The sequence below is a fragment of the Aegilops tauschii genome, chromosome 2 (assembly GCF_002575655.3).
Source record: "Aegilops tauschii subsp. strangulata cultivar AL8/78 chromosome 2, Aet v6.0, whole genome shotgun sequence".
Taxonomy (NCBI): domain Eukaryota; kingdom Viridiplantae; phylum Streptophyta; class Magnoliopsida; order Poales; family Poaceae; genus Aegilops; species Aegilops tauschii.
Genome location: NC_053036.3, coordinates 620070655 through 620142743, shown reverse-complemented (window position 1 = coordinate 620142743; position 72089 = coordinate 620070655). Strand labels below are relative to the sequence as shown.

General features: G+C 44.8%; 3 protein-coding genes across 3 annotated transcripts; 1 reads left to right on the top strand and 2 right to left on the bottom strand.

Moving 5' to 3' along the window:
• Positions 1-16202: 16202 nt before the first annotated feature.
• LOC109753605 (uncharacterized) lies at positions 16203-49314 on the top strand. The gene is made up of 3 exons (XM_020312522.1): positions 16203-16355; positions 18618-18689; positions 49141-49314. The coding sequence occupies exons 1-3, from the start codon at positions 16203-16205 to the stop codon at positions 49312-49314; spliced, it is 399 nt and encodes a 132-aa protein (XP_020168111.1).
• Positions 49315-52126: 2812 nt separating this feature from the next.
• LOC141041360 (uncharacterized) lies at positions 52127-54769 on the bottom strand. The gene is made up of 4 exons (XM_073507500.1): positions 54515-54769; positions 54264-54437; positions 53923-54173; positions 52127-52166 (listed from the first exon to the last, which is right to left on the bottom strand). The coding sequence occupies exons 1-4, from the start codon at positions 54518-54520 to the stop codon at positions 52127-52129; spliced, it is 471 nt and encodes a 156-aa protein (XP_073363601.1). The 5' UTR covers positions 54521-54769.
• Positions 54770-57924: 3155 nt separating this feature from the next.
• LOC120974263 (G-type lectin S-receptor-like serine/threonine-protein kinase B120) lies at positions 57925-62104 on the bottom strand. Its single transcript, XM_040400711.3, has 7 exons — positions 60778-62104; positions 60024-60122; positions 59759-59940; positions 59376-59586; positions 59048-59285; positions 58794-58944; positions 57925-58532 (listed from the first exon to the last, which is right to left on the bottom strand). The coding sequence occupies exons 1-7, from the start codon at positions 62093-62095 to the stop codon at positions 58233-58235; spliced, it is 2499 nt and encodes an 832-aa protein (XP_040256645.3). The 5' UTR covers positions 62096-62104; the 3' UTR covers positions 57925-58232.
• Between the last annotated feature and the right edge of the window lie 9985 nt (positions 62105-72089).

Sequence of the window (72089 nt, the reverse complement as noted above, 5' to 3'; positions counted from 1 at the left end):
TGGACTAGGGTTCAACCCACTGCAGCTTTCTTTGGGAGTGGTGCTAGTGGCCTGGGCTTTTATGATGTTGAGGTTCCTGTGGCAAATGAATCCAAATGGCTCAATTTCCAAAACTGTGGTGTGGTTAACATTACCAAGGGTGAAGTGGACAAGGATAAATTGGTGAGTCTTCTGACTTCTACTTTTTGTAAAACCAGAGCTTGGCCTTGGCAGATTAGGGAGTTATCTAGTAAAGAGTTTCTGGTCAGATTCCCTCCATGGAAGAAAGTAGAGGATTTAATTGAACATCATGGTTTCAGTTTACCCCAAGATATATCTGTCAAAATGACTGAATGGACTGGGTCTTGTGACCCATTTGGTGAACTACTTGAGGCATGGGTGCTGATTGAGGGGATTCCTCCTAAGTGGTGCTCCTGGAAAGTGTTTGCACAAATTGCATCCATGTTTGGGGTGCTCACTGATGTTGATTGGAATGGCATGTTTAGAACATTTTATGAAAATGTGAGGATTAAGATTGCTTGCAGAGACCCTAGGAAAATTCCTTTCGAGAGGTTGATTGAGATGAAGAAGAAGCTATTCTTGCTTGGTTTCACTGTGGAGGGTTTTGAGCAGGTGGGAGGCAAAGGTTCTGTGGTAGAAATTGAAGATGAGAATGAGGATGACAACTTTGAGGAAGACAATGGTAACCAAGAACCACATGATCTACCCAAGAACAATGATGATGAACTCATTGATGATGACACTGCCATTGATGATCTTGATAAGGCAAACTTTACATCCAGGGGTGTCACAAGTTCTTCTGCTGGGAAAAAAGCATGTAACTGTTGGGGAACGTAGCAAAAATTCAAAATTTTCTACGCATCACCAAGATCAATCTATGGAGTTTACTAGCAACGAGAGGGAAGGAGTGCATCTACATACCCTTGTAGATCGCGAGCGGAAGCGTTCAAGAGAACGGGGTTGATGGAGTCGTACTCGTCGTGATCCAAATCACCGATGATCCTAGCGCCGAACGGACGGCACCTCCGCGTTCAACACACGTACGGAGCAGCGACGTCTCCTCCTTCTTGATCCAGCAAGGGGGGAGGAGAGGTTGATGGAGATCCAGCAGCACGACGGCGTGGTGGTGGAAGTAGCGGGATCCCGGCAGGGCTTCGCCAAGCGCAAGCGGGGAGGAAGAGGTGTCACGGGAGGGAGAGGGAGGCGCCAGGGCTTAGGTTGCTGCTGCCCTCCCTCCCCCCCACTATATATAGGGCCAAGGGAGAGGGGGGGGCGCAGCCTTGGCCCTTCCTCCAAGGAAGGGTGCGGCCAGGGAGGAGTCCATCCTCCCCAAGGCACCTCGGAGGTGCCTTCCCCCTTTAGGACTCTCCATTTATCTTATCTCTTGGCGCATGGGCCTCTTGGGGCTGGTTCCCTTGGCCCATATAGGCCAAGGTGCACCCCCACAGCCCATGTGCCCCCCCGGGGCTGGTGGACCCCCGGACCCCTTTGGCACTCCCGGTACAATACCGATAAAGTGCGAAACTTTTCCGGCGACCAAAATAAGACTTCCCATATATAAATCTTTATCTCTGGACCATTCCGGAACTCCTCGTGACGTCCGGGATCTCATCCGGGACTCCGAACAACTTTCGGGTTACCGCATACTAATATCTCTATAACCCTAGCGTCACCGAACCTTAAGTGTGTAGACCCTACGGGTTCGGGAGACAGGCAGACATGACCGAGACGACTCTCCGGTCAATAACCAACAGCGGGATCTGGATACCCATGTTGGCTCCCACATGCTCCTCGATGATCTCATCGGATGAACCACGATGTCGAGGATTCAATCAATCCCGTATACAATTCCCTTTGTCTATCGGTATGTTACTTGCCCGAGATTCGATCGTCGGTATCCCGATACCTTGTTCAATCTCGTTACCGGCAAGTCTCTTTACTCGTTCCGTAACTCACATCATCCCGTGATCAACTCCTTGGCCACATTGTGCACATTATGATGATGTCCTACCGAGTGGGCCCAGAGATACCTCTCCGTTTACACGGAGTGACAAATCCCAGTCTCGATTCGTGCCAACCCAACAGACACTTTCGGAGATACCTGTAATGCACCTTTATAGCCACCCAGTTACGTTGTGACGTTTGGTACACCCAAAGCATTCCTACGGTATCCGGGAGTTGCACAATCTCATGGTCTAAGGAAATGATACTTGACATTAGAAAAGCTCTGAGCAAACGAACTACACGATCTTGTGCTAGGCTTAGGATTGGGTCTTGTCCATCACATCATTCTCCTAATGATGTGATCCCGTTATCAACGACATCCAATGTCCATGGTCAGGAAACCGTAACCATCTATTGATCAACGAGCTAGTCAACTAGATGCTTACTAGGGACATGGTGTTGTCTATGTATCCACACATGTATCTGAGTTTCCTATCAATACAATTCTAGCATGGATAATAAACGATTATCATGAACAAGGAAATATAATAATAACCTATTTATTATTGCCTCTAGGGCATATTTCCAACAGTCTCCCACTTGCACTAGAGTCAATAATCTAGTCCACATCACCATGTGATTAACACTCATAGGTCACATCACCATGTGACCAACATCCAAAGAGTTTACTAGAGTCACCAATCTAGTTCACATCACTATGTGATTAACACTCAATGAGTTCTGGTTTGATCATGTTATGCTTGTGAGAGAGGTTATTAGTCAACGGGTCTGAACCTTTCAGATCCGTGTGTGCTTTACGAATATCTATGTCATCTTGTGGATGCTATCACACGCTACTTGGAGCCATTTCAAATAATTGCTCTACTATACGAATCCGGTTTACTACTCAGAGTTATCCGGATTAGTGTCAAAGTTCGCATCGACGTACCCTTTACGATGAACTCCTTTTCACCTCCATAATCGAGAAAATCCTTAGTCCACTACATACTAAGGATAAATTCGACCGCTGTCATGTGATCCATTCCCGGATCACTATTGTACCCTCTTGACCAACTCATGGCAAGGCACACTTCATGTGCGGTACACAGCATAGCATACTGTAGAGCCTACGTCTAAAGCATAGGGGACGACTTTCGTCCTTTCTCTCTCTTCTGCTGTGGTCAGGTCTTGAGTCTTACTCAATACTCACACCTTGTAACACAGCCAACAACTCCTTCTTTGCTGATCTATTTTGAACTCGTTCAAAATCATGTCAAGGTGTGCGTTCTTTGAAAGTATCATCAGGCGTCTTGATCTATCTCTATAGATCTTGATGCCCAATATGTAAGCAGCTTTATCCAGGTCTTCCTTTGAAAAACTCCTTTCAAACAACCCTTTATGCTTTCCAGAAATTTTACATCATTTTGGATCAACAATATGTCATTCACATATACTTATCAGAAATGTTCTAGCGCTCCCACTCACTTTATTGTAAATACAAGTTTCTAACAAACTTTGTATAAACCCAAAAACTTTGATCACTCCATCAAAGCGTATATTCTGACTCCGAGATGCTTGCTCTAGTCCATGGAAGGATCGCTGGAGCTAGCATACCTATTAGCATCCTTAGGATCGACAAAACCTTTCTGATTGTATCACATACAACCTTTCCTTACGAAAACTGGTAAGGAAACTTGTTTTGACATCCATCTGCCAGATTTCATAAATGCAGCTAATGCTAACGTGATTTCGACGGACTTAAGCATCGCTACGGATGAGAAAATCTCATCGTAGTCAACTCCTTGAACTTGTGGAAATACTCTTTGCCACAAGTTGAGCTTCATAGACGGTAACATTACCGTCCACGTCCGTCTTCTTCTCAAAGATCCATTTATCTCGGATTTCATGGCTTCTAACCATTTGTCGGAATATGGGCCCACCATCGCTTCTCCATAGCTCGTAGGTTCAGTATTGTCCAACAACATGATATCTCAGACAGGATCACGTACCACTCTGAAGTAGCACGCATCCTCGTCGTCCTACGAGGTTTGGTGGTGACTTGATCCGAAGTTTCATGATCACTATCATAAGCTTCCACTTCAATTGGTATAGGTGCCACAGGAACAACTTCCTGTGCCCTGCTACACACTAGTTGAAGTGACAATTCAATAACCTTATCAAGTCTCCACCATCCTCCCACTCAATTCTTTCGAGAGAAACTTTTCCTCGAGAAAGGACCTGTTTCTAGAAGCAATTACTTTTGCTTCCAGATCTGAAATAGGAGGTATACCCAACTGTTTTGGGTATTCTATGAAGACGCATTTATCCGCTTTGGGTTCGAGGTTACCAGCCTGAAACTTTTTCACAGAAGCATCGCAGCCCCAAACTTTTAAGAAACGACAACTTAGGTTTCTCTAAACGGTGTCGTCTCAACGGAATTGCGTGGTGCCCCTTTTAAAGTGAATGCTGTTGTCTCTAATGCCTAACCCATAAACGATAGTGGTAATTTGATAAGAGACATCATGGTATGCACCATATCCAATAGGGTGCAGCTATGATGTCCGGACACACCATCACACTATGGTGTTCCAGGCGGTATTAATTGTGAAACACTTTCCACAATGTCTTAATTGTGTGCCAAACTCGTAACTCAGATACTCATCTCTATGATCATATCACAGACATTTTATCCTCTTGTCACGAAGATCTTTAACTTCACTCTGAAATTACTTGAACCTTTCAATAATTCAGACTTGTGTTTCATCAAGTAAATACACTCAACATCTACTCAAATCATCTGTGAAGTAAGAACATAACGATATCCACTGCATGCCTCAGCACTCATTGGACTGCATACATCAAAATGTATTACTTCCAATAAGTTGCTCTCTTGATCCATCTTACTGAAAACGAGGACTTTCAGTCATCTTGCCCATGTGGTATGATTTGCATGTCTCAAGTGATTCAAAATCAAGTGAGTCCAAACAATCCATCTGCATGGAGTTTCTTCATGCATATATACCAATAGACATGGTTCGCATGTCTCAATCTTTTCAAAAACGAGTGAGTCCAAAGATCCATTTACATGGAGCTTCTTCATGCGTTCTATACCAACATGACTCAAATGGCAGTGCCACAAGTATGTGGAACTATCATTACTATTTTATATCTTTTGGCACGAACATGTGTATCACTACGATTGAGATTCATTTTAGGTGCAAGACCATTGAAGGTATTATTCAAATAAACAGAGTAACCATTATTCTCCTTAAATGAATAACCGTATTGCGATAAACATAATCCAATCATGCTCAACGCAAACACCAAATCTCGATGGTAGAGGGAGCATGCGATGCTTGATCACATCAACCTTGGAAACACTTCCAACACATATCGTCATCTCACCTTTAGCTAGTCTCCGTTTATTCCGCAGCTTTTATTTCGAGTTACTAACACTTAGCAACCGAACCAGTATCTAATACCCTAGTGCTGCTAGGAGTACTAGTAAAGTACCCATTCATATAATGTATATCCAATATACTTCTGTCGACCTTGCCTGCCTACTCATCTACCAAGTATCTAGGGTAGTACTGCTTCAGTGACCGTTCCTCTCATTACAGAAGCACTTAGTCTCGGGTTTGGGTTCAACCTTGGGATTCTTCACTAGAGCAACAAATGACTTGCTATTTCATGAAGTATCCCTTTTGCCCTTGCCCTTCTAAACTAGTGGTTTTACTAACCATCAACAATTGATGCTCCTTCTTGATTTCTACTTTCACGGTGTCAAACATCGCGAATAGCTCAAGGATCATCATAACTATCCCTGATATGTTATAGTTCATCACGAAGCTCTACTAGCTTGGTGGCAATGACTATGGAGAACCATCACTATCTCATCTGGAAGATTAACTCCCACTCGATTCAAGTGATTGTAGTACTCAGACAATCTGAGCACATGCTCAACGATTGAGCTTTTCTCCCTTAGTTTGCAGGCTTAAGAAACTTGTCAGAGGTCTCATACCTCTTGACGTGGGCACTAGTCTGAAATCCCAATTTCAGTCTTCGGAACATCTCATATGTTCTGCGACGTTTCAAAAAACGTCTCTTGTGCCACAATTCTAAACCGTTAGCATTACGCACTGAACTATCACATAGTCATCAAAAACGTGTATGTCAGATGTTTCGCAACATCTACAGACGACGCTGAGGTTCAGCACACCGAGCGGTGCATTAAGGACATAAGCCTTCTGTGCAGCAATGAGGACAATCCTCAGTTTACGAACCCAGTCCGCATAATTGCTACTATCAACTTTCAACTAAAATTTTCTCTAGGAACATATCTTAAACAGTAGAACTAAAGCGTATGACATAATTTGTAAAGACCTTTTGACTATGTTCATGATAATGAAGTTCATCTGATTATTGAACTCCCACTCAGATAGACATCCCTCTAGTCATCTAAGTGATACATGATCCGAGTCAAACTAGGCCGTGTCCGATCATCACGTGAGACGGACTAGTCATCATCGGTGAACATCTCCAAGTTGATCGTATCTTCTATACGACTCATGCTCGACCTTTCGGTCTCTTGTGTTCCGAGGCCATGTCTGTACATGCTAGGCTCGTCAACACCCGTTGTATTCGAATGTTAGAACCTATCACACCCGATCATCACGTGGTGCTTCGAAACAACGAACCTTCGCAACGGTGCACAGTTAGGGGGAACACTTCTCTTGAAATTTTAGTGAGGGATCATCTTATTTATGCTACCGTCGTTCTAAGCAAATAAGATGCATAACATGATAAACATCACATGCAATCAAATAGTGACATGATATGGCCAATATCATTTTGCTCCTTTGATCTCCATCTTCGGGGCACCATGATCATCTTTGTCACCGGCATGACACCATGATCTCCATCATCATGATCTCCATCATTGTGTCTTCATGAAGTTGTCACGCCAACGATTACTTCTACTTCTATGGCTAACGCGCTTAGCAATAAAGTAAAGTAATTTACATGGCGTTATTCAATGACACGCAGGTCATACAAAAAATAAAGACAACTCCTATGGCTCCTGCCGGTTGTCATACTCATCGACATGCAAGTCGTGATTCCTATTACAAGAATATGATCAATCTCATACATCACATATATCATTCATCACATCTTCTGGCCATATCACATCACATAGCACATGCTGCAAAAACAAGTTAGACGTCCTCTAATTGTTGTTGCAAGTTTTTACGTGGCTTGTATAGGTTTCTAGCAAGAACGTTTCTTACCTACGTAAAACCACAACGTGATATGCCAATTTCTATTTACCCTTCAGAAGGACCCTTTTCATCGAATCCGTTCCGACTAAAGTGGGAGAGACAGACACCCGCTAGCCACCTTATGCAACTAGTGCATGTCAGTCGGTGGAACCTGTCTCACGTAAGTGTACGTGTAAGGTCGGTCCGGGCCGCTTCATCCCACAATGCCGCCGAAACAAGATAAGACTAGTAGCGGCAAGAAGAATTGGCAACATCTACGCCCACAACTACTTTGTGTTCTACTCGTGCATAGAAACTACGCATAGACCTAGCTCATGATGCCACTGTTGGGGAACGTAGCAAAAATTCAAAATTTTCTACGCATCACCAAGATCAATCTATGGAGTTTACTAGCAACGAGAGGGAAGGAGTGCATCTACATACCCTTGTAGATCGCGAGCGGAAGCGTTCAAGAGAACGGGGTTGATGGAGTCGTACTCGTCGTGATCCAAATCACCGATGATCCTAGCGCCGAACGGACGGCACCTCCGCGTTCAACACACGTACGGAGCAGCGACGTCTCCTCCTTCTTGATCCAGCAAGGGGGGAGGAGAGGTTGATGGAGATCCAGCAGCACGCCGGTGTGGTGGTGGAAGTAGCGGGATCCCGGCAGGGCTTCGCCAAGCGCAAGCGGGGAGGAAGAGGTGTCACGGGAGGGAGAGGGAGGCGCCAGGGCTTAGGTTGCTGCTGCCCTCCCTCCCCCACTATATATAGGGCCAAGGGAGAGGGGGGGGGGGTGCAGCCTTGGCCCTTCCTCCAAGGAAGGGTGCGGCCAGGGAGGAGTCCATCCTCCCCAAGGCACCTCGGAGGTGCCTTCCCCCTTTAGGACTCTCCATTTATCTTATCTCTTAGCGCATGGGCCTCTTGGGGCTGGTTCCCTTGGCCCATATAGGCCAAGGGGCACCCCAACAGCCCATGTGGCCCCCCCCCGGGGCTGGTGGACCCCTTGGTGGACCCCCGGACCCCTTTCGGCACTCCCGGTACAATACCGATAAAGTGCGAAACTTTTCCGGCGACCAAAATAAGACTTCCCATATATAAATCTTTACCTCTGGACCATTCCGGAACTCCTCGTGACGTCCGGGATCTCATCCGGGACTCCGAACAACTTTCGGGTTACCGCATACTAATATCTCTATAACCCTAGCGTCACCGAACCTTAAGTGTGTAGACCCTACGGGTTCGGGAGACAGGCATACATGACCGAGACGACTCTCCGGTCAATAACCAACAACGGGATCTGGATACCCATGTTGGCTCCCACATGCTCCTCGATGATCTCATCGGATGAACCACGATGTCGAGGATTCAATCAATCCCGTATACAATTCCCTTTGTCTATCGGTATGTTACTTGCCCGAGATTCGATCGTCGGTATCCCGATACCTTGTTCAATCTCGTTACCGGCAAGTCTCTTTACTCGTTCCGTAACTCACATCATCCCGTGATCAACTCCTTGGTCACATTGTGCACATTATGATGATGTCCTACCGAGTGGGCCCAGAGATACCTCTCCGTTTACACGGAGTGACAAATCCCAGTCTCGATTCGTGCCAACCCAACAGACACTTTCGGAGATACCTGTAATGCACCTTTATAGCCACCCAGTTACGTTGTGACGTTTGGTACACCCAAAGCATTCCTACGGTATCCGGGAGTTGCATAATCTCATGGTCTAAGGAAATGATACTTGACATTAGAAAAGCTCTGAGCAAACGAACTACACGATCTTGTGCTAGGCTTAGGATTGGGTCTTGTCCATCACATCATTCTCCTAATGATGTGATCCCGTTATCAACGACATCCAATGTCCATGGTCAGGAAACCGTAACCATCTATTGATCAACGAGCTAGTCAACTAGATGCTTACTAGGGACATGGTGTTGTCTATGTATCCACACATGTATCTGAGTTTCCTATCAATACAATTCTAGCATGGATAATAAACGATTATCATGAACAAGGAAATATAATAATAACCTATTTATTATTGCCTCTAGGGCATATTTCCAACAGCAACACGCTGTTTGACTGTCTGGGGGATGATCAGGGAAACTTCATTCTAGAGTGCCTCTCAAACAAGAGGAATGTTGATGAGGGTGGTATGAATGGGGAGGTGTGTTCCATGAATAAGGGTACCCTGATTGACAAAAGAGATGGGGTTTGTACTCCTGAAAAGACCTGGTTAAAAAGAGATGATGATGGTAACCAAAGTGACAGTATGAGCTACTGTTTGGATCTTCTGAAATCAGTGGACATGTCTGTATCTGATGATGATGAAAGTGTTGAAGAGGTGGAAGTGGCAGTTCTCTCCCCTGGTACAGTTCAGAAAATGCAGGAGTCTGGTATAAAACGTTCACTGTTGGAGATTTTGGACCAAGCCTGATCTGGTGGAAACAAGGAAGACAAGAACATAAAGTGGGGGCCTGTTAAAGCCCAGAAATATGATACTAGGCTGCATGGGAATGTGGACATAATTAAGAAAGCTGCCCAGTATAAGATGAAGAAGAACATGGAGATTCCTCCAACTTTTAAAGGTAAATCTTTCCCTACCATTGATTCAATTCTCCTTGCTAATCAAGGTTGTTCAGGTAGGCCTTGCCATTGGTAGAAGTAATGATAATATGTTTGACATTATAGAAGAACTAAAAGTTAAAGAACCAAAGAACTGCATTGCCTTTGCTAATGATGAACCTGAAGTAGCTTTGCCTGGTAATATTGATCTGACTCAAGAAGAGTTAGTGGGGACTCCTCCTAGAGACTTCTCTGTGACATCAGTTGGCACTGCTGATAATACAGACCAATCCCCTGCTGTCCTCACTAAGGTTAAGCCTCGTGGCTTGTCTCATCCTTTTAGAATACCCTGATGATAGGTCTCATCTGGAATACTAGAGGATTAAGTAAGCCTGGTAAAGTTCAGTGCCTATGTGATGTGATTGCTAAATCTAACCCTGATTTTATTGGTTTTCAAGAAACAAAGAACGAAGTTATTTCTGAGGGTTTCCTTAGAGCCTTGGATGGTAAGAAGCAGTTTAGCTGGCATTTTCTTCCTGCTATAGGGACTGCTGGAGGTATTTTAGTTGGCCTAAAAAATGACTTGTTTGATGTGATTGGGTTTACCAATAATAGATTTTCTGTTAGGACTACTATTAAAAACAAAAGTGATGGTTTCTTATGGCATTTGGTCATAGTTGATGGCTCTGCCTACCCTGAGTTCAGAATGGATTTTGTCTCTGAGTTGCATGATATCTTTGACTCCAGTACCTATCCTGTTTTGGTTTGTGGTGATTTCAACTTAGTGAGAGAGAGAGTAAAGAGAAGAGCAATGGCCTTGTGGACCAGCAAAGTACTCTGTTGTTCAATGATTGGGTTAATAGATGGGGTCTTATGGAAATTTCTATTTCCAACAGGAAGTTTACTTGGTCTAATAATCAGGAGAACCCAGTTTTTGTTGTCCTTGATAGGGTTTTTTCTTCCATAGATTGGGATGCTCATTTCCCCATGTCTTCCCTAGTTGCCCTTCCCAGGGTAGGCAGTGACCATGCCCCCTGGTGCTAGATACTGGGGGGAGGAGACACTGTGGATCTAAGATGTTCAGGTTTGAAAAATGGTGGCTTTCCCAACCTCACTTTAATCAGGTTGTGGAAAGTGCTTGGAGATCTGTTTCCTCTGATGTTTCATCTGTGGAAAATTGGATGATTAAATCTAGGGTTCTTAGGAAAAAAATTAAGGGATGGAGTACCAACATTGAAGCTGCTATTAAGAAGAGGAAAAAAGTCCTACTTGTGGAGCTTGACAAGCTAGATGTCTCTTCTGAGACACAAAACCTTTCCCCTAGTGATTTTGCTAGACTAGGAAATCTTAAAAAGGAATTGGAAGAAATTTGGAAAAAAGAAGAAACTGCCTTGTGGCAGAGATCTAGAGATAGAAAGATCTTGGAAGGTGATAGGAACAATGCATATTTCCAAGCCTTGGCAAACCATAGACACAGGAAAAACCATCTTGCAGAGCTGGATGGCCCCAATGGGGTAGTGACTTCTACTGCTGACATGTTGGAAGTGGCCACTGATTTCTATAAGAAACTTTTTGCTTTTGAGGCTAAACCTGATATACATCTGGAGGCTGATTTTTGGGAAGATGATGAGAAGGTTTCCGAACTTGACAGAGATAATTTAGAAAAGCCTTTTTCTGAAGAGGAAATTAAGCAAGCTATCAATAGCTCATATGCCTGTGGGGCCCCTGGCCCTGATGGTCTTTCCTTTTTGTTTTATCAAACTTTTTGGGATATCATCAACAATGACTTCATGTGGATGGTCAGGGATTTTGAAGTTGGTACTCTAGATATTTTCAGACTCAATTTTGCCTTGATTACCCTCATCCCCAAAAATCCTTTGGCCAGGGAGATGAAAAACTTTAGGCCTATTAGCCTTAGTAACTATGTTGTAAAGATCTTTTCTAAAGCTATGACTACTAGAGTTTCTCCTTTATGTGATAAACTAATTTCCTCCAATCAGACTGCCTTCATCAAAGGGAGGTTCATTTTGGAAAAGGCTCATGAAGTGATTCATGAGGTTCACAGGTCTGGGAGTAGTGGCCTAATTCTTAAGTTGGACTATGAGAAAGCATATGATAGGGTTAATTGGGATTTCATTAAAGAGATGCTCCTTTCTAGGGGTTTTAGAACAAGTGGGTTAATTGGCTCTTTAGTACCCTGCATCAAGGGACCTTTCAGGTCAGAATCAATGAAACTAATGGGCCACATTTTGTGGCTGGGAAGGGTCTAAAGAGGGTGATCCTCACTATCCTTTACTTTTTAATTTGGTTGCTGATGTGTTTACCAAAATGCTATCCAAAGCTGCCAGAGCTGACCTAATTGCTGGTCTCCTACCCCAGGTGATTCCTGGGGGTGTCATCAGCCTGCAGTATGCTGATGACACTATCTTGTTTTTGCAAGACTCAATGGCTTATGCCAAGAACCTGAAATGGATTTTGACTTGCTTTGAAAGCCTTACTGGTATGAAAATCAACTTTAATAAAAGTGATCTCCATACAATCAATGTTCCTTTGGATTTATCCAATAATTTTGCCCAAGTTTTTTTGTTGTCAATTTGGATATTTTCCATTCAAATATCTTGGAGTGCCTCTTCATTATAAAAAGCTTAGGAGGGGAGACATTCAACATATTATTGGTAGGATTATTAAAAATATTGCTGGCTGGTTGGGTAAACATCTTTCCTACAGGGGTAAACTGATTCTCCTAACTACATGTATTGCCAGCATTCCTGCTTACCTAATGTCTGTTATGGAATTCCCTAAGTGGGCCATTGATGCCATTACCTCACAGATGTCTCACTTCTTTTGGGGCAATGTGGGTGATAATCATAAATACCATCTTGCTAGTTGGGGGTTGATTGCTCAGAAAAAAGAATTTGGGGGTATAGGGGTTCCTAATCTTAGAGAGTACAATATGGCCCTCCTTGCCTCATGGGGGGGGGGGGAGAGAGATTCTATGATGGGAGGGATAGTGATTGGAAGAAAATCATTAACTTCAAATATGCTACTGATAAACCCAATATTTATTGGGGAAAACCTGGACTAGGCCCTCCCTTTTGGAAAAGCCTAACCTGGGCTCTTGATGGAGCTAAAACTTTTATTAATTGGATCCCTGGGAATGGTGAGAACATTGCCTTCTGGCATGATACCTGGATTGGGGGATATTCCCTTAAAACTAGATTCTGGTTGCTGTTTGACATTTGTCAACAACAAGATGCCACCATTGCCCAGGTTTGGGATGGCAATACTCTACAACTGACTTTCAGGAGGTGTGTAGATGATAACATTATGGAAAAATGGTATGAGTTGTGTGAGATAGTTAGTAACTTTACCCCTGGGGTTGCTCCAGACTCTCCTAGATGGAATCTTGAACCTTCTGGGATTTACACTGTTAAATCTTTTTACAAAATGATTAACTTTGGAGGGATATCTTCTGATATTAAAGATGCTATTTGGAAAATCAAAGTCCCACCTAATATCCATGTATTTCTCTAGCTAGCATATAACAATAAGTGCTTGACTAGAGATAATCTAGCCAAGAGAAGACATGTGGAAGATCCTACCTGTGTTTTCTGTGGGGAAAATGAATCGGTTAATCATCTATTTTTTGATTGTGTGGTAGCCAGTCAAATCTGGAACATAATTGCTGAAGGGATGGGTATCTTAGCCCCATCTTCTTTTCTGTCCTTGTCTACTTTGTGGAAAGAGAAAAAGAAATATGAAGCTATCAATATTACCACATCTGCTACCTTGTGGGGCTTATGGCTTCTGCGCAATGAATTTGTGTTTCAGGGGCGAAAATGGCGAAGCATTCGCTGCATCATGGACCTGGTGGGAGGGCTGATGAGACAATGGAAGATCTTGTGCTCCGGCGCCCAGGGTGCGCTTCTTCTCCGGTGCTTAAGGCTTTTGAATCGGCGAAGAGGGGAATTGCTTAGAATAGCTTGGGAGATGTGAAGTGATCTGAACTACCTGAACTTAGTCCACCTTGTTTTGGCTCCAGGCGTTGGCTGGACTCATCTATTTTGCCTTGTAATAGGGTAGTTCGCTAGGTCCTTTCTGTGACAGCTACTTTGGCTGTTGCCGAGCGCTGTACATTGTCCTGGTCGTGGTTTCACCTTTGCTTTTTAATAAAAGTTGGGGCAGGGGGGAAACCCCTATCTATAAAAAAAAGTAATACCATTCTTACCTGAAGAATTTACCCAGGAAAAAAAATCTAGATGAATGCTGACTTGGAGCGAACGTAGCTCGTCTGGATTCCATCTCCACTCCTCCTAGGATGCAATTTTCCAATAATTCCAACATTAGGCAGGTGCCAACTAATTTTTCTTTTAGAGTAGAGTACTGAATGCGTTCAGCCAAAAAATGCTATAATGTATAATTTATATGATTACTCTTTAGAAATATTATGGTTTTCCATATTCGCGGTTATCTAGCACGTTCTGACAGCTTGCAAAACTAATCGAGTCCATTGGCAAATTGAACCCGTCTGTTGAAAGTTTCAAGGGTATTTTCATACTCACAGCTCAAGCAGCCAATATTTGTACATGACTTAGCAAGCAGCTGTAATTCAAAGATCACTGTTGACAGGTGATTCAAAATAGACCTGGTTCGATCCTGGTATCCAGCCATGGAGAAGGAATACAAAGCAATGTTAGATGTTCGACATCCGACATTTATTCAGTATTTCGGCTGATGTTTATGCTCCTGTGAGAAAAAAGAACAGCCGCCTCCTTTCTTTCACACATGTCAGCCTCCTTGACATGACTACCAATCCTGAAAGCAGATTTCAGTAAGACTGCAATACTGAAGTTGACCTGCATCTGGTTTTGTGGTAAACCAGATCAAGATTTGGAACATATCCCTCCAGTATATCTAATCCACAAGCATGTCGAGGAGTTGATACATATCCTCCGCACCATGCTGTGGTCCATTTCCCCTGCATAGAATTCAAGAACTCTACCACTAACCTCGATCCTGCTACAACCTGGAATTTTGTTGACACCTCGCTCTCTCATCAACCCTCTCATCCGCGCAGAGTCATCCAATCTAACTGAGCTTGCCTATATCTTCGATGAAACCACATAGTTCCACAAGTTTGAGGGCTCCAGGCTCCAGCAGCATGATCCTGTTGATGACACTAACACTGACCTCAACGTTTTTGCATTTCAGACAGGAGGCAAGCAAAGGCCCCCACATCACCATGTTTGCCTTTGATGGGGATCTTCTCAATGAAATCCCATGCTTCTTCTAAATCTCCGGCACGTGCCAATAAATCAACGATGCAGGAGTAGTGCTCGACCTTGGGAATGATTTGGAACTCAAATGTCAAGGAACTGAACCAACACCGACCGTCTTTTAGCAACCCTCACACAAGTAGAAAGTACTGCTATGAAAGTGGAGTTTTGCTTCGGTACACCCCCTAGAAAAGTTTACAGATTTCGATGCGGATTAAAGATGGAGATTAGAAGGTACCCTTTCAATAAAAAATATTAGATTGTTCTGATATCTTGTTTGACACATTGGGAGATATGGATTAGAATTAGTTGACCGTGGATGTACAAGAATACCCTTAAAATATAACTTTAAGAGTTGTGTAAACTTTTTAAGAGGGGGGGGGGGGGGGGGGGGGGGTGTACTGAAGCAAACCTCATGAAATTGATATCGTCCGGCCGGAGCCCTTCCCCATTGCTCATCAGTTTAAACTATCGAACATCTTCATTGCCTCGCCCATTGAAGGCAAGACCACAAATCAAGGCATTCCAAGAAGCTTCATTCTTGCATGGCAATTTCCCAAACGCTCTGGTAAGTTCTCCACCCTTTGAGTACATATCCACCAAAGCAGTCCCAACGTAGACATTCCTGTACAAGCCTCGTTGTGAGGCATAGCTGTCGAGTTCAGTGCCTAGCTCGAGAGCTCCAACTGCATACCAAAGACAAATCATCAGGCCAGATAACATTACCTACATTCACCGGAGATTATTTCGAAATGAGAACCGAAGTGGAGAACAAACGATCATGGCATTCACCATCCTTGTCAATGATGCCATCAAACACTCTCCAAGCCTACGCCGTCTCCTCGTCACTGCGTTGGCACCCACCCTCGGCGACCATTGCATGAAACGTCTGCGTCACATCGTCTGCCCTAGAGTTCCAAGAGACGGGGGCAGCCGAGGTTGGAGTACATGGCGATGAGGGAATGGGGTCGTGGCTCTGGAGCCCGAGCTTCTGCGAAGACAGGCGAGGAGGAGGAAAGGCGTCGGGGCGGAGGAAGCCGTGGGCATCGCCGGTGATGTTTGGTAGCGCTCCGCTTCAGCTTATTTTAGGCCCACTTGCCTACAAAGCTTATTTCACTTTGGAAAATACCGTCCTTAGCGGGCCACCGCCATGACAACGCTGCCGCCGCCGCCGCCAGCGTTCGTGTACCGGATTAGCACCGGGGAGGAGTGGGCAGAGCCTCAGCGCACCGGCGGCACGCTCGGCGGCGACCTCGACCGATCCACTGGCTGCTTTCACCTCAGCGACCTCGCCCAGCAGAATGTTTTAAATAGCGGGCTATGGAAAATAACGGCGAGCCTCCAAATCAGCTATAGCGGAGATATAGCGGGCTAAAGCAGGTTATAGCGGGCTATTTGGGAAGGCGGCCATATAGCGGCACTCTTCTGAAAAGGCTATAACGGGCTGTAGCGGAGGCCGGCTATTTCCGAAAAAGGGTTTCCCCCGCTTTGTATTCCAAAGCAACCAACCGATACATTCAAGGATAGGTGCTGGGGCGGAAGCAGCACAATCACACTCAAAAGAAATGAAAGAGAAACAACAAGAGAAAAGAATGTCGACAACTGCGGATCGACGGAAACGAAGAAGCTTCACGACCACTGCGCCCACCGAAGATCTCCCACCAAGCTCCAAGGCTCCGAAGCACCGGTACCAATCAACACCTCCAAGAAGGACCGCGATGATGACGACACTGCTGCCAAGGGTTTCCCCTGGTACACGACGAGGCGAGAGGAAGGGTCGCCCCCGACGCCCTCCAGGAAGGTCCGGCGGCACCCACCGGCGTCGCCGCGTCGGTGTCGGACAGGCCGACAGGGGTTTCCTCCGATCCCAACCTTCACCTCGGGTGCTCCAGAGCCTGCCACCAAACCGACCACCATCTTGCGCCACCATGGTCAAGAAGCCTCCACGCCGTCTCACCACGGCACCACGAAGTGAGGTCTGCACAACAAGGGATAGGAGCCGGGACTAGGGGCCGCAGCACCGTCGGCACGCGGGAGGGCACAACCTCCACTGCCAACTACGGTAGCCGACTGGACACAATAGCAGGAGCATACCAGGCCCGTGGGCCCACAGGCCCGGCCGGGAACTCCATGCCCGTAAAGCTCCCGCCATCGCGCTGCAGCAGGCACGCCGTCGGCATCGCCGCCTCCCATCCGAGCTGCTCCTCCTCCGCACCACGCAGACGACGACGAAGCCGCGCCGGGGACCGGCCCGCTAGGACCCAGATGGGGCCGGGAGGGCCCAGATCTGGACGGGGACGCGCCGCCGGCCACCGCACGCCACCACGCCGCCCTGCTGCCAAGGGCAGCACCGCCACCGCGCCTACCGCCGGCGACCGCCGCCGGGTCGCCGAGCCGCCGCTCAGCCGAGCCTCACCGCCGTCGTCACCAGCCCCGGGAAGGAGACAAACGCGCGGGTACAGAAGGGCCCGCCGCCGCCGGCAGCACCCGGGCCAGCGGCGGCGGTGGAGATCTCACGGGGGTGGGGGCCGAGGGAAGGGGAGGGGCGCGCCGCGCTGGCCACCTCCCAGGGAGGTGGCGCAGGGGCGGGAACGGGAGGGGGAGGGGGAGGGGGAAGAGGCGGCGGGGAGGGCCGGTGGCCTGGCGGCAGCGGCGGAACCCTAGCGGGAGGGAGCGCGAGCCTTCTTTGAGGACTTTGGTCGGCGCCCATAGCCGGCTATTTAAAACTATGGCTGGTACCCTCGGGTACACAAAACCTCTTCGATTCCTTCGGTCCTTTAACCCCCCCCCCCCTCCAGATCTCTCTGTTTTGTCAGATCTCCGCTACAGATTCTAGTGTAGATGTTGTTCTGTCTGACTTGTTAGTACATTTCTCCCTGTATTGCTTGATTTGTCGAGGTTTGGGGCTTATTGCCTGATTATGCCCAATAATCCATGCCAGATGTCTTTTCTGAGTGAATCTTTCAGTTTATTTAGATTGGTACTACCGGGTAAGTTATATTGATCCGTAATACACTAGCAAACAATTGAACAATGATTCATGGAACGAGATGTAGATCAATGCTACTACTAAATAGAACGTTTGGCATTACAGCATACTATACCAACAGGAAATCACATTCAGCAAATTTCTTCTATTAAGAAATTAAATCTGAAAACGATGCGTTCTTAGGCCGTGTTTTTGTGCAAAGGGACAAACTCACCAATATACTCTATATACTCTAACGACACGGGTTTGGGGATGTTTTACTTATTCACATGATACGTGATATTCCCCTTCACACTATTGAACTGTCTTTTGCTAAAAAACACACACTCTTGAACTGCCACACATCTTTAGTTGTTGTAATATCTGTTTCTTGAGCACTGACTTCTACTGTACTAGCTTCAGTGGAACCAGGAGACTATATCATATCACCCCTGTTATTTCAATGCCGACTTGATCTGGGATCTTATTTTTGTAGAAAATATGAATCATATGCATTCATTCATATTTTTTTTTGTCTCTGTATGTATGTTGGTCCTTATCAAAAACCAAGTTTATTTTATCCTTGACTTGGTGTAGGTGAACATGACACTAAAGAATTTTTTCCATGGGCAAAATGATCTATACCTGTTACAAGTTGACACTGCCAAGGTATTGATCTTTAAACATCCTTTATTTATTTATTTATTTCCTATCAGTTTATTGTAGCCATTGAGGAAATTCCCCCAAAAAATGTCTAATTAACTATCTTTAAATCTATATTTACTACCCCAATTGAACTGCAAAAACATCTTACAAAGTTACAGAACTGCAAAAACGTCTTACATGAAATAACAGAGGTGGTATGTTTTAGTGTACTTATCTATACGGGTTTTAGGACACATGCATAAATTGCTACCTATTGATACCAAGACAATTACTTGCACAATTTATTGTTGTTGTGTATCTTAGGCCAACTCCAGCGCACGACCCCAAACGGTCGTTCGGTTTGGCCTGTTTTCGTCCGTTTAGGGCGGCAATGGGGTCGCCCATGTCCGCTTGGGGCCGTTGGGTCGTCGGTGCGCCCAACGCGCGGCCGCACCCCAAATCATGTCCGGGATGGACGTGATTAAAAAAACGCAAAAACAAAAACAAAATGCCGGAAATAAACGCGAACATAAAACCAAAAAACATAATTAAACATCACGGACACAAAACGGCCCAGTTCCACAGTTCCCATAGACATAATTAACATTAAAAAACAAAAGAAATCCGCCGCCCGCGCGTTCCTGCCGTTGCCGTCGCCGTCTTCTCAGTGTCCGCCGTTGTCGTCGTCGTCGCTGACGAGGTCGACGTAGGCCGACGGCGTCCAGAGGTGGGACGGCGGTGCCTCGTACACGGGGGCGGGCTAGAAGGCTGGAGGTGCCTGCACCACCTCCTCCCGTGGCGACGCCTCCCGCTCCGGTGACCGCGGCGGCGTGGGGCACCAGTTCACGCCCCCGCGGCGTCAGCCATCTCCGGAGCCGTGCACGACCAGCTCCACCACTGGCCCACCAGGCCCGGGTGGAACGCGGCCACGAGCAACTCCTCCAGCACCTCCTCCCTCCGTGGCGCCTCCTCCACCGCCTGCACCATCTCCAGCTCGGGGAAGGCGACGTCGCCGGCGGCAGAGGGGGCCATCATGGTCTCCAGGCCCTCCCACTGCCGCTCATCGTGCGTGTTCATGGAGTCTTCCCATGACACGTTGAACCAGCCAGGCCTCCTCCTCCTCTGTCGTGCGAGGTGGAGGTGGTGGTGACGGAGAGGGCGACGGCGACGGCGTCGGCGTGAGGCCACGCACCACCCTACGCCCGCGCACTTGGGGAGGGGTCGGAGCGCGCGCGGCGCTCACGTGGCCGCCGCGGCCCCAACGAGGTGCCGGCGAAGAAAGAGGCACGCCGCGTGTCGTGCTCGTCTTGGAACCAAGTGTCCCAGAGGTCAGAGTCGACGGCGTACCTGGGGTCATAGTAGAGGTCGTCCAGCAGGAGGCGACGACGGCGCTCGATCTCCTCGTGGCGTGCACGGCCGCTCAACGGGACCGGCGGGATCGGCACCCGGTCGGTTGAGAGGTGTCAGTTGTTGGGGAGGTGCACGTTGATACGTCTCCAACTTATCTACTTTTCCAAACACTTTTGCCCTTGTTTTGGACTCTAACTTGCATGATTTGAATGGAACTAACCCGGACTGATGCTGTTTTCAGCAGAATTGCCATGGTGTTATTTTTGTGCAGAAATAAAAGTTCTCGGAATGACCTGAAAATCAACGGAGAATTATTCTGGAATATATAAAAAATACTGGCGAAAGAATCAAGGCCAGGGGGCCCACACCCTGTCCACGAGGGTGGGGGGCACGCCTACCCCCCCCCCCCCCCCCCCCCCCCCCCCGGGCGCGCCCCCTGCCTCATGGGCCCCCTGGAGCTCCACCGACCTCAACTCCAACTCTATATATTCACGTTCGTGGAGAAAAAAATTAGAGAGAAAGATTCATCACGTTTTACGATACGAAGCCGCCGCCAAGTCCTAATCTCTCTCGGGAGGGCTGATCTGGAGTCCGTTCGGGGCTCCGGAGAGGGGAATCCGTCGCCATCGTCATCATCAACCATCCTCCATCACCAATTTCAATATGCTCACCGCCGTGCGTGAGTAATTCCATCGTAGGCTTGCTGGACCGTGATGGGTTGGATGAGATCTATCATGTAATCGAGTTAGTTTTGTTAGGGTTTGATCCCTAGTATCCACTATGTTCTGAGATTGATGTTCCTATGACTTTGCTATGCTTAATGCTTGTCACTAGGGCCCAAGTGCCATGATTTCAGATCTGAACCTATTATTTTTTCATGAATATATGTGAGTTCTTGATCCTATCTTGCGAGTCTATAGTCACCTACTATGTGTTATGATCCGGCAACCCCGAAGTGACAATAATCGGGACCACTCCCGGTGATGACCGTAGTTTGAGGAGTTCATGTATTCACTAAGTGTTAATGCTTTGGTCCGGTACTCTATTAAAAGGAGGCCTTAATATCCCTTAGTTTCCATTAGGACCCCGCTGCCACGGGAGGGTAGGACAAAAGATGTCATGCAAGTTCTTTTCCATAAGCACGTATGACTATATTCGGAATACATGCCTACATTACATTGATGAATTGGAGCTAGTTCTGTGTCACCCTATGTTATAACTGTTGCATGAATAATCGCATCCGGCATAATTCTCCATTACCGATCCAATGCCTACGAGCTTTTCACATATTGTTCTTCGCTTATTTACTTTTCCGTTGCCACTGTTACAATCACTACAAAACTAGCACTGTTACTTTTCCCACCGTTACTGTTACTTCCATATTACTTTGCTACTAAATACTTTACTGTAGATACTAAGTTATCCAGGTGTGGTTGAATTGACAACTCAACTGCTAATACTTGAGAATATTCTTTGGCTCCCCTTGTGTCGAATCAATAAATTTGGGTTGAATACTCTACGTACCCTCGAAAACTGTTGCGATCCCCTATACTTGTGGGTTATCAAGACTATTTTCTGGTGCCGTTACCGGGGAGCATAGCTCTATTCTTTGAGTCACTTGGGATTTATATCTGCTGGTCACTATGAAGAACTTGAAAGACGAAAAAACCAAGATTTATCCCTCAACTACGAGGTGAGGTAAGGAACTGCCATCTAGCTCTGCACTTGATTCACCTTCTGTTTTGAGTAAGCTTGCGACACCTAAACCTGCTTCTGCTATTAATTCTGATATGTCGCATGTTATTGATGATGCCCCTTCTGCTATGCATGATACTTATGATGAAACTACTTCTATGCTTGATACTACTGTGCCACTTGGTGAATTTCTTGATGAACAACTGGCTAGGGCTAGAGAGAATGAAATTATTGAAACTGATAATATTGATGAAAGTGATGATGAAGATTCTCCCCTAGATATGAATTGCCTGTTGTGCCTGAGGGTTATGTTATAGATGAAGAAACCGCTAGAGACATTCATGCTTGCAATGATAGAAGTGATCTTAAGAAATTATTAGCTAAGCTGGAAAAAAAAACTCTGAATGCTAGAATGAAATATGATCCTGCTTATGCTACTTCACCTATCTTTATTACTGATAAGGATTATCAATTCTCTGTTGATCCTGATATAATTACTTTGGTTGAATCTGATCCTTTTTATGGCTATGAATCTGAAACTGTTGTGGCACATCTTACTAAATTAAATGATATAGCCACCCTGTTCACTAATGATGAGAAAACTCGCTACTACTATATCCTTAAATTATTTCCGTTCTCAATAAAGGGTGATGCTAAGATATGGTTTAATTCTCTTGATCCTGGTTGTGTGCGTAGTCCCCAGGATATGATTTATTACTTCTCTGCTAAATATTTCCCTGCTCATAAGAAACAAGCTGCTTTAGGGGAAATATATAATTTTGTGCAAATTGAAGAAGAGAGTCTCCCACAAGCTTGGGGGAGGCTTCTCCAATTACTTAATGCTTTGCCTGATCATCCTCTCAAGAAAAATGAAATACTTGATATCTTTTACAATGGACTAACCGATGCTTCTAGAGACCACCTGGATAGTTGTGCTGGTTGTGTTTTCAGGGAAAGAACTGTTGATCAAGATGAAATTCTATTGAATAATATGTTGACCAATGAAAATAATTGGACACTTCCTGAACCAACTCCTAAGCCAACTCCGAAGAAAAGGGGTATCCTATTTCTCAGCCCTGAAGATATGCAAGAGACAAAGAAATCTATGAAGGAAAAAGGTATTAAAGCTGAAGATGTTAAGAATTTACCTCCTGTTGAAGAAATACAAGGTCTTAATTCATCACCTATTGAAGAAACACATGGTCTTGATAACCTGACACGGGTAGTAAAGGTAAATTCTCTCTATAGATATGATAAAGCTGAAATCCCTCCTACTAAGTTTGTTAGCCAATGTTTGGATGATTTTGATAACTTTATGGTTAAGCAAGAAAACTTCAATGCTTATTTTGGCAGAGAATTAAAACGCAATGCTTATATGATTGAACACTTGGGTGATTATATGTCTAGAGTTGAAGGTGAACTTAAACTCATTAGTAAACATGCTTCTATGGTTACCACTCAAGTAGAACAAGTACTTAAAGCTCAGAATGACACTACTAGGAAAAGGCCTACTAGTGGCGCACCAGTTTTGCCTACTAATGGCGCACTACTGGTGCGCCACTAGTACCACGCCACTAGTATTTTTTACTAATGGCGCACCAGTGGTGCGCCATTAGTATCTGGTATACTAATGGTGCACCACTGGTGGGCCATTAGTATAGGCCACGGTGCGCCATTAGTATAGGCCACGGTGCGCCATTAGTATTTTTGAATTTTGAAGGCGGGAAAATAGTAGTGGCGCACCGTCTAACCCCCACCGTGCGCCATTGCTATTTTTGAATTTTGAATTTGGATCTGGATCGTGATTTTTTTGCCCATTTTTTGCTCTTTTTTTTGCTCTTTTTTTTGCACGATATTATTTCAAATTTTGTTCCTGTTTTTGGATCTTGTACGTTCTTTTGCCGTGTTCTTTTGCCGGAGAGGAGTTCGCCGGAGAGGAGGAGGAGGAGGTCACCGGAGAGGCGCTCGCCTACATCGCCGGAGAGGAGGAGGAGGTCGCCGGAGAGGAGTTCACCGGAGCATCGGAGAGGAGGAAGGAGAAACCATGAGGGGATGGGAGGAGAGGAGGGAGGAGGAGCTCACCGGAGAGGAGGGAGGAGGAGCTCACCGGAGAGGAGGGAGGAGAAACCGTGAGGGGAGGGGAGGGGAGGAGAGGAGGGAGGAGGAGGTCGCCGGAGAGGAGGAGGGTAGTATGGTGGAGGAGAGAAGGGAAGATGGAGTGGAGGAGAGGAGGAGATGGAGTGGAGGAGAGGTGGAGTGGAGGAGAAGAATGAAGAGGTAAGGAGGAGAGGATCACGCCCAGCCATATATACGGCATAGTAATGGCGCACCGTGGGCAGGTGCGCCATTACTAACTTTTTTTTTATTTTTTTGATTTATTTGAATTTTGAAGGCGGGAAGATACTAATGGCGCACCACGGGCAGGTGCGCCATTACAAACTCTTTATTTTTTTTATTTTTTTTGAATTTTGAAGGCGGGAAGATACTAATGGCGCACCACGGGCAGGTGCGCCATTAGTAACTTTTTTTATTTTTTTGACTTATTTTGAATTTTGAAGGCGGGAAGATAGTAATGGCGCACAATGGGCAGGTGCGCCATTAGTAAGTTTGAATTTTTTTGAATTTTTTTGCCTCTCCAGATCTTAAAAGCCCCGTATCTTTTTTTCTGTTAGGTTTTTGAGGATTTAGAAAATGTTTAACGGGGTTCCCCTTTTAAATTCGGATGTATCTTTTCGAGTAGATGATTTTTCATATAAAAAACTTTTTCATCCGAGTTCGTATGCAAAAGTTATGCCCATTTTACAAATTCTGGAGAGATTTTGCAAATAAAGTCAAAATTCATGTTTGTAAATTTTCACAACAATTAGACCACATATCACATGGGAAACTTGTTTTCTTTTATTTTTTTTGACATTTCCATAATTTTTTTTTATTTTTTTAAAACTGAAAAAGGCGGTCCAAGGGGGGGGGGGTTGCATTCGGTGGAAGTGGTGGCCAAGTCACTAATGGCGCACCGTGGGATGGTGCGCCATTACTAGTACTAGTTCAACTAGTAATGGCGCACCACTCCCACGGGGCGCCATTAGTAGTTTCAAAAATAAAAATAAAAATAAAATTTGAAACATAATTACTAATGGCGCACCATGGGAGCGGTGCGCCATTACTAGTTAAACTACTAATGGCGCACAGTAGTTTTTTTTTAAAAAAAAATACTAATGGCGCACCGTGGATGTGGTGCGCCATTAGTATTTGCACAGTAATGGCGCACCAACACATGGTGCGCCATTAGTATTTAGTAATGGCGCACCACATGTACAGTGCGCCATTAGTGTCCATATTGGCTATACCTGTTTTTGTAGTAGTGTGATTTGCTCAATGAATTGAATAGTAAGAATAATGACTTTGTTGTTAGAGTTGCAACTAGCGGGGATAAAGTGACCCAGAAACCTTTGTATCCTGAAGGTCACCCTAAGAGAATTGAGCAAGATTCTCAGAGAACTAATGTTGATGCATCTGGTCCTTCTAAAAGGAAGAAAAGGAAAAATGATAGGACTTTGCATGCTTCTAGTGAACCTGTTGTAGACACACCTGAGAATCCCAATGATATTTCTATCTCTGATGCTGAAACACAGTCTGGAAATGAACATGAACCCAGTGACAATGTTAATGATGATGTTCATGTTGATGCTCAACCTAGTAATAACAATGATGTAGAAACTGAACCTGCTGTTGATCTTGATAACCCACAATCAAAGAATCAACGTTATGATTAGAGAGACTTTGTTGCTAGGAAGCATGGTAAAGAAAGAGAACCATGGGTTCAGAAACCCATGCCTTTTCCTCCTAAACCATCCAAGAATAAGGATGATGAGGATTTTGAGCGCTTTGCTGAAATGATTAGACCTATCTTCTAGCGTATGCGTTTTACTGATATGCTTAAAATGAATCCTTATGCTAAGTATATGAAGGATATTGTTACAAATAAGAGAAAGATACCGGAAGCTGAAATTTCCACCATGCTTGCTAATTATACTTTTAAGGGTGGAATACCTAAGAAACTTGGAGATCCAGGAGTACCAACTATACCATGCTCCAATAAAAGAAACTATGTTAGAACTGTTTTATGTGATCTTGGAGCCGGTGTTAGTGTTATGCCTCTCTCTTTATATCGTAGACTTGATTTGAATAAGTTGACACCTACTAAAATATCTTTGCAAATGGCTGATAAATCAACTGCTATACCTGTCGGTATTTGTGAGGATGTGCCTGTTGTGGTTGCAAATGTTACTATTTTAACGGACTTTGTTATTCTTGATATTCCCGAGGATGATAGTATGCCGATTATCCTTGGTAGACCCTTTTTGAATACTGCGGGGGCTGTTATTGATTGCAACAAAGGCAATGCCACTTTTCATGTTAATGGTAATGAGCATACGGTACACTTTCCAAGGAAACCACCTCAAGTCCACAGTATCAATTCCATTGGAAAAATTCCATCAATTATTATTGGAGGTTTTGAATTTCCTCTTCCTACTGTCAAGAAGAAATATGATATTCTTATTATTGGGGCCGTGCATATCCCCGTTGAGGTAATATAGTGTTATTCGAAATTTCTCCGGTTTCATGTTATTCGAAATGAGTTTGTTAACAAGACCTGATCAACCTTGTTAGTGGATTCCTTTTGATGAGCATGAGATGGATGAAGTTAGAGGGCACAACCTTCTGTACCCTTCTTTCACTTTCTGTTATTTAGATTAAATAAAGCAAAAGTAGTATTTTCTCTCAGTTTTCTGAATTATCCGTGCAATAAAAAATACCCCGAAAATAAAAGTTCTCCAAATGCCCCGAAAATGAAATATGTTTTTTTATAGAATATTTGAGAATATCTGGGACTGAGAACACAGCAGTTGGAGCAAGCACCTGGCCACGAGGGTCCAGGGCGCGCCCCCTGCCTCGTGGGCCCATGGTGGCTCCCCTCCACTTATTCCAGCCACCACACACTCCTTCCTCCCAAAAAAACCACCAACCAGCTCAAGCACGAGTTCTTGCTCATATTGCTGCCATTTTCGATCTCCTTGCTCAAAGCTCCACTCACAAAACGGCTTTGGGGGTGAGGGAGTCCTGGGCTAAGGGGTCATCGGGCGTTCGGCCTGTTATCCAGGGGCCGGACTGATGGGATGTGAAGAGACGAAGGCCGAAGACAATACCCGTGTCCGAATTGGACTCTACTTGGCATGGAAGGCAAGCTAGGCGACCTATTATGAAGATTTCCTCCTATGTAACCGACCTCATGTAACCCTACATCTCTCCGGTGTCTATATAAACCGGAAAGCATAGTCCGGATGGGAGAGATTCATTACCATATTCACATAGGCTAGACTTCTAGGGTTTAGTCATTACGATCTCGTGGTAGATCAACTCTTGTAACACTCATATTCATCTAGATCAATCAAGCAGGAAGTATGGTATTACCTCCATAGAGAGGGCCCGAACCTGGGTAAACATCGTGTCCCCCGTCTCCTGTTACCATCGATCCTAGACGCACAGTTCGGGGCCCCCTACCCGAGATCCACCGGTTTTGACACCGACATCGGTGCTTTAATTGAGAGTTCCATTGTGCCGTCGACATAAGGCTCGATGGCCCCTTCAATCATCGGTGGTGGCGTTATTCAGGGAGAAACCTTTCTCCCCGGACAAATCTTTGTGTTCGGCGGCTTCGTACTGCGGGCCAACTCGCTCGGCCATCTGGAGCAGATCGATAGCTACGCCCCTGGCCATCAGGTCAGATTCGGAAGTTTGAACTACGTCGCGGACATCCGTGGGGACTTGATCTTCTACGGATTTGAGACCGCGGCAACCGCTCCCCTTCGCCCCGTTGAACACGGCTTAAACCTGTCATCGAGCCGCATCGAGGAGATAGCTCCTGTAACAACTCCGGCCTTAGATCCGGAGCAGACCAAGACGTCCGAAGATGGGAGACTCAACCCCATCACGGGGGCAGCCGAGTCTGCGGCGTTGGAGCCGCGCACAGATCCCACTTAATACGATACCTGCATCAACGGAACCCCGGACTCGTCTCCAATATCGAGTTCCGAACCCTGCGAGCTCGCGGATACCGAACTCGATCGTTTATCGATATTCAAGTTCAGTGCCGCAGATGTCTTTCAGCAATCGCCTATGGGCGATCTACTAAGCTCACTAAAAACCTATCCTTGGCAGATGGCTCGTTGCCGAACTATGTCCGGTTCAACCTTGCGGCGGATGACGGAGAATTTTGCTTCCCACCCGCCACCCACTTCATAGCCACTGTCGAAGACCCAACTAACATGCTTGACCTCCGCCCCGAATACATCAACGGTATGGACGACGATGAGGGGCAAGGCCAGAGCTTACTATCCGCTAGACGTAGGACGACCACTTCCTGGTATGACGTGTGTATGGTAGAGACACCCAACGACGATATCGACGATGACAAGGAGGATCCAGTTGAGGACAAACCTCCTGGTACACAATCCGAACACCGGCGCCCCCGGCGCCGCTCTAGGTCACGTCACCCAAGAGAAAACAATACTAGCAACGGAGGTGATACTACTCCGGACAACAAAGACCCTGTTGAGGCAGGATCCGAACAGGAGGACCAGGAAAGCGGGCAAGATAGCCCCGATGAACAGGTCATGTACGGAGACTCGGAGGATAGCAATTATCTTCCCCCCTCTGAGGAAGAGGAGAGCCTCGAGAACGAAGAATTCATCATGCCGGAGGAACCTCTCGAGCAGGAGCGCTTTAAACGCCGGCTAAAAGCCACAGCAAGGAATCTAAGAATAAAGCAGCCGCAGCTTCAAGCAAGCCAAGATCTGCTCAATGATAAATGGACCGAGGTCCTAGCTGCCATAGAATATGGCCCTAGTGGCCCGGACAAAAGCCACCCCAAATGCAGGTGGCTCCCTCCACATGATGGCAAGGCTCTGGAGCCCGTTCCACCATCGAATAATGCGGCAGTTCGACCACAGTTCGGTCCGGATAAAGCAGCAGCCCAAGCAGAATACCATACCAACCAATCCGGCCGTAAGAACAAGAACAAGACGGTTCAGGAAAACAATGGCGACATCCGCCAAAGTTTAGTGGGCGGAGCAGGACAGACAAGATCGACGTACAGATCGCGGGGATATACCCCAACCGGTTATGATGGTCAATCAGCTGGACTCAACCAAGCCAACCACGCCCGAAGCCGCCAACGGAATCCAAAGGAGGTGCTTCACAGTGTGGCCCAACATAGAGGAGCCACGCACCCGCTTTGCTTCACCAACGAGGTAATGGAGCATGAATTTCCAGACGGGTTCAAACCCATCAACATCGAATCATACGATGGAACAACAAATCCCGCAGTATGGATTGAGGACTATCTCCTCCATATCCACCTGGCTCGCGGAGATGACCTTCATGCCATTAAATACCTGCCTCTCAAGCTTAAGGGGCCAGCATGGTACTGGCTAAACAGTTTGCCAGAAAATTCTATTGGCAGCTAGGAAGATTTGGAAGACGCCTTTCGTGACAACATCCATGGAATATATGTCCGGCCGCCAGATGCCGACGACTTAAGTCATATTGTCCAACAGCCAGGCGAGTCAGCCAGGGAGCTCTGGACCAGGTTCTTAGTCAAAAAGAACCAAATTGTCGACTGTCCGGACACGGAAGCCCTCACGGCCTTCAAACATAGCGTCCGGGATGAATGGCTAGCACGCCACCTCGGCCAGGAAGGACCTAAATCCATGACCTCCCTTACCGCTCTAATAAATCACTTTTGTGCGGGAGAAGAAAACTGGCTCGCTCGTAAAAGCAACAGCGCCAGCGACCCGGGCACTTCCGAAATACGAGACGGCAACGGCAAGCCACGACTAACCGAACACAATAGTCGCAACAATAATGAAAGATTACGCGACATAGCGGTCAACGCCAGATTTCATAATCCGAAGCCCGGTCAACGGAAGAAGCCATTTAAGGCCAGCCAGGATGGACCATCCGCCCTCGACAGGATACTGGACCGACCATGTCAGATTCACGGTCAACCTGATAAGCCAGCCAATCACACCAACAAAAATTGTTGGGTCTTTAAGAAGGCAGGCAAACTTAACGCCGAATACAAGGGGAGGAGGCCACCAAGTGATAAAGACGACGGAGCGGCTCGCCAGCCGAACACCAGGGGCCCGAAACAGTTTCCCTCCGACGTTCGACCACTACCGGAGCGGAAATAGCAGTTCGACTTCCGCCACCCACCCACTATGCTGGCAAGATCTACACCACGCGTACATCACTACGTGCTCAAGATACCATGGGCATCGGCGGCAGCACAATACGGGCACCCCTGCAAACATTCCCATAACGTTTTTATCCGTTTTCTTCACTTTTCTTTATTATAAACAGGTGACCAACAGGACAGCACCTACAACGGACTCTATCGAAGTTCGGATCCATACACTCACCTAAGGGCTACTTCCGTTAAGGATTCCCCTCCCAGAGACGGGCGGCGCAGACGTACGACAGGAGGTCCAAAATAGCTTTTGTAGACCGCACTCTTTATTTTGAGCCTGTACTATGCCCTTTTTCCTCCCTTCCCGACCCCGAGCATGTCAAATAGTCGGGTTGTGGTTTTTCTTTTTTATATATGAATTTATCATTGGCATATTGCTCCACTCCCAGTAAACTTTATCCGAGCTAACCTTAAAATACTCTTGCTACAATGAGTACGGCCGCAACGGCTGTGTCAGAAGACGCATCTCGGCATAACATGCCAGAGGCCCGGCAGGGAACAAATGAGTCGCCAATAAAAGTCCGAACAGCTCTATAGCGTACTTCGGCGTCGCAAGTTTGGCCTTATATGCATCAGCTCCGAATCATTGTCTTTGGTCAATAGTTGGGTTGCCCGGCTCCTGTGCTTGCTACCCTACGTTCCGCTCTATCGGCTATGGTAGTAAAGGGAGAACTACTGCGACTGTGCCCTGGCTTTGACCGGATGAGCACCTCAGTAGAGAAAGCCGAAAACTGACTGTCATGATGCGGCGAGAGCTGGTCAACCACTTGACGACTTATTCGAATCTTTAGCGATTCTCCGTGTTACACGAAGGATCTTTTTCAGATCAAAACATGTAAGGCACAATATTACGATACGCCGCATACATACCAGGGGCTATGTCGTAGCCCCACCATAAAACTCATATGGCTAAGTGAAAGTGTTAACGCCCTATAGTCCGATTGCCTGGTTCGCCGCATTATCACCTCCTTTATGGACCAGGACGTTGGATAAAGAGTGATTCAATGCTTTTCCGAACACCCCCGTATTTCCTACGAGGGGGCTAAAGCCGACGACTGGAAAACTTTCAAATTACATTAAAACGGCCGCACAGGAGGAATACAAGCTTTCGAGCAAAAAATAGCTTAACTATAAAGTTGTCTGTTACAACCCTTGTACACATCACTCGAATATTATGTCTTTCGAGCATTGACCCTCTATCAAGCGGGCGGCCTCTAGGACGTCTCCAAAATGATGCTCCGGTTCCGGACGGTCCTTGCCTTTGGGTGGACTCTTCGTCGCAACATCGATGGCCTTCATCTTCCCCCAGAATGTCTTGACTCGGGCGAAGGCCATCCGTGCACCTTCAATGCATGCCGAGCGCTTCACAGCGTCGATACGCGGCACCACGTCAGCAAGCCGCTGCACCAGGCCGAAGTAACTACTCGGAACAGGTTCAGTCGGCCACAAACGGACTATGATGTTCTTCATGGCAGTGCCGGATATTCTATGCAGCTCGGCCCACTGGGACATCTGTTCAGTCAATAACAGAGGGCGCTTCGACGCGCCAAATTGCGACCAGAAAAGCTTCTCCATTGCATACCCCTCTTACGCCTGATAAAACTGCGCCGCATCGGAAGAACTCTTCGGCAAGTCTAAAAAATTGTCCGGAGAACTCCATACTTGGTTAAGCTGAGCATAGTTCGGATCGCCGAACTTAGCCAGTAGCAAAAAGGGCTTGCCAGCCACAATCTCCCTAGCTTGCCGGATCTCCTCACGGCTGCTCTGGATTTAGACCGCGCTTCCCTCGCCTCTCGTAAGGCCTTGTCAAGTTCAGCCGTTTTGGCTTCATTTTCCTTCTCAAGAAGTTTACAGCGGCCAGCCGCATTCTCTAGCTCGCGCGCCATGGTGGACATTGCCTCCCTGTCCGGGCACCGCGCGGCTTGTTCGGCCTTCAATTCAGCCGATGCCTTTTCGGCAGCCGCATTACTAAACCAGGCCTGCTCCTTCGCCCGGGCTAGCTCCGCCCGAAGGGCTTCCATGGCGACAGCACCATCTGCATTGATGCACATTTCATATCAAACTCTCTTCAGAGTCAGGCTTACATTACAAGCATATTGGTGTAAGGAATGCTCGAAATATATACCTTGCGAGTCGTCAAGACGCCTGTTGATCAAAGCAATGTCATCCTCCGCAATATCCAGCTTTCGCTGCAGTTCGGTTACCTCCGAATTTCGGGCAGTGGCAGGAGGGGAGACAGCCCGCATTCGAAATTAAACCAAGGTTAGTACCTAAAAATATCTTTTCGATCCTCTGATCACTTCCTTTGAATGGCGATCCGAGTCTCATGGGCTACTGCATACACAATAGGTGCATTCTGTCAATATTATTCAATTGGCAACATTACATCACAAACCTCAAAACCTCTCAGAAGGCTCGTAAAGGCCTCGTTCAACCCGCTCTTCGCGGATACAACTTTTTCGACCACCGTAACCATTAAGGCACGGTGCTCCTTTGAAACGGACGCTCGTCGCAGCATGTCCGTCAGCGTCTCTGGCACTCCTGGGTCTTCGGACACCGCTGCCGGAGCACGACATTCCTTTGAAGCAATCCGCTTACCAGCCTCCAGCATTGTCTTCGGCTGTAAACCGGACAGTTCGGGGCCGTCATTCTTGGTCCCCGAACCCTGAGTGACAGAGGCACCACCTTCGGGTAGTTCCTTCCTCGTTTCCTGCGCTACTTGCCGGTTGGGAGGAGCCCTCCGGGACGACACCTCGAGATCATCCGCCCTATTAGGCGAGGTGGCCGGAGAAGGCGTGTCACTCTCCATCATCTCCGGAAGAAGGTCTCCCGAGGAGGAGGACGATTGAGAAACACTAGGCGTTAACCTGCGAGGATGCACATATGTCGGAGGGTTATTTCAGTAATACGAATGAGGTATGGTTAAAGTGCCCTGCTCCACTTATGGTCTGGCCGGAGGTTCGTCCTCATCATCAAGCTCAACAACGACATTGCTTGCCCGGCCCAAGCCGCCCGACGATGGCATTTTCCCTTTCTTGGAAGGCTTCCCCTCCTGACCTCCAGAGGCGGCCCTCTTCTTGCCATGAAGTGCCCCCTCCACGCCTTTGCCCCTGGGCAAAAGGGTTTCGGTTTCCCCGAACACAGTGCCTAAATCGCCCTTAGGATGGGCATCTCCTCTGGGCTCCCCGCTCTCTCCCCCCTCTGTAGACACCAGGTACGGTGCCGGGATCATCATCCGCGTCAATAGGGCGGACGCAGGGTCTTCGGGAAGGGGCGTCGGACACCAGATTAACACCGCTTTCTTTATCCAGTCCTGTATAAGGGCAGGTTGTTTAGTGTCGTGTCAAGAGATGCTTGAATGAAAGGTGTGCGGGGATTGAATAATTACCGGAGTGTCCGGATGATTGCAGTCGAGGCTGACGTCTTCGGTGGTGTCTGGCCATTGCTCTCGCTCCCTGAAATATAACTTCCACATTCGTTCGTGCGTAGTACCGAAGAAGTGCTGAAGAGTCCGCCGCCCTTCTGGATTGAACTCCCACATACGGAGAGGCCGCCGTTGACACAGCAGGATCCGGCCGACCAGCATTACCTGAACGACGTTCACAAGATCGATGCCCTTCTCGGTAAGGCTTCGGATGCGACCTTGCAGAGTCTGCACCTCATTAGCGGATCCCCGGTCCAACCCCTTGTTGATCCATGAAGCAAGCTGAGTGGGAGGGCCGGGTCGAAACGCGGGCGTAGCCACCCACTTGGAGCCCCGCGGCTCGTTGACATAAAACCACCCCTGCTGCCATAGTTCGGAAGACTCGGCGGAGGATCCTTCAAACCAAACCGCGCTGGCAAGCTTGTTTATTACAACGCTGCCGCACTCTTCCTGATCCCCCTCTATCACCCGCAGCCTCACATCAAAGGTCTTGAGCCACAAATCAAAGTGCGGAGGAGTCCGGAGGAAGGCCTCACATGTGACGATGAATGCCAAGATGAGAAGAATAGAGTCCGGGGCCAGATCGTGAAAATCTAGCCCATAGTAGAACATGAGCCCCCGGACGAAGGGCTTAAGCGCGAACCCTAACCCATGGAGGAAGTGGGACGCAAATACTACCCTCTCACTGGATTTGGGGGTGGGAATAATCTGCCCCTCGGCAGGAAGCCGATGAAGGATTTCTGGGGTCAGGTACCTTGCTACGCGGAGCTTCGCAATATCCTCCTCCCTGACGGAAGAGGCCACCCACCGGCCTGAATGGCTGGACTCGGACATGATTGGGGCTGGTGGTGATTGGAACTCGAGGGCTAGAACTCGAGGTGGCTGGGGTTGAGGAAGAAGCAAGCACGGAAGAAGAAGACAAGTCTGGGTCCCTATATGAAGGCCCAGAATATCGATCGTCCCCTCCTGGGTCTTTTAACTTACGTATCCCCAAAGAGTTGTACCCAGGGGCCGGTTGGGTTACCCATACCTGCATTATTGAAAATCCCACGAATAAGGGGACACGATCTCTGCTTTGACAAGACGTGCCCATAAAACTGCTTCCCGAGACGTGGGGCGACGGGCTAGCCAACGGTTGGAAACAATAACCGGGCAGGCGTGATACAATGTCATAAACAGTTGTCAGCAGATTGGACTCGTGGAGTATTGTATTTTCTGCAAATTATATACACAGGTCCGGATACAATCGTCACATCCGAAGACTACCTTGGAGTTCGGAAGGAGGGGAACCCGCCTTGCAATGCCGAAGACAATCTGCGCGCCGGACTCCTCGTCATTGAAGCCAGGTTCAGGGGCTACTGAGGGAGTCCTGGACAAAGGGGGTCCTCGGGTGTCCGGCCTGTTATCCCTGGGCCGGACTGATGGGCTGTGAAGATACGAAGGCCGAAGACAATACCCGTGTCCGGATTGGACTCTACTTGGCGTGGAAGGGAAGCTAGGCGACCTATTATGAAGATTTCCTCCTATGTAACCGACCTCATGTAACCCTAGATCTCTCCAGTGTCTATATAAACCACAGAGCATAGTCCGGACGGGAGAGATTCATTAGCATAGTCACATAGGCTAGACTTCTAGGGTTTAGTCATTATGATCTCGTGGTAGATCAACTCTTGTAACACTCATATTCATCTAGATCAATCAAGCAAGAAGTAGGGTATTACCTCCATAGAGAGGGCCCGAACCTGGGTAAACATCGTGTCCCCCGTCTCCTGTTACCATCGATCCTAGACGCACAGTTCGGGACCCCCTACCCGAGATCCGCCGGTTTTGACACCGACAGGGGGATTGTTCTTCGATATGTGACTCCACCAATGGTCCAATTAGTTTTTGTTCTAGTGCTCTATTCATTGCAAATTCTTGCTGCCTAGGTGACCATGTTCTTGAGCTTGCATGTTGATGTCTACTATGCAACCTTGTTCTTGTAGACGTTGTTGGGCCTCCAAGTGCAGAGGTTTGTAAGACAGTGGAAAATTTCCCTCAAGTGGATGACCTAAGGTTTATCAATCCGTGGGAGGCGTAGGTTGAAGATGGTCTCTCTCAAACAACCCTGCAACCAAATAACAAAGAGTCTCTTGTGTCCCCAACACACCCAATACAATGGTAAATTGTATAGGTGCACTAGTTCGGCGAAGAGATGGTGATACAAGTGTGATATGGATGGTAGATATAGGTTTTTGTAAACTGAAAATATTAAAATAGCAAGGTAGCAAGTGGTAAAAGTGAGCGTAAACGGTATTGCAATGCTAGGAAACAAGGCCTAGGGTTCATACTTTCACTAGTGCAAGTTCTCTCAACAATAATAACATAATTGGATCATATAACTATCCCTCAACATGCAACTAGCGGAGAAAAAACGAAGAGATTATGGTAGGGTACGAAACCACCTCAAAGTTATTGTTTATGATCGATCTATTCAAGAGTCCGTAGTAAAATAACACGAAGCTATTCTTTCCGTTCGATCTATCATAGAGTTCGTACTAGAATAACACCTTAAGACACAAATCAACCAAAACCCTAATGTCACCTATATACTCCAATGTCACCTCAAGTATCCGTGGGTATGATTATACGATATGCATCGCACAATCTCAGATTCATCTATTCAAACCAACATAAAGTACTTCAAAGATTGCCCCAAAGTTTCTACTGGAGAGTCAAGACGAAAACGTGTGCCAACCCCTATGCATAAGTTCACGAAGTCACGGAATCCGCAAGTTGATCACCAAAATATACATCAAGTGAATCACGTGAATATCCCATTGTCACCACAGATAAGCACGGCAAGACATACATCAAGTGTTCTCAAATCCTTAAAGACTCAATCCGATAATATAACTTCAAAGGGAAAACTCAATCCATTACAAGAGAGTAGTGGGGCAGAAACATCATAAGATCCAACTGTAATAGCAAATCTCACGATACATCAAGATCTTATCACCTCAAGAACACGAGAGAGAGAGATCAAACACATAGCTACTGGCACATACCCTCAGCCCCGAGGGTGAACTACTCCCTCCTCGTCATGGAGAGCGCCGGGATGATGAAGCTGGCCACCGGTGAGGGTTCCCCCTCCGGTAGGGTGCCGGAACAGGGTTCCGATTGGTTTTTTGGTGGCTACAGAGGCTTGCGGCGGCGGAACTCCCGATCTATTTTGTTCCCCGATGTTTTTAGGGTATATGGATATATATAGGCGAAAAAAGTCAGTCAGGGGAGCCACGAGGGGCCCACGAGGGTGGGCGCGCCCAGGGGGGCAGGTGCGCCTCCCTGCCTCGTGGCCACCTCGTTGCTTCCCTGACGTACACTCCAAGTCTCATGTATTGCTTCCGTTCCAAAAATAACTCTCCCGAAGGTTTCATTCCGTTTGGACTCCGTTTGATATTCCTTTTCTGCGAAACACTAAAACAAGGGGGAAAAACAGAAACTGGCACTGGGCTCTGGGTTAATAGGTTAGTCCCAAAAGTAATATAAAAGTGTTTAATAAAGCCCATAAACATCCAAAAAAGATAATATAATAGCATGGAACAATCAAAAATTATAGATACGTTGGAGACGTATCAAGCATCCCCAAGCTTAATTCCTGCTCGTCCTCGAGTAGGTAAATGATAAAAACAGAATTTTTGATGTGGAATGCTACCTAACATAATTTTCTAAGTAATTTTCTTTATTGTGGCATGAATGTTCAGATCCATAAGATTCAAGACAAAAGTTTAATATTGACATGAAAACAATAATACTTCAAGCATACTAACAAAGCAATCATGTCTTCTCAAAATAACATGGCCAAAACAAGTTATCCCTACAAAATCATATAGTCTGGCTATGCTCTATCTTCATCACACAAAATATTTAAATCATGCACAACCCCGATGACAAGCCAAGCAATTGTTTCATACTTTTGATGCTCTCAAACTTTTTCAATCTTCACGCAATACATGAGCGTGAGCCATGGACATAGCACTATAGGTGGAATAGAATGGTGGTTGTGGAGAAGACAAAAAGGAGAAGATAGTCTCACATCAACTAGACATATCAACGGGCTATGGAGATGCCCATCAATAGATATCAATGTGAGTGAGTAGGGATTGCCATGCAACGGATGCACTAGAGCTATAAGTGTATGAAAGCTCAACAAAAGAAACTAAGTCGGTGTGCATCCAACTCGCTTGCTCACGAAGACCTAGGGCAATTTGAGGAAGCCCATCATTGGAATATACAAGCCAAGTTCTATAATGTAAAATTCCCACTAGTATATGAAAGTGACAACATAGGAGACTCTCTATCATGAAGATTGTGGTGCTACTTTGAACCACAAGTGTGGTAAAAGGATAGTAGCATTGTCCCTTCTCTCTTTTTCTCTCATTTTTTCTTATTTTTTTGTTTGGGCCTTCTCTTTTTTATGGCCTCTTTTTTTCTTTTTTTTATATGGGCTTCTTTGGCCTCTTTTATTTACTTTTTTTGTCCGGAGTCTCATCCCGACTTGTGGGGGAATCATAGTCTCCATCATCCTTTCCTCACTGGGACAATGCTCTAATAATGATGATCATCACACTTTTATTTACTTACAACTCAAGGATTACAACTCAATACTTAGAAAAAAAATATGACTCTATATGAATGCCTCCGGCGGTGTACCGGGATGTGCAATGAATCAAGAGTGACATGTATGAAAGAATTATGAACGGTGGCTTTGCCACAAATACGATGTCAACTATATGATCATGCAAAGCAATATGACAATGATGAAGCGTGTCATAATAAACGGAACGGTGGAAATTTGCATGGCAATATATCTCGGAATGGCTATGGAAATGCCATAATAGGTAGGTATGGTGGCTGCTTTGAGGAAGGTATATGGTGGGTGTATGATACCGGCGAAAGGTGCGCGGTATTAGAGAGGCTAGCAATGGTGGAAGGATGAGAGTGCGTATAATCCATGGACTCAACATTAGTCATAAAGAACTCACATACTTGTTGCAAAAACCTATTAGTTATCGAAACAAAGTACTATGCGCATGCTCCTAGGGGGATAGATTGGTAGGAAAAGACCATTGCTCGTCCCCGACCGCCACTCATAAGGAAGACAATCAATAAATAAATCATGCTCCGACTTCATCACATAACGGTTCACCATACGTGCATGCTACGGGAATCACAAACTTTAACACAAGTATCTCTCAAATTCACAATTACTCAACTAGCATGACTCTAATATTACCATCTTCATATCTCAAAACAATCATAAGGAATCAAACTTCTCATAGTATTCAATGCACTTTATATGAAAGTTTTTATTATATCCCTCTTGGATGCCTATCATATTAGGACTAAATTCATAACCAAAGCAAATTACCATGCTGTTTAGGACTCTCAAAATAATATAAGTGAAGCATGAGAGTTCATATATTTCTTCAAAATAAAACTACCGCCATGCTCTAATAAGATATAAGTGAAGCGCTAGAGCAAACAACAAACTACTCCGAAAGATATAAGTCAAGATCAACGAGTAGTCGAATAATTATGCAACTATGTGAAGACTCTCTAACATTTAAGAATTTCAGATCTTGATACTTTATTCAAACAACAAGCAAAACAAAAGAAAATAAAATGACGCTCCAAGCAAAACACATATCATGTGGTGAATAAAAATATAGCTCCAAGTAAAGTTACCGATGAACGAAGACGAAAGAGGGGATGCCATCTGGGGCATTCCCAAGCTTAGGCTCTTGGTTGTCCTTGAATATTACCTTGGGGTTCCTTGGGCATCCCCAAGCTTAGGCCTTGCCACTCCTTATTCCATAGTCATCGAATATTTACCCAAAACTTGAAAACTTCACAACACAAAACTCAACAGAAAACTCGTAAGCTCCGTTAGTATAAGAAAATAAAACCACCACTTAGGTACTGTTGTGAACTCATTCTAAATTCATATTGGTGTAATATCTACTGTATTCCAACCTCTCTATGGTTCATACCCTCCGATACTACTCATAGATTCATCAAAATAAGCAAACAACACATAGAAAACAGAATCTGTAAAAAACAGAACAGTCTGTAGTAATCTGTAACTAACGCAAACTTCTGGAACTATAAAAATTCTGCCAAAATAGGACGACCTAAATAATTTGTTTATTCATATGCTGCAATTGGAATCAGTATTAAATCACGTTCTGGTAATGTTTAACAATTGTTTTCGTGAACAGAAGGTTTCTGCAATTTTCAGCAAGATCAAATAACTATCATCCAAGAAGATCCTATAGGTTTAACTTGGCACAAACACTAATTAAGACATAAAACCACATCTAACCAGAGGCTAGATAGATTATTTATTCCTAAACAGAACCAAAAAGCAAGAAACTAAAATAAAATTGGGTTGCCTCCCAACAAGCGCTATCGTTTAACGCCCCTAGCTAGGCATGATGGTTTCAATGATGCTCACATAAAAGATAAGAATTGAAACATAAAGAGAGGATCATGAAGAATATGACTAGCAAATTTAAGTCTAACCCACTTCCTATGCATAGGGATTTTGTGAGCAAACAACTTATGGGAACAATAATCAGCTAGCATAGGAAGGCAAAACAAGCATAACTTCAAAACTTTAAGCACATAGAGAGGAAACTTGATATTATTGCAATTCCTACAAGCATATATTCCTCCCTCATAATAATTTTCAGTAGCATTATGAATGAATTCAAAAATATAGCCAGCACCTAAAGCATTCTTTTCATGATCTACAAGCATAGAAATGTTATTACTCTCCACATAAGCAAAATTCTTCTCATTCGGAATAGTGGGAGTATCATAAGAAACTCGAAGACTATAAATTGTTTCCACATTAAAATATTAATATTCGGAAAAAGGGTAATCATAATCATGACAAGTTTTATAAATATAATCATCACTACTTTTTATAGCATAAGTTTCATCACAATAATCATCATAAGTAGCAACTTTGTTCTCATCATAATCAATTGAAACCTCTTCCATGATAGTGGAATCATTACTAAATAAAGTCATGACCTCTCCAAATCCACTTTCATAATTATCATAATAAGATTCAACATCCTCCAAATTAGTGGGATCATTACTTCCTAAAGTTGACACTCTTCCAAACCCACTTTCATCAATATAATCATCATAAGTAGGAGGCATGCTATCATCATTATAAATTTGCATATCAAAACTTGGAAGACTAAAAATATCATCTTCATTAAACGTAGCATCCCCAAGCTTGGGACAAACATTAATTGCAGCAAATATATTCTCAAAAACATCATCTTCATCAAACATAGCATCCCCAAGCTTGGGCCTTTTCATATCATAAGCATAATCACTCTCATCATTAATAGTATGGATAGCACCAATAGTATAGCAATTATCATCATCACAATGAGTAATAGGAGCAACATCATTTGGGAGAGATACCTTTCTACCTTTGTTTCTCCGTCTTTTCTTTTTCTTCTTCACATCATGTGTGGGTTGAATCCTCTTTTTGGAGCTCCTTATTAATGAGATTGGTTGAATAGAAGGCTCCTCCTCGTTACCTGGTTCATCATAAGAAATAATAAGAGAATATTGGGAAGTCTCTTCCCTTTCGTTAGTATTCTCTTCATCTTCTATTTGTTTTCTTTTCTTTAAATACTTGGCAATATAAGGATTTTCAATGCAATTCACCGCACAATACATATAAATTTCTTGTAGATCAATATCGAGGAATTTCTCAAGGTTATATTCTGGAATAAGCTTAGTTTGACGTTTCATTTCTTCATAACCCAAAAGCAAACTAAGTTCATTATGATGTGCAAGGGAAATCAAGTCATCACAATTTTTGGACACGATTCGATCATGAAACAATTTGCATTTGATATTTAAATGACCATGTTCATTGCAAAGTTCACAAGTATGGGTAAGATATTTTAAATTTTCAGCACTAACATCTAGCCTTTCTTGTAACCATTTAGTTTCCAAATACTTATGCCTCTTGCAAAATCTATTTTCCCTGTTTGGTATGTACTTGCAAACTCTATGCACTCCACAAAAATTGACATGCTTATAAGAGATATTTTCATCATGACTAGTGCAATCATCATTAGTACTATGGATATTCAAAGAGTTCATACTAACAACATTGCAATCATGCTCATCATTCAAAGATTTAGTGCCAAACATTTTAATGCATTCTTCTTCTAACACTTTGGCACAATTTTCCTTTCCATCATACTCATGAAAGATATTAAAAAGATGAAGCGTATGAGGCAAACTCAATTCCATTTTTTTGTAGTTTTCTTTTATAAACTAAACTAGTGATAAAATAAGAAACTAAAAGATTTGATTGCAAGATCTAAAGATATACCTTCAAGCACTCACCTCACTGGCAACGGCGCCATAAAAGAGCTTGATGTCTGCTACGCAACCTTCTTCTTGTAGACGTTGTTGGGCCTCCAAATGCAGAGGTTTGTAGGACAATAGCAAATTTCCCTCAAGTGGATGACCTAAGGTTTATCAATCCATGGGAGGCGTAGGTTGAAGCTGGTCACTCTCAAACAACCCTGCAACCAAATAACAAAGAGTCTCTTGTGTCCCCAACACAACCAATACAATGGTAAATTGTATAGGTGCACTAGTTCAGCGAAGAGATGGTGATACAAGTGCGATATGGATGGTAGATATAGGTTTTTGTAAACTGAAAATATAAAAACAGCAAGGTAGCAAGTGGTAAAAGTGAGCGTAAACGGTATTGCAATGCTAGGAAACAAGGCCTAGGGTTCATACTTTCACTAGTGCAAGTTCTCTCAACAATAATAACATAATTGGATCATATAACTATCCCTCAACATGCAACAAAGAGTCACTCCAAAGACACTAGTAGCGGAGAACAAACAAAGAGATTATGGTAGGGTACGAAACCACCTCAAAGTTATTCTTTCTGATCGATCTATTCAAGAGTCCGTAGTAAAATAACATGAAGCTATTCTTTTCGTTCGATCTATCATAGAGTTCGTACTAGAATAACACCTTAAGACACAAATCAACCAAAACCCTAATGTCACCTAGATACTCCAATGTCACCTCAAGTATCCGTGGGTATGATTATACGATATGCATCACGCAATCTCAGATTCATCTATTCAAACCAACACAAAGTACTTCAAAGAGTGCCCCAAAGTTTCTACCAAAGAGTCAAGACGAAAACGTGTGCCAACCCCTATGCATAAGTTCACGAGGTCACGGAACCCGCAAGTTGATCACCAAAACGTACATCAAGTAGATCATGTGATATCCCACTGTCACCACAGATAAGCACATGCAAGACATACATCAAGTGTTCTCAAATCCTTAAAGACTCAATCTGATAAGATCACTTAAAAGGGAAAACTCAATCCATTACAAGAGAGTAGAGGGGGAGAAACATCATAAGATCCAACTATAATAGCAAAGCTCGCGATACATCAAGATCGTGCCATATCAAGAACACGAGAGAGAGAGATATCAAAGACATAGCTACTGGTACATCCCCCCAGCCCCGAGGGTGAACTACTCCCTCCTCATCATGGAGAGCACCGGGATGATGAAGATGGCCACGGGTGAGGGTTCCCCCCTCCGGCAGGGTGCCGGAACAGGGTTCCGATTGGTTTTTGGTGGCTACAGAGGCTTGCGGCGCCGGCACTCCCGATCTATTCTGTTTCTCGGTGTTTTTGGGGTATATGGACATATATAGGCGAAAGAAGTCGGTCAGGGGAGCCATGAGGGGCCCAGGAGGGTGGGGGCGCGCCCAGGGGGCAGGCGCGCCTCCCTGCCTCGTGGCCACCTCGTTGCTTCCCTGACGTACACTCCAAGTCTCCTGGATTGCTTCCGTTCCAAAAATAACTCTCCCGAAGGTTTCATTCTGTTTGGACTCCGTTTGATATTCCTTTTCTATGAAACACTGAAACAAGGGGAAAAAACAGAAACTAGCACTGGGCTCTGGGTTAATAGGTTAGTCCCAAAAATAATATAAAAGTGTTTAATAAAGCCCATAAACATCCAAAACAGATAATATAATAGCATGGAACAATAAAAAATTATAGATACGTTGGAGACGTATCACATGTCAAATTTATTTGGTCCCAAGAAGTTCTAGTGCATGATATAGTCTCTAGGCACATGTGGGAGTAGTTGCTATCAATTTTGTTGAGTTTGGTTCACTTTTATTTGAAGTTACTAAAATTTTGAGAAATTTTTCAGAGGAAGAATTATGTTTAGGAAAATGTACCAAGGTGGTCCTTGAAGGAAGCAATGACCCAGGCTCGCAATACGTGATGCAGACGATGAACCACCGAGGGAAGCTCAAGTGCGGGCTTGTTCATGGCCGTCAGAGGACTTTATGGTTCGAGCATTAATCAAGGAGGAATTTGGCGCATATGTGCGTAACGCTGATCTTGGGAGCTTCGAGGCAGATAAGTGCCGTCAGTACCACTATCTCACTAATTCCGTTGTGAGAAGGTTTGAATTTTCATCATCACGCAATTCTCAAACTTTCCTGTTTGATCTTTATGAAAATTCTTATACTATGGACTTAGAGGATTTTATACTGCTTGCAAACTTCCACAATGGGGTAGCACTAGTGAGCCTCGCAAATCTGAGTTTAGAGATTTTCTTGCTAGTATAACTGTGGGGGAGTCTAGAGATATAACGCAAGCTACCATAGGGAGCATTCATTTTCCTGCTATACATTATTTTGCTCTCTTCGTAGGTAGGTGCATAAATGGTAAGGATGAAGCATGTCACATGTGTGTCCCTGACCTCAGTGTTCTCAGGAGTACTGTATTAGGAGATAAATATTATAATTTGGGAGCCATTGTTGCACGTAGGTTGCATATAATAGAATTAATGGAGATTTCTTTGGTGGAATTTATGCAACCCATTTAGCTAATTTTCTTGATATACCCATATGTGAGTATGATGTTGAGTTGCCTCCTGTTTATTTAGATTATGAGGCTATGGTTCGTCATCAGTTTGTTGAGAGGAACGATCAGTTCCTCCAGTACCGACTAATCTTTGACAGACGACGAACCTATCATGTCGCTCTCCCTGCTCCTACTTTCTTTGATTTTCAGGCAAAAGGGAGACATGTTATAACCAGGGAGGAGGCGAACGAGTACGAGTGGAGGACTGAGACAGCTCGCCTCCAAGCTGCAGCCCACGATGTGATAGCCACTGCATCTCAGTACGACACCAACTACAACTTTGGATATCTGCCAGGCCAGCCGTGGCAATAGACCAACTTAGGCCAAAAGCCTAAGCTTGGGGGAGTACGTATTTCGCACACTCATGCTAGTTGTCGGTGCTCAAACTTTTTCACTGTAATATCCATGCTAGTTTATTTTCTTTTTCTCGCTTTCTTCTTGTGTGTTTGATAAACCTTAACAAAAACAACAACAAAAAGATTAGTTGTAGCTTTTAGCTAGTTTATTTTCCCTGCTGTAGTAGTAATAATTAAAAAGAAAACCCAAAAATATTTCCTGTTCTTCTTTTGCTTGTTGGGAGCTTTCCCGTGTGAATAGTTTTCTTTCTTTTCTTTTCTTTGGGGGTCGAAAGGAGAAGGCCATAATGAAAATGTTATAGTGGCTCTTATATGCATTATTGTTGATTTAACCAAGAGGCCGTATTGCCTTGTCTTCTCCTGTTTATTGAATGCTCGCAGATTCCAGCTTAATCCAATGCACGTGCACTATTATTATTATCCACATCGTTCGGTCGTGCAAGTGAAAGGCAATTATGACGATATATGATGGACTGATTGAGATGAGAGAAGCTGGTATGAACTCGACCTCTCTTGTTTTTATAAATATGATTAGTTCATCATTCCTGATTCAACCTATTATGAATAAACATGTTTGCAATGACAATTAGATATTATAGTTGCTTATGCCATGCTTAATTAGCTAGGAGTTTATAATGGTTTACCTTGCATGCCAACATGCTATTAAAATGGTTGTGATGTGGTATGATGAGGTGGTATCCTCCTTTGAATGATTCGAGTGATTTGACTTGGCACATGTTCACGCATGTAGTTGAAACAAAATCAACATAGCCTCCAGGATATTTATGTTCATGGTGGATTATATCCTACTCATGCTTTCACTCAATGTTTATTAATTTTAATGCATGTTCATGACTGTTGTCGCTCTCTAGTTGGTCGCTTTCTAGTCTTTTTCTAGCCTTCACTTGTACTAAGCGGGAATACTGCTTGTGCATCCAATCCCTTAAACCCCAAAGTTATTCCATATGAGTCCACTATACCTTCCTATATGCGGTATCTACCTGCCATTCCAAGTAAATTTGTATGTGCCAAACTCTAAACCTTCAAATGAAATTCTGTTTTCCATGCTCGAATAGCTCACATATCAACTAGGGTTGTCTGTATCTTCCATGCTAGGCGGGTTATTCTCAAGAGGAGTGGACTCCGGTCCTCACTCACGAGAAAATGGCTGGTCACTGGGATGCCCAGTCCCATGCTTTATGCAAATCAAATCAAAATAATTGCAAACAAAACTCCCCCGGGACTCTTGTTAGCTGGAGGCACTCGTTGTTTTGAGCAAGCCATGGATTGATCCTTGTTGGTGGAGGGGAGTATAAACTTTACCATTCTGTTTGGGAACCGCCTATAATGTGAGTAGCATGGAAGATATCGAGATCTCTCGGTTGTTATGTTGACAATGAAAGTGTGCCGCTCAAAATATTATTTATCTCTGCTTTAAAATCGAGCTCTGGCACCTCTACAAATCCCTGCTTCCCTCTGCGAAGGGCCTATCTATTTACTTTTATGTTGAGTCATCACCCTCTTATTAAAAAGCACCAGCTGGAGAGCACCGCTGTCATTTGCATCCATTACTATTAATTTATATTGGGTATGACTATCACAGGTTTTTCACGATTCATACCATAAAAGTCAAAGATTTCCCTAGCTTTCCCGAATTATGTAGTCAAACTCATTCATAAGAATGAGAGTGGCCAACTTTTTAGCTCTAGGATTCTTTATATCGGGGAGCTCAAAAATCAATCTTTGCAAAGTAGGATGGGTGCGAATAAATTTACTTTCATGTTTTAGAACTAGTGCTGAAATAGCATCCACATAAGATCTAGTAGTTTTAAGTATAGGAGCATCATCAAGACTTCGATTCCCAACACAATTGAAAAATTCTTGGATACGTTCTTTTCCCATAACGTTCCCTTGCCCCAAGATAAAAGTTTTAGCATCCAGATTGCCTGTACGCCCAGTCTTATGAGTCAGGCCATCATCTGTTGGTGCCATACCGAAACCACTCATGATTGCAAGCAAATGATAGATCTGACGAGAAAACGGCGAACGGAAAAAGAGACGAATAAAACGGTAAATTTTTGTGAAGTGGGGGAGAGGAAAACGAGAGGCAAATGGTAAATAATGTAAATGGCAAGGAGATGAGATTTGTGATTAGGAACCTGGTTATGATGAAGATCCTCCCCAGAAATGGCGCCAGAAATTCCTTTTGATGTCGCTTGAAGCTACGTCGGTATTTCCCTAAAGAGGAAGGGATGATGCAGCACAGCGGCGGTAGGTATTTCCCTCAGATATGAAACCAAGGTTATCGAACCAGTAGGAGAACCAAGCAATCACAACGTAAACAGCCTCTGCACAAAAATAACAAATCCTCACAACCCAACGTGTTAAAGGGGTTGTCAATCCCTTTCGAGGTACGGCGCCTGAAGATAGGCAAACGGACATGAGATAATTTTCTAGTAAATTGATAGATCAAACACCAAATAAAATAAGTAAGGAAAAATCGCAGCAAGGTATATTTTTGTATTTTTGGTTTAATAGATCTGAAAATAAAAGCAAAGGAAATGTAGATCGCAAGCAAATATATGAGAAGGAAGACCCGGGGGCCGTAGGTTTCACTAGTGGCTTCTCTAGAGAAAGATAGCAAACGGTGGGTCAACAAATTACTGTTGGGCAATTGATAGAACCTCAAATAATTATGATGATATCTAGGAAATGATCAATACAAAGGCATCACGTCCAAGATTAGTAGACCGACTCCTGCCTGCATCTACTACTATTACTCCACACATCGACCGCTATCTAGCATGCATCTAGTGTATTAAGTTCATGGAAAAACGGAGTAATGCAATAAGAGCGATGACATGATGTAGACAAGATCCATTTATCTATATGGCGGTAGATATAGATCTCGTCTTTTCATCCTTAGTAGCAACGATAGATACGTGTCGGTTCCCTTTCTGTCACTGGGATCGAGCACCGTAAGATCGAACCCACTACCGGGCACCTCTTTCCATTGCCAGATAAATAGATCAAGTTGGCCAAACAAAACCCAAATATCGGAGAAGAAATACGAGGCTATAAGAGATCATGCATGTAAGAGATCAAAGAAACTCAAATAACTTTCATGGATATAAAAAGATATGACTGATCATAAACTCAAAGTTCATCAGATCCCAACAAACACACCGCAAAAAGAGTTATATCATACGGATCTCCAAGATACCATTGTATTGAGAATTCAGCGAGAGAGAGAAAGCCATCTAGCTACTAACTACGGACCCGAATGTCTACAAGGAATTACTCACGCATCATCGGAGAGGCACCAATGGAGGTGGTGAACCCCATCCGAGATGGTGTCTAGATTGGATCTGGTGGTTCTAGACTCTGCGGTGGCTGGATGAATATTTCGTCGACTCTCCAGGGGTTTCTGGAATATTGGGGTATATATAGAGCAAAGAGGCGGTCCGAGGGGCACCCGAGGTGGGCACAACCCACCAGGGCGTGCCTGGGCCTCCTGGCGCGCCCTGGGGGGTTGTCCCCTCCTCGGGACTCCCCCCAGGTGCTACCAGGGCGCAACTTCTTCCTTCTGGTCCATAAAAAATATCCGTAAAGTTTCGTGGCATTTGGACTCGTTTGATAAGGATTTTCTGCGATGTAAAAAACATGAAAAAACAGCAACTGGCACTTGGCACTATGTCAATAGGTTAGTACCAAAAAATGATATAAAATGACTATAAAATAATTATAAAACATCCAAGATTGATACTAAAACAACATGGAATATTCAAAAATTATAGATACGTTGGAGACGTATCATTGACGGCGGCAGCGGCGGCCCGAGGACGAGCCAGCCTCGCGGCCGTGCTTCCCCTTGCGGCCGGTGTTCCAGAAGCCCATGGCTGCATAGCGGCCAGCCGGCGAGATCGAGGACATGGAGAGGGAGATCTAGGGTTTGGGGAGTGTCAGGTTTCGAGGCAGCACGAGCTGGAGTGGGGAGTGTGGACTGCGACCGGTCCACGGCTTCCCATTTAAGAAGGACGGTGACCATTTGCCTGGCGGATGATAGGTGGGGCCGACCGCGCGTGCGCATTTAGTTCGGGCGGTGGGAGGTAGGTGGCCGCCTACCACGCGGCCCCGAAGCGGATGAGCGACGCGTCTGTTTGCTGTCCGCCGTGACCCAAACCCTGCGCATGTTTGCACTCGAAATGGATCGGCCCGAACACAAAACGGACTAGATGGGTCCAGGTCGTCGCGCGCTGGGCCGTCTGGTTTGTCCGTTTTGCCCCAAACGAACAGGGCCGGACGGGATGGGGTCGCGCGCTGGAGTTGGCCTTAGATTGCAGATGGCCTAATTTATGAGGCAGCTGATGGTTGTAACTACTTTCCTCATTTCTATGGTCCTGGTCGGAGCTTTGCACCCCTTCAACTAAGTGTTGTTGTCAAGGCAGACAAAATAGTGCTGGCAAACAATGATTTTACATCCAATATACTTAATGGAGCAGCCATCTAATTCTGAAGTGTAAATGTAAGGTCTCACTCTTGGCCCTTGTTTGCCTTGCCAAATTTATCAAAGACAAGTTGTCCACGTGCTTATGCTAGTAATGGAAATAACACAAATTTATTGTCAACCCTAGAGGGCCATGAAAATGGTAGTGTCGGGGGGATGACCCCCCGGTAGGCACCGGTGCTCAAAGCATTTTTTCAAACATCGGGGCGGCTGGCGCCTCTCAATACGGCTCCCAGCACAGGCAGGCTCGGCACTGTGGTCCCACGACGCCAACCACTCCATGACGGGGGAGGTGACAAGCAACAGTGTCATGCAGCTAGCGGGCCCGGGCAGCCAGTGGGCCCCATTGCCGGCTCCAGATGCTGACACCAGGGCCCCGCTCCTATGTAGTTCTACACTTGTACCCCGGGGGGCGGCCTATAAGACCCCCCCGGGATCCCTCCATACATAGGGTTTGGCCTTCTCCCGGTGGAGCCTCAGTAGAACACGCACACACCCATTCATATGCACGAGAGGCAAGATGGAGAGCTAGATCCTTCTTCCTCCTCCAGCAAACAGCTCCAGGAGCACCGTTGTAACCCTTGTGCCTATCATACCATTTTTGGCAAGATTAGGGGTGTTACCTCCCCCGGAGGGCCCCGAACCTGGGTACTTCTTGAGTCTTGCTCTCGCGCGTGCCAATCTCGCCTCCGGAACCTGCCGGCGTCCTCATGCTCCCCCCCCACACACACACTTTTAGACATCTCATGGCATCTGTCGTGATGCCACCACGACAGGTAGTTATGCAAGGAGACAGTGCGCATAGGCGGAGTAGAGGCCTAGATGCACGATCAAACAATGCAGGACGCAGACCAAATAAGAAATTAAATGTCTAACCAGTGTTTTTACATTGTGTCTCTATTGCCATCTTAATTAGGTGTATTCTCAATCACTAGGACACATGTACACTTGTCGTTTGCTGCTCTTGGATTTGATGCCAGAGCTGCTGCAAATACAAAACCCCTCAAAAAACGTCAAATTTAAGTTTTAGTTTGGAGAACCAGATACATTGATCTCTCTCATATTAAGAAGGTTTGAGACCTTATCCAGGACGTCACATCCAACAATTACAAGCATCTGAGAGATGAATGGGAGGTCCTTCAACATCTTTAAGCAGCCTGCTCCTCTTAAATGGAACGATTCCAAGCTGGTTGCCTCCGGTCCAAGCTGTCGTGGGAGAGCTCTTAACTTGAGGCATCCTTTGAGTAATGACAGCATCTGGATCCTTGGGGTCAGGGCTTCCTCTTTCCCTTCCACAGATGTTGATGTTGCGGCATCTTCTTCAACAATGGATCATTCCTCCTGGTTAGGCATATCCTGTATCCTCAACATTTTGAGCTTGGGGAAAGTAAGAACTGCATCCTTCGACATGGGATTAGCACCAGCACCCCGCAGTCCACAAACTCGGTCCTAGTCTTGGTAAGCCCTGTTACTCTATCAATTTCCAGATATCTCAAGTTGGGCAGCTGACCAATTGGTGGAAGATGCCCACATGAACTGCAGTCTATGAGTTTCAAGTATACAAATGAAGACACGTGGGTGTTGCCAAGCCATGTATCCGGCCAAAGAATCCATTCATAACTACATATTCCAGGTTGTGTGGAGAGATTAACTACTGAAAGATCTTTCCAATATTGTCAGCATCTTCTGAATGTGATTCATATGTCAGATTATTTTTTGCCTGTTAACAATGAGTCTATAGTAGAAGTAGCTGCTCTTTCCAATTTGGTAATCACAAGCTGCCTTAGCTGTGAGAGACTAAGAGATCTTCCAGCCCTTCCAACTTCCACCCGTCTTGTGTTTTTCCATTGTCACTTCCACCACTAAGAGGAAAATCCTTCTAATCCATTGAGGAATTCTAATCTGCATATTCCTTCTGGAACCTGATTTATTGGTATACACTATACAGTCTGAACTAGGTGCCTTAAATTGCACAATCGAGTGAGCGCCAAAGGAGGGCTGTTCAGAGCTCTGCACCTTTGTAGGTTTATTATCTGAAGATTTATGAGGGAACTGATGGACTCTAAAAGGTAAGGTATGTTTGCATCATTAAGATCAAGTAGTCATAGGTGGATCAAACTTCTAATGCAATCTATAATGCTTTGAATAGATGAACTAGTCAGATCTAAAACACCAATGCATGGAAGTCTATTAAGAATTGTATTCTCAACACTTGATCCCTTATAATAGGAAAAAGGCGATGTAATCATCTCTTTGTTCATATTGGGAGTGCTATATAATCCTTGTTAGTGACAACTGAAACACATCTTAGTTTGGACAAAGTTTTATCCCCCGATGGTCTCCACAAAATCTTTCTTCTCCAGACATATGTTGACCAAGCTACCTTAGATGATCATGCATTTTGCACCAACTATGGTCAGCAAGTAAATGGTCACATTGTAGGAGATTCCTATATATGAACTCAGAGTAATATTCTTCAGTTGTATTTTCTTGAAGTTGTTCATCATGCTCCTCCATAAAAGCTTCAGCAACCCAAAGCCTGATTACATCATCATGACATATGTGCCAATCTTCTGGATATGAGGCTAAATAGAGGAAACATTGCTTCTAATGCCATGGTAGATCATCATAACTCGATTACAAAGCACCTCTGAGCTCAGTTGGAAGATTGCCCATAGACCAAGCACTTCTGTTAAAAACCTTTCTCCATTCCTTCTCAGATTTCCATTTAGTTACAAGACACTAGTAGTAACCTTGATTGTGAGAGGTAGTCCACCACATCTATCTCTCGAAGGTTTTCAATTTTCTTTCCTTATCAATGTTCACAGTCTTCCAAAGCAGCTCCCATCATGTATCTGCTGGCAACTCAATTGCATCAATCACTACAGGAATCAGCTACTTTGCCGTCTGCCACGGCAGACGGCAAAGGCAAGGATAGCGGACGGCAAAGGCCTTTGCTGTCTACCGCGGACGGCAAAAGGCTCCGGCAAAGTAGGCATCGGTAAAGAGCTTCTTTGCCGTCTGCTTTTTGAAGCGGACGGCAAAGGGGCCTTTGCCATCAGCGGCAGACGGCAAAGAAAGCCGACGGCAATAAATTCGATGTTAGTCCATTAGGTGGCTAACGGCAGTCTTTGCCGTCCGTGGCTGACGGAAAAGAGCATCAAGCCTTTGCCGTCTGCCACTGTAGGCAAACTGACCAAATGGGTCAGCTGCTAGGAAGCACAGGTGGTTGCCACGTGGCTGGTTTGCCGTCCGCCGTGGACGGCAAAGAGCCCGTTGCCGTCGGTGGTAGACGGCAAAGAGCCTGCATTGCCTCTTTTTTTCTGTTTTTTCTTATACCCAACCATTTTCACAGCAAATAGATGATACATATATATTTTTCACATGGCAAGTTCACAGCAAACATATGAGATATCCAACACATATAATTTCATCATACATGCATAGTTCCATCAACCATACATAGCAAGTTCCACATGCATGCATCCAACCATACATATTACAATAGTGTCATCCTACCATACATGCATAGTTCATCGATACAAAAGAAACATAGTTCATCCAAACAAGCACTCCATCTATGCTAGCTTCCGTGAAGCGAATGAATTCTGCAAAATGGGAAATAAGAAAGTTAGAAGAAGAAGGTTAGAAGAACAAGAAGAAGAAGAAGAAGAAGAAGAAAATGAAGAAGAAGAAGAATATATGACATTTATGAGCTAATTTAGGTGAAATTGATTGTTTGTGAGCTAACTTAGGTGAAATGGATCATTTATGAGCTAACCTAGGTGAAATGGATCGCTTATGAGCTAACTTAGCTAAAATGCATCATTTTAGAGCTAACCTAGGTAAGATGGATCATTTTGGAGCTAACCTAGGTAAAATGGGTCATTTTAGAGCTAACTTGGGTAAAATGGATCATTTTGGAGCTAACCTAGGTAAAATGGGTGATTTTAGAGCTAACTTGGGTAAAATGGATCGTTTATGAGCTAACTAAGGTAAAATGGATCATTTTAGAACTAACTTAGGTAAAATGGATCGTTTATGAGCTAACTAAGCTAATTATGCCATTTTGACATAAGTAAGCTAAGTACATGTCATTATTGAGCAATCCTAGTTAACTAAGCATATTAGAGCTAACTTTGGTCATTTTGGAGGAAACAAAGCTAAGTATAGATCGTTTTAGAGCTAACTTAGGTAAAAATGGATGTTTTGGCTAATCTGCAGAAGAAACTTACCACAAGGAGCTCGTACATGGACCTTGCCTGCATGTCATTCCGTGCCCTCTCCTCCTCCAACATCATTGTCGTCCTCTCCTCCAACTCCCGCTGCCTCTCCGCCGCCTCCGCCAGAAGTTTCTCCGTTCTATCTCTCTCACTCTGTATAGCAGCCTGCAACACCACTCCTCGTTACCATTTGTAATCATTGATGGAAGCACAGACAATGTAATGGAGAAAGATAAATGAGTACGTATAACTAACCTTGATGGCGAGTTGGACTGGCCGTTCACAAGGCCTTATCTCAGGAGCGGAGCTCGACTGGCGCGCCTTGATCTCCGGGAGAGTGCTAGGACAATAGATAAGTCCATCTCCAATGGCTATGGAGCCATGGGACCTCCCGCCACCAGATATCATCACCAGCTCTGGATCAATGGGACCCTGGCTCGGGTTAAAGTCCTCCCCTTTCCTCGCCTTCCCCTCATCTCTATATTTCACGAGCTTGTCGTGGGAGGAGATGTTGGTGAAGTTGTTTGCATCATCGAGGTCAGACGGAGAGAATGCCTTGACTTTCTTGAAAGAGGCAGTGTGGGCCATGGCATACAGGTCGTACACCTCTGGCACCTTATCCGCCTTATTGTAGCGTGCCTGAAAGAGAGAAACAAAGTAAATTAGTAATTAAAGGGCTCAAGCTAGCATGATGAATGAATTTCATGAATCATGAAGCAAACCACATACCCAGTTCCGCCCGAACTGATATAAGTTGGAGCTACCTTGATGGTGTGGCACACCTTCCATTTGGGCACGTTTGTCCTTGGCCGCGTTGTGGACGGCTAGCCATTCTTTTGAGCACCACTCATTGACCAACACCTCCCAACAATCCATCCGATCCGCACACCATCTCGGAGGTGCCTAAGTTAGCAAATAGAAACTTGAGCGCTATGGCTATGAATTACTAAATGAAGGAAGTACAAGGCCTTAAGAATTACCTTCATGTACTGCTCCTTACTCAGGAACTTATCGCGGCACGCCGGCTTGGGCTTCTTGATACCACGCAAGGCGTAGTAGTCTCGAACAGCCTGCACCCGAGCCTCGTGCCGTAAGTTCTGTAGTAGGCGCTTGCAGACGTTCTCGATAACATTTGCCGCCTCCTCCTCGTATCCCTCCTCACACCTGTAGAATGTCTGCAATCAAATGAGACAATATTGATTAGTACAATTAATAACTAGCTAGTTGAAGATTTTTAAATGTGTAAAGGAGAAATTACCCAGAACTTTCTGATCACCACATCTGCCCTCGTGTCGCACAAGACACTGTCGATAATCTCACCCGGCGGGGCCGGGGCAGCCAAGTAGTGCTCCCATCTCAATCCAAGCTCTGGAAGCCGACCCTCACCAGGCAACGTGACAAACCCCGGGAAGTTTTGCCGGCAAAGCACTCCAAGGATGGAGTTGGGCCGGCGGACACTATGATGGTGGTCCCAACCCCTACAGCATGACAAGGCCAGCGCATTAGATATTTGAAGAAACATGAATGCAGAAGGTACAAAAGGATTAAATGCACTTACCTCTCCCCATCAAGGAAAATCAACCACCTCTGCTCGCGGGTCGCCGGCACGGACGGGAGCCGTATACAACCACGCTGGTAGACGGTGCCCCCTCCTCCTCAATATCAGTCGGCTCCCCGCCATCATCAGCATGGCCACTCGGCCCCTCAGGCTCATCCGGCCAGGTACCCCATCCAGACGTGTGCTCCTCCGGGGTCTCGTGGGCCGAAGGCTTATCGACCCAAGGCTCGTGGGCTGAAGGCCCGTCGACCCGAGGCTCGTGGGCCGAAGGCTCGTGGACCGGAGTCCGTGTAGCCTCCTCCTCGGACGAGTCCACCCTAGCAGTCACGTGCTCGGGTGAAACAGCTGGGGGTGGCGGCGAGGAAGGCGCCCTAGCAGTCACCCTACCTCCTCTCCCGCGACCACGTGCTCCAACTCCTCTCTTCTTCCCTCCCTTACCTCGTCCCCTGCTGGGCACCGATGTCGACGAAGAAGGGCCCAGCGGTGTCGCCATACTGTCCAGCAACGCTCGGCGGAGAGGTGTGTGTGGAATGGAAGACCTCCCACCACGCGCCGACGAAGAAGGGGCCTCAGAGCGCTCCCGACCAGCGCCCACCATCTTTCAACACCTGCCATAACAAAGAGTAAACGAAATTAGTACAACATAAAAAAATACCGACATGAATAATAATATGTATATCACTTATGTATCATCATCAAGTACAACATAAAAAAATTGAATACCTGACACTACTAATAATCTCGATCACTATCATCAATAAATGCATAATCATCATCATCACTATAATCAATGACGGGCTCATAGGGTTCAGTGGCATCAAATATATGACCTAACTCATAATTCACAAATATATGACCTCGTCGGCCTCTGGTGTCGTGGGTGTCGTGTCGGGGTCGGGGTGCCGTGTCAGGGGTCGGGGTGTCGTGCCGGGGTGTCGGGGTGGCGTGTCGGGGTCGGGTTGTGGGTCGGGGTGTGGTGTCAGGCTGTCGGGGTGTCGGGGTCGGGGTGTCAGGGTGTCGGGGTCAGGGTGTCGGGGTGTCAGGGTATATTTTTCTTCTTCTTCTTCTTCTTTCCTATTTTTTCCTTTTCTTCTTCTTCTTCTTCTCTTCTTCTTCTTTTCTTCTTCTTCTTCTTCTTCTTCTTCTTCCTCTTCTCCTTTTTCCTCTTCTTCTTCTTCTTTTCTTCTCCTTCTTCTTCTCCTCCTCTTCCTCCCTCCTCCTCTTCCTCTTCCTCTTCTTTCTTCCTCTTCTTCTTCTTCTTCTTCATCTTCTTCTTCTTCTTTCTTCTTCTTCTTTTCTTTCTTCTTCTCCCTCCACCTCTTCCTCCCTCCTCCTCCTCCTTCTACTCTTCTTATTCTTCTAAACTAAAACTAAAACTAATTTAAAATAAACTAAACTAAAAATAAAACTAAAACTAAACTGAAACTAAAACTAAAGTAAAACTATAATTAAAACAGAAACTAAATTAACAAAAAGTAACTAAAAGAAACTAAACTAAAAGAAACTAAACTAAAAAAAGGGGGCAGATCACTCACCTGCGCAGGGGATCGCCGGTGGAGGGGGAGGCGGCGGCCCGGTGGAGGGGGAGGCCGCGGCGGGTGGGGGCGGCAGCGGCCCGGTGGAGGGGAGTCCGCGGCGGGTGGGGGCAGCGGCGGCCTGGTGGAGGGGGAGGCCGCGGCGGGTGGGAGCGGCGGCGGCCCGATGGAGGGGGAGGCCACGGCGGGACGGGGCGGGGACGGCCACGCAGGGGAGGGGAGGGGGCGGTTGGCCGGCGTGGAAGGGGCGCCGCAGGGGAGGGTGCGCGGCGACGGGGCGAGGGGGCGGCGGCGGGCGGTGGGGCGACGGGGCAAGGGGGGCGGCGGGTGGTCGGGGCGACGGGGCGATAGGCGGTGGGTGGGCGGGTGGCGGCGGCGGGTGGTGGGGGTGGCTGGTGGCGGCGGGTGGCGGTGGTCGTCGGGGTGGGGAGGACAGAAACAGAGAGAGAGAGAGAGAGAGAGAGAGAGAGAGAGAGAGAGAGAGAGAGAGAGAGAGAGAGGGAGAGAGGGAGGGGCGGGGTGGGGGGACGGCCGTTAGTTAGGTTATCTCTTTGTCGTCCGCCCCCCTTTGCCGTCCGCTTTTTTGCTCTTTGTCGTCTGCTAGCAGACGGCAAAAGGGGGGGGGGCGTTAGGTTTTTTTCTAAGCAGCTCGTTAGTGGGGCCCACCTCTCTCTTTGCCGTCCGCCAGCTGACGGCAAAGATTCTTTGCCGTCCGCCAGCAGACGGCAAAGAATTGGCTGATGGCAAAGACATTCTTTGCCATCAGCCAGTTCTTTGCCGTCCTTTTTTGCAAGCTGACGGCAAAGACCTTCTTTGCCGTCCGCCAGCAGACGGCAAAGAATAGGCAGACGGCAAATAAGCAAATTCCAGTAGTGAATGTTCAACTCGATGCACATCTTCCACCCCAATTGCATGCAAAACTGTATCATGTCGATTGGTTACTAGAATCACTCCCATTGCAACAGCATGTAAGGGAGTTCTCAGCAAATAGTCCACACCGCATTGCTCAAGAGAGAGAGATATCAGAGATTCAGAGTACCCCTAAGAAAAACAAACCCATGCTTGGTTGTTGAAGGCTCCTTTGACTTTTGGTTGTTATATATCGTGTCATCTAACACTAATGTGGCAACAATATTTGTGTGAACTGTGAATGATGAAGTGCATTCTGAATTTTAGCGCATAGTACTTTTTTGACAAATCGAAGGGCGTGATAGTCACAGGAATTGATGATGATTAAAATGTTTTGTAATATAACTCTTTTATATCAGTAAAAGTTACGTGGTTGGACATCGAGGACCATGATAGGTGGAGCCGGGCAGGCCTCCTCCTGACCTGAATGGTTACTCCACTCTGTTATTCACAACTCTTCTAGTACAATGGACTCGCAAATATTGCAGCCACCTAAGCAACACTTCAGTTCGAATCGAGAGAATAAATCATAAAGCATACAACTATGTACACCAGGGACCCAGCCAAAACAAATGCTTAATTGGCTCACCTCTGCCAAACCATTGGGTCAAATCAAATAAAGATAGTTCTAATGCTTTAAAGCGAGCTCCACCCCTGATGTACACTAAAATTCATGCACATCAAGTTGTGCAAAAACTAACGACCCTTGAGCGTTGTCATACTCATTTCATTTGCTGAACTCATTCCCTCCCTGGCTTCTTCACCTTCATAATTACCTAGAGCAAAGTATACAGGATGCTTTGGAGGTGCAAGCACAGCACTTTCATTCTCTAACATAAACATAACTGAGGACATTAGTGGTCTATCATTTGGATGGTCTTGGACACACAAGAGTCCCACATGAATGCACCGTACAACCTCATGAAGTGGGCAGCTCGCAGCAATGGAGGAGTCCACCAGTTCGGTAGCTTTTCCATCTTCCCATAATCTCCAGGCCTGACCAATAGCAGGAAGTCATGATCAAGTTAATAAATATATTGTTTGGGTGAGAGATTAATTAGAAAATTCCCATATTCACTACCGGGATTGAGGTGATTTCCGAGTGCATCCTGTCGTGCACTCGGCAAAGACCCTCCTAAACCGAGTGTTGCTGAAAAGCACTCGGCAGAAAATGGACACTTGGCAAAGACTTGCCTTTGCCAAGTGTCGGCTAGAAAACGCTCGGCAAAGAGCCAATGGTCAATACGCAATACTTACATAAGATATAAGGCTACAAAATTCCATGTTGAGCTGAGGTGAGCTAATCTTCATGCCACTAACAATCTCCAAGAGAAGAACCCCAAAGCTATAAGTGTCTGATTTCACAGAAAATGCACCTCCCATTGCATATTCAGGGGACATATAACCACTATTTAAAACATTCAACAAGTTAGCAAGGAATGTACAAAACAAACTATACTAAACCATATAAACTAGAGCGCTAAGAGTTTATTAGCACACCAATTACTTACTATGTTCCGACGACTCGGGTTGTGTTAGCATGATTCTGGTTTGCACCAAAGATTCTTGCCATACCAAAATCTGAAATTTTAGGAGTCATTTCTATATCCAACAAAATGTTGCTTGCTTTGAGATCTCTGTGAATTACTGTTAATCTTGAATCTTGATGGAGATAGAGAAGGCCTCTTGCTATTCCTTTAATTATTTTGAACCGTGTCAACCAATCGAGCACATGTTTTCGTGCATGATCTTTCATGATCAATATGGAAGGAAACAGATCATCATGAGTATCATTTTTGTTAATGTAAAAAAGTATGTAATCAACAAACTAGCACATACCAAAAAGAAAGGCATCCAAACTTTTATTAGCTAAGTACTCGTAGATCAATAACTTCTCGTCTTCATGAATGCAGCAGCCGAGAAGTCTGACTAGGTTCTTGTGCTGCAGTTTTGCAATGAGAACTACTTCATTTTTGAACTCCACTATACCTTGTCCAGAACTCTTACTAAGCCTTTTGACAGCAACTTCATTTCCACCTTCCAGTGTGCCCTACATGAGCAAACTTTTTCAACCGAGCAAAAAATTGAAACAAACTTTTCCAAACACTATGTGTAATATTTTAACATGAAGAAATATGTTTTCCAATTGAGCCCGAGATACTTTTCAACTCTAAAATTATTTCCTTTGTACCTCGAATGACAAGGCTAGTACATCATGTTACCTTGTAAACTTTGCCAAAACCTCCACGTCCAAGCAAGCTGGAATCCGCGAAAAAATTTGTTGCTGAAAGTATGTCTTCATAGCTAAAACATGGAAATTCCGTATTATTGCCTTCTAGTGAGTTGGATGTGCTAATGTATCCTAGCATCAGTTTCTTCTGGTTTTTCTTCTTTCCCCATTTGCCTGTTGAGTAGGACATCCACCCTTTTTCTTAACTCTTGCACTAATATAATATGTCGAAAACAAGAGGATATTTTTTACTCTACCTCTATATTTGTACATCCAGACGAAGACTATGCATGCCAATAGTAGCAGACATGATATAATGGGGAGTACAATCTTTACTGGACTGGTTTTCTTGTCGACTGCAGAAATGCGTCCAATCAGGATTCAGAATTAACTTCCATAAGTATCATGACGGATTATTGAAGCTAATTAGGCACCTAGACTATCGTTATTTCTTAACCTGAACTACCAGGGCAGGTGGTAAATCAATGATTTGGTCATCTTAAAAAAAGGTAGTTGATCTTGCAAATATGCATTGGCCATTATTGTCAATTCAAGAAAAAAAAATAGTAACTAGCTATGGCCTTCTGGGAAAGTTTTTTCTTTTGCGGGTGAAAATTCTCCTTCTGGGAACTAAGACATGGAGTCTGGAAAGAATTGTAGTTGAATTTGAAAGTGAAGGCCAGAAGTAATTGAACAACCTAGCAATTGTAAAATGATGTTAAAAGGAATGCCGTGTATATTTAAACAAGAGGACCTTGCTTTTATGTACTCCTTCCAGTTCTAAACAACGTGGTGTTTTGGATATGGAACTTCTAAAACTTTAACTACTGATACTGCTTGATATATTTAGATTGGATATCTTGAAAATGGTACGCTTAGATTTTTTTTGGAAATTATTTTTGTAGTACTACATTTTTTGGGTCAAATATGTATTGATATATATACTAGCAATAGAGTATTAAAAACACTACTGACTAGGTAAAAAAAGATAGGGCATGGAATACCGAATACCAGGAGAGTCGGCAAGTCGGAGGTACAGGTTCTCGCTACCGGTTGCCTTCTGAGCATCAATAAGCTCCCCTGACCAAACTAAGCACCTTGATGGGTCTGCCATAGCACCTCCGCTACTCAAGTCCGCATAAGCATACGCTGTACACGAGCAATTGTTGATGCACTCAGCTGCACAGTCATCCAAGTTTCTGTTCCTTATATGCAAGAACATGTTAGGAACCTTCATTCCAGGAAAAGACGTGAAATGACTTTGCTTGTGGCATTTCAGCGCTTCTTTTCTCTGACATCCCTTAAAAGAGTTACTACTGTCCACAGGCTCAAACCCATCAAAGCACTGACATGTTGGAATGGCCTCGGTGAAGTCACAATAGCCAAACGGGCCACAAGACGCGTAGAGATCGCAAGCACTATTGGGGTGCTCATTGATGACTATCCACGACGCAGAGCGATTGTCCCAACCTAGATTCTTCAACTTGCCAGTGTAGTCAAGCATCATGCGCCTGAACGGTGAGTTGTCGGAGACGGTGAACGTGTAACTGAACTCGTCTCCAGAGGTGACAATTGTTTGATACGAGATGGAGCTAGTGTTGTTTAGTGTGCCACCGGACACCGACACACCGTCCAACACAATGATACGACAATATAACCTAGCCTTGTTCCAAGTTACCAACTGAAGGTCTGGGGATCTTGTGTCGCCGCTGCATGAGAAGTTCCCAGAAGATGGGTCATCTGGGCCCTCCCAAGCAACAAGACGTGCGACAATTTGTGCCTTGTAGCTCACCAAAAATCTCATGGTTGGAAGTATTGTGTCGGTCGGATGATCAAAACTCTGCCATATGTCCATGTTGTTCGACGAACGGAGAACAAAGTTCCCCGAGTTGTTTAGTACTGCATAAGCTCCTGCCGCCACAGTGGTGATATTGCTGGCTACCATCCAAATATCACGGCCTTCAGAGTCAGATAATACCATGCGAGAATTATTAGTTACCGTGAGCATCATGGACGAAGGGTTGGTGATTGGGCTGTCTCGGTTGGCGATCCACACGATGGTCCGTGGCCCGGGGAGGCTGTGGTACCATATGCCAAGGTAAAAACTCATGTTGGAGCTTGTCGGGGAGAAGAAGCCGAGAGCAAAGTCCCCGCTCTCGGAGATGAGAGTGTCGCGGTCGGTGAGCGGCTTTGCTTGTGTGAGCTGGTCATCGGGTTTGCAGAATGAACTCAAGAATAGGAGGAAGAAGATGGGGATGTAGTGGATGGCCATTAGGCCGAAAGATGGCAAAGTGGAATTAATGGAACTAGTTGATAAGGATAAAAACATCAAGGTCGACATACACCATATATAGCACAGGATCGGAGGGCAGAACAGACTCAAAAGTCTTCGGTATAGATGAATACATCAAGGTTGACAATTGACATAGACCATATATAGCACATATGGCCAGATGACCGGCAGGCTGGAGACTCAAAAGTCCAACGATTGTGCTGCACGCTCAAAGAAAATTCGTCACCACGGGGCCAGATTGGAGTCTACGCTCCACACTGAGTGGATGACAGGGGAAACGTAACGGCATGTGGGTTTCCTTGCTGCAGTACTAATTACGGCCGTATCAGCTGAATATCTCCAGAGGTGTGGACGCGTACGCAGAGACTCGGCCACAAAAAAGAGCCAGCTACGAGTAAAGCGGACTTTTGGTGCACGGGTGCATTGGAGCATGTTTATTTGAACTCCTAAAAAATGATACTTAGAAGATTTGATTTTTTTTATTTTTTTTACATAAATACGCATGCATGTGATCTAAGTACTTGGTGAAATTTCGTTCAATAATATGTTGTATTATACACTGCACAAAAAAGACAAAGTTTCGGCCCCAAAATCAACAAAAAACAAGCCCATTTTTTGCATGTATTTGTCTTTTTTGTATCTCTCACATGCAAGCACGTATATTGATGAAAATTTTGCCCGATAAACTACATTGCTATACATGCGTGTACAAAAAACTTTGAATATATTCAGCCTGTAAAAATCCATTTTTTGAACTTAAAGAAAGGTCAATGTTTTTTTTCAGAAACAGGCACAAGAAGCGCCGATTTCAAATTAATAAAGCCAGCAACAGCCATGATACCGACATAGAGTTATTGGAGACCACGCATCAACAAGATGGAAAGCTAAAGCAAAGGTAAAACGCGCAGATACAAGGCGCAACTCATAGAAGAGTGCTAGAACGGCAAACTAGACGGACTGATCTGGCTCAAGCGTTCCTGTGGTAGGCATGAAGCTGCGCTTGATCTTGAGAAGAATGTTTGACATCACATCATTGTCTTTCCTCTTCCCTAGAGGCCACCACTGCTGTAAAAATAGAAACGGTTTGAAAATATAGTCAGCAGGGTGGGATGTGACAATTCCCTCAATAGCCTGTTTGTTCCAAGTAGTCCAAAGCGTCGTAGCTAAGGCAGCAGAACATTCTCCAAGCTAAACCGCGTTCTTGACCGTGCTCAAATGACAATACTTGGCTGATAAGTCATGAGCTTGACCCACACTGGTACAGCGACGTGTGTGTTATTTCTGGGTTGTACAGTATATAGGTTTATGAGAGAGGCCACAGAGAGCTCGACATGGGCATCTCGAAGGATTTGAAGATTATCAAAGTGGCAAAGTCCGGATTCGGGACTAATCGACAGAGACGGCAATGTAAACTGCTCTGAAATTTTCAGGGACCGTGACTAGTACTGATGATTTGACGAGATCAGGCCAACATGTCTCATAGACTTGAACGCTGCTACTGTGCTACACGTACGTACGCCTAAAGAAAAATCGTTACTACTGTAGTACCTAACAATTCAGACTGGAGTAGAATGACAGCTTGAGAGGGTGACCGGGAAACCTCGTGATCACGCGCTCATCACTTTGACATCATCAGAGCCGGTGGAAGGTGGTTGCGTACGCAGCCATGCGGATTTTTCCAAGCAACCGGTAGAAGCTTTTCCTATTCATTAAGAGGGAGTACAATTTACCGGTTAATAAGGTAACACAAGCTTGGGTAGTTAAGGGATAGCCGAGCGAAAACCCGTACAACACGGTCCACTATCAGGTTTGGAGCGGTGCCGAATGATGTCTGCACATCGGCAAGGAGCACTACAACGATCGAATCCATGCAGCTAGAAAGAGAGGCTAGAACCAAAATGGAAACCTTTCGAGCTCTGTAGAAGATGTGAGGCTGTGTAATCATGTTTGTGATTGTTGTCCTGTTTTCCCTTATTTCTTTGAATGTATTTAGTTCTTGATTAAGGTGGATGACAATATGGAACATGTCATCTTTACTATTTCATCACAGGAAATATTCTCATTACATCCTTGAATATCCTTGGTCTCACCTACCTTGATCATAGCCATCCAAAAATCCTATTCTAATTTGTTGGAATATTAAACCCTAGCCTTGGCTTTACCAAGGAACCCTCATCTCCTTATTTACCGGTTAATAAGGTAACGCAGGCTTGGTTAGTTAAGGGATAACCGAGCAAAAACCCGTACAACACGGTCCACTATCAGGTTTGGAGTGGTGCCGAATGATGTCTGCACATCGGCAAGGAGCACTACAACAATCGAATCCATGCATCTAGAAAGAGAGGCTAGAACCAAAATGGAAACCTTTAGAGATCCGTAGAAGACAAGAAGTTGTGTAATCAGGTTTGTGATTGTTGTCCTGTTTTCCTTTCATATATTTTTCTTTGAATTTTATTTTGTTCTTGGTTAAGGTGGATGACAATATGGAACATGGCATCTCTTTACCTTTTCACGAGAGGAACTATTCTCATTCCATCCTTGAATATCCTTGGTCTCACCTACCTTGATCATAGCCATCCAAAAAATCCTATTCTAATTTATTGGAGTATTAATTCCCTAGCCTTGGCTTTACAAAGGAACCCTCATCTACTTTGCTTGCAAGATTATACAAAAAATCGCAGTAGTTCTTCAGTGCATATAAAATCTAGATTTGCAAACAAAAAGCTATCTCCAATGCAATATTTTCTTATTAAAAGTAATTACCTTTCCTGCCCATTTCAGCTGAGAAAATCCTGAAAAATTGTGGAGATATTTCTACTACCATACTCGGCCTTTAGTAAAAATATCGGGTTAAGTTGTATAGTGGATCATCCTTGTCTACTCACTCCACCGTATTTTAGCTCCACATGTTTTTGGATGCTCCCCTTAAATTCTTCTCTTGTTGTTGGTCACTAAACCCACCTACTTAATTCAAAAATTTATACCAACAAGCATTAAAGAGGTTGACACTTCTCCTTTGGTGAAAAGCCACTCCTTTCACCATTTGGCAATTATCCCGTTTTGCCACGTTACAAAGAACCTACCCTATCTGTTGCTATGAAAAAGGCCACAAAATTCAGAGAGATTACTCTATCTATACCTTGATAAAATCAACCAAAATATTAGTTCCATGGTACATTTTTTTTGGCATAAACCACCAATGCCACCTTTTGCGCAAAATGCCAAATATAAATCAACCAATATTTTTTACCATCAAACTTTGTCACCTTTCTCACCTTCCCTGTCAACCTAGTTCTCTAGAACATGGGATTGAATGGAGTAGTAGAAATGTCAACACCACCTATCAAAAACCTCTACCATCAATTTGCATTTTAATTGCTAGCGTTGAACTTGTGATATGCTTTTGTATTCTAACCCTTTTGCCATCCTAAGCATATTCAGTGGCACACGCTTCCCAAAAAATGGGTCCATGTTCATTGCAAAAACAGTTTTGCTAAATCACATCTAGATGAGAATTACTTATGCCACATCTAACTGCTCAATGCACGATGTAAAATGCCAAGATTGTTGTCGCTCTCTTTGTTGTGTGGCTTCGTTGTCGATCCCCTGCACGACCATTGTCATGGGAACCTGCTGGGATGTGTTGGATTATTAGTTCCCCTATCGTGGGCTTTAGCTGGGTTGTGGGTTGCCTTTTCTATGTTTGTAGCGTGTGTTATTTTTCTTTGTGGATAGGAAGTGAAAAGAGGATCAATTGTGAAATATGAAGGGACTCACCCCTTCCACACATCCACTCGTATGATTTGCTTTTTGTTTAGGGCAACTCATATTTTTTGCTGCGCTGTGTGTGCATGTGCATGTTGTGGTGGTGGTGGTGGTGGGGGGGGGGGCATTGTGATCTTCTTTTTTGCTGTAATTTCTATTTTAAAGTCAACACACAGTGAAGAAATTGCATAAACGCGTACCGGCCAATAATTTTCTATTTTGTGATACTATTTTATTTTTCCTTTGTTTTTTTCTAAATTCATGAACTTTTAGAAATTCATAATGAGCCTCAGTTGCAAGTCCATTATTGACATGCAAATAGGCCTAATCCTTTTTTTTTCTCTTCAGTTGGAAGTCCACCCAGCCAACTCACCTATTGTGTTTACCTACAATATTTTCCTTCTTTTCTTCTTTCATCTTTCTTTTTTCTTTGAATGGTTTGGTTTAGTTTTTTCTTTTTCTTTTTCTTTTTTCTATTTTCCATTTTCTTTTCTTTTTCTTATTCTTATTCTTTTTTCTTGTAACGGCTTTGTTCGGTTTTCTCTTTTTTATTTTTATTTTTATGCGTGGATTTCTTTTCAAATTCATGATTTTTTTTCAAATCGATGAACTCTTTTCAAAGTTTGCGGATTTTCTCAAGATTGGTATTTTGTTTTCCAAATTTGATGAATTTTTTCAAATTGTGATTTATTTGTAAAAATTGATGGACTCTTTTCTAAAATTGATGAATTCTTTATTCAAAATTGATGAAGCTTTTTTCAAATTCATGATTATTTTTCAATTCATGATTATTTTCAAATTCATGAATATTTTCTCCAAAATTTATAATTTTTTGAATTCATGAACGTTTTTCAAAATTAGATGAATTTTACTCAAATTTGCGATCTTTTCTCGAAATTCAAGAACTTTTTTTGAATTTCATGAACTTTTTGAATCCGTGAACATTTTTTCAAACTCCTAATCTTTTTTCAAAAACATGAACCTTTTTGGAATTTCTAAACTTTTTTTAGATCCATTATTTTTAAAAGTCAACTGGTGATGAACGATTGATGGGTCAGCAGTTAACCGGTGCGCATGAAGGTTTTTTTAGACAACAGTGCAAATGAAGCTGCTGCGTGACCGAGTGAGCGACTAGCAGCGCTTGTGGGGCCGTCCACGACAGTGGCTGTGTGAGCGCCAGGTTCTAGAACAGGCGCCTGAAGCACCGTATAGAAGCTCAAAAAAAAGGGTACGACACTGGTTGTTGCAATTTGCCACTCTCAATTCTCTTTCTCGTTCACTTTTCATTCGTACCGAGTGACACGATTTTTTATTTTCTCTTTTTCCATTTTATTTTCCTTTATTTTCTTTCCCCCCTTTTCTTATTTATTATTTGGTTGAAATTCATCAACCTTTGTTGTCTCTCTGCAAGTCCATATCTCAATACTCAACTAAGGCCGATCAATTTTTATCTCAATTACTGGAGGGTTTCATTTTTTTTGTCCCAATTATAACTGCATCCCGACATGCAATTGTGAAGCCCATCTCTCTTTTGTTGTCTTAGTTGCAAGCACACCCTGGGCAACTCTTAGAATGCGTGGCTTGGGTGCTGACTGGCTTCTATGGTCGTGTGGGCGGCATGGAGGTTGGGGTCAGTCATTTCATAGCGGTGGTACGGTAGATCGGCGATTGGCCGCACCTTGTTCGGGAGCAGAGTGTGCTTGCCAGGGAAAATCCATGTCTAGCTCTGGCCAGACTGACGGCAGCAACGTCCACGGGCGTCGTACCCTTCTTGCAGGCTCTGTCACGGTTACTCTTTGTCATTTGGGTATCTCCGGGTGAAAGTCTTGATCCTTTTATCAGGTGGTGGTGGTGTTTAGATGTCGTGCCCTTCTTGAAGGCCTCATCTTGGAGCTCATGTCTCTGCGGCGTCAGGCATTTATCTCTGTACGGTGGCTCGTTCATGGTTGATGGCTCCTTTGACTCCCTAGCGTGCTTATTTGTACATCTTTGTTTGCTTGAAGTTATATGGGGTAGTGTTGTTGTATCTCCGCACCCTTTTATCTTGCCTTGGGTGTGTGCGTGTGTTTTGATGTTGTGTGTTTGTATCAGGTTGTATTTTGGTCATTGCTTTTTCTGGGATTCCTTAGTTGGTGAATGTTCGTCAAGAGGGGTGGCATTTGAAAATGTTTTGGTGACATTTTTAGTTGTTTGTGAGGTGACAGATTCTTAACATACATTTTCTCTAGGTAGACCGGCAGTGACGATTGTCGTCCCCTTTTTTAAGGCGTCGTTGCGGCTCTCATCGTCCATTGTGTTGCTCCAGGGGAAACCCTAATCCTCGGATCGGGCGATGGTTACTTTGCGGTGCCGTGACCTTCCTGAAGGCGTCGCCTTAGAGCTCACGGTTTGTCATATGTGGCTTCGTCTCCTCACGGTGGCGTATTCACGGTGGACGACCCTGGTAGCTCTTGTAGTGGCAGGGGTGATGTTGCTTCGCTCAACACCTATGTATTTGGCATTGAGTGCGTGCGTGTGTTAGGGTCGCGTGTGTTTGTATCGGGTTATTGATGATCGTTGCTTTATATATAAAGCGGGGCGAAAGCCACTTTTGGGTAACACACATTTTCTGGGAAGAAGGCTCAGAACCCTCAAAGCAACTGGTCTGCACAGTTTTTTTTCCCTTTTTGCGTACGGGAAGGAGCTGAAGTGGTGGTAGGCGGAGGGGAGAGATGGGCGTGTAGCTCTTCATCGCGGAGAGGGAGTGGCATCTCGCGTGGAGCTTGGATACGGCGGAGGAGAACGCCGGCGCGGTGGGCATCCCCGGTGGGAGTGACGTTTGGTTTTTTTTTTTGAGAATTCTCGTAACCTTTATTGATCAATGTTCAAGGGTACAAGAACATGGTCAGTAGGGGACCCCAACCACAAATATCGGCCTACAGCCAAATTACAAGCATGCTTGGCTACAGCATGAGCTTCAAAATTAAAACTCATATTTTCATAAGCAAAAGTACATGTCTGAAACTCTCTTGCCGTGAAGGAGATTTCTCGGATAATTGCCGCATTAATTCCTCTACTCCCTTTGATGAATCTCCTTGACCAGCGCCTGGCAATCTGACGCAATATGCACCTGATGAAGATTAAGATCAGCTGCTAGCGCAAATGCTTCTCTCGCGGCATATGTTTCGAGCAGCAAAGGATCACTGACGTTTGGTAGTGCTACTAGTGGCTGAGGTGGTGCCACTTGAAGCGAGATGCTGCGGTACCTGATTTGCTATTGTCCATTCAGCTGGCTTGTTTGGTCCATGTTTTCATAACATGAGCATTTCTACGAGTCTGAGAAGATAAATGCTATTCATATGCACCAGTAAATTACATGGATATAAGTGTACCAAAATAACAAAGTTATACGAGCTGATGTCCATCACAGATTGATATTTGTTAGGAAAGCATCTAGTTACTTAGTGCACATGTATAGAGGAAGTTAGGCATGTCTTGCAGTAGAGAAAAGTTCAGATCAACTTAAACTGATTGTAGAGATAATGAGGACCACCTATTATAGTTGGTCCAAAGGTACTTAGCACAGGATAGAAGACCTATGAAGATACAGCCTGATGGCATAGAAAATGTACTACAGACTACTCTTATTAGTTTCACAGCCCTCCACTGCCCCCACAGAGCCGATGCTCTGATGCGTCTCCATCGTATCTACTTTTCCAAACACTTTTGCCCTTATTTTGGATTTTAACTTGCATGATTTGAATGGAACTAACCCGGACTGACGTTGTTTTCAGCAGAATTGCCATGGTGTTATTTTTTGTACAGAAATAAAAGTTCTCGGAATGACCTGAAACTTCACGGAGAATATTTTTGGAATATATAAAAAATACTGGCGAAAGAATCAAGGCCAGGCGGCCCACACCCTGTCCACGAGGGTGGGGGCGCGCCTACCCCCCTGGGCGTGCCCCCTGCCTCCTGGCCCCCTATTGTTCCACCGACCTCAACTCCAACTCCATATATTCACGTTCGGGGAGAAAAAAATCAGAGAGAAGGATTCATCGCGTTTTACGATACAGAGCCGCCGCCAAGCCCTAATCTCTCTCGGGAGGGCTGATCTGGAGTCCGTTCGAGGCTCCGGAGAGGGGAATCCGTCGTCGTCGTCATCATCAACCTTCCTCCATCACCAATTTCATGATGCTCACCACCGTGCGTGAGTAATTCCATCGTAGGCTTGCTGGATGGTGATGGGTTGGAGGAGATTTACCATGTAATCGAGTTAGCTTTGTTAGGGTTTGATCCCTAGTATCCACTATGTTCTGAGATTGATGTTGCTATGACTTTGCTATGCTTAATGCTTGTCACTAGGGCCCGAGTGCCATGATTTCAGATCTGAACCTATTATGTTTTCATGAATATATGTGAGTTCTTGATCCTATCTTGCAAGTCATTAGTCACCTATTATGTGTTATGATTCGTTAACCCCGAAGTGACAATAATCGGTATACTTACCGGTGATGACCGTAGTTTTAGGAGTTCATGTATTCACTAAGTGTTAATGCTTTGGTCTGGTACTCTATTAAAAGGAGGCCTTAATATCCCTTAGTTTCCAATAGGACCCCGCTGCCACGGGAGGGTAGGACAAAAGATGTGATGCAAGTTCTTTTCCATAAGCACGTATGACTATATTCGGAATACATGCCTACGTTACATTGATGAACTGGAGCTAGTGCTGTGTCACCCTATGTTATAACTGTTGCATGAGGAATCGCATCCGACATAATTCTCCATCACCGATCCAATGCCTACGAGCTTTTCACATATTGATCTTTGATTACTTACTTTACCGTTGCCACTGTTACAATTACTACAGAACTGCTACTGTTACTTTTGCCACCGTTACCGTTACTTCCATACTACTTTGCTACTAAATACTTTGCTGCAGATATTAAGTTATCCAGGTGTGGTTGAATTTACAACTCAACTGCTAATACTTGAGAATATTCTTTGGCTCCCCTTGTGTCGAATCAATAAATTTGGGTTGAATACTCTACCCTCGAAAACTGTTGCGATCCCCTATACTTGTGGGTTATCAAGACTATTTTCTGGAGCCGTTGCCGAGGAGCATAGCTCTATTCTTTGAGTCACTTGGGAATTATATCTGCTGATCACTATGAGGAACTTGAAAGACGAGAAAACCAAAATTTATCCCTCAACTACGAGAGGAGGTAAGGAACTGCCATCTAGCTCTGCACTTAATTCACCTTCTGTTTTGAGTAAACCTACGACACCTAAACCTGCTTCTGCTATTAATTCTGATATGTCGCATGTTATTGATGATGCCACTTCTGCTTTGCATGATACTTATGATGAAACTACTTCTATGCTTGATACCACTGTGCCACTAGGTGAATTTCTTGATGAACAACTTGCTAGGGCTAGAGAGAATGAAATTATTGAAACTGATAATATTGATGAAAGTGATGATGAAGATTCTTCCCCTAAATATGAATTGCCTGTTGTGCCTGAGGGTTATGTTATGGATGAAGAAACTGCTAGATACTTTCTTGCTTGCAATGATAGATGTGATCTTAAGAAATTATTAGGTAAGCTGAAAGAAAAATCTTTGAATGCTAGAATGAAATATGACCCTGCTTTTGCTACTTCACCTATCTGTATTTCCGATAAGGATTATGATTTCTCTGTCGACCCTGAGATAATTACTTTGGTTGAATCTGATCCTTTTTATGGCTATGAATCTGAAACTGTTGTGGCACATCTTACTAAATTAAATGGGATAGCCACCCTATTTACTCATGATGAGAAAACTCGCTACTACTATATCCTTAAGTTATTTCCGTTCTCATTAAAGGGTGATGCTAAAACATGGTTTAATTCTCTTGATCCTGGTTGTGTGTGTAGTCCCCAGGATATGATTTATCACTTCTCTGCTAAATATTTCCCCGCTCATAAGAAACAAGCTGCTTTAAGGGAAATATATAATTTTGTGCAAATTGAATAAGAGAGTCTCCCACAAGCTTGGGGGAGGCTTCTCCAATTACTTAATTCTTTGCCTGATCATCCTCTCAAGAAAAATGAAATACTTGATATCTTTAATAATGGACTAACCGATGCTTCCAAAGACCACCTGGATAGTTGTGCTGGTTGTGTTTTCAGGGAAAGAACAGTTGATCAAGCTGAATTGCTATTGAATAATATGTTGACTAATGAAAATAATTGGACACTTCTTGAACCAATTCCTATGTTATGACTGTTACATGATGAAGCG

Bases quoted from the DNA above. Each gene is read 5' to 3' on its own strand.
- LOC120974263 (XM_040400711.3), bottom strand. From the start codon at position 62,095: ATGTTTTTATCCTTATCAACTAGTTCCATTAATTCCACTTTGCCATCT. The intron at 59,587-59,758 runs GTAACATGATGT...TTGCTCATGTAG, and splicing joins GTTTTGGCAAAGTTTACAAG to GGCACACTGGAAGGTGGAAA. The intron at 58,945-59,047 runs GTAAGTAATTGG...TGTTTTAAATAG, and splicing joins ACCCGAGTCGTCGGAACATA to TGGTTATATGTCCCCTGAAT.
- LOC141041360 (XM_073507500.1), bottom strand. The intron at 54,174-54,263 runs GTATGTGGTTTG...TCTCTCTTTCAG, and splicing joins ATCAGTTCGGGCGGAACTGG to GCACGCTACAATAAGGCGGA. The intron at 52,167-53,922 runs GTCCCATGGCTC...AGTTGCCAGCAG, and splicing joins ATGATATCTGGTGGCGGGAG to ATACATGATGGGAGCTGCTT.
- LOC109753605 (XM_020312522.1), top strand. From the start codon at position 16,203: ATGACAACGCTGCCGCCGCCGCCGCCAGCGTTCGTGTACCGGATTAGC. The intron at 16,356-18,617 runs GTTTTAAATAGC...GACTTGGTGTAG, and splicing joins GCGACCTCGCCCAGCAGAAT to GTGAACATGACACTAAAGAA. The intron at 18,690-49,140 runs GTATTGATCTTT...AGTTGGCCTTAG, and splicing joins TACAAGTTGACACTGCCAAG to ATTGCAGATGGCCTAATTTA.